The sequence below is a fragment of the Cibotium barometz genome, chromosome 59 (assembly GCF_041138505.1).
Source record: "Cibotium barometz isolate CiBa-2024 chromosome 59, ASM4113850v1, whole genome shotgun sequence".
Classification (NCBI taxonomy): domain Eukaryota; kingdom Viridiplantae; phylum Streptophyta; class Polypodiopsida; order Cyatheales; family Cibotiaceae; genus Cibotium; species Cibotium barometz.
Genome location: NC_141104.1, coordinates 6,758,153 through 6,825,000, shown reverse-complemented (window position 1 = coordinate 6,825,000; position 66,848 = coordinate 6,758,153). Strand labels below are relative to the sequence as shown.

Here is a 66,848-nt window from a genome sequence, read left to right as displayed (position 1 = left end):
CAATGGGACCGTTAACGCACCTGGGTGGATGAGGACATCCTTCATTCTATCATCTCTGGGTAACTCCTATATCTCAACACTCCTCTGGCCTTGCCTACGTTGAGCACCCTCTTAAACTAATACCATGATCTAAAACTCTGGCGAGAGCAGAGATGAAGATTACCCCCCAAACACCTCCATTTCCCCTTATGAGGATGATGCTTTCTTCCATTGTTCTTGTTGGTGTCACATAAAACTTAAAACAATAGAGAAGCTTAGTTCTTATGAAAAACTCAATTTTAAAATAAGTGATGGCGATGGATTGAATATTATTACCCTATAGTGATGGAAGTTATTGAAGGGGTTAGGTGGGTGGCCTAATGAGGTCTACATCTCCTAAAATAGTAAGCATCAATATCAACCATGCTAGCCACATAGCTACGTGATCTTCTTGAAAAAATTCTAGCATGAGATGAGCAGGTTTCACTATTGTTTTGCTTTTAGCCACACCATGGAGGTCAGCTTTGTTTACACATATTTGTACACTTTTGGCCTTGTTCCTTCCCTAGGAGATGTTTCCTCTGAAGAGGAAGAAATGAAGTGGTCATTCGCCGATCTAGCTAAGTATTCCCTAGGAGATGTTGCCTCTGAAGAGAAAGAAATGAAGTGGTCATCTTGCTGATCATCTCATAGAGTGTGTTAAACCATTTGAGGATAAACTTTGCTCTTCCTTTGAGTCCTTGGGAACTATAACTTCGTTTGAGTCCTCAATTGCACCTGGCAATGTGTGTCATGGTGGCTTGGCAAGCAGGAGGCTTTGGAACTTGCTCTTTCTATAGCCTTTGAGAATGGTTTGGCTAAGTTTTAGTTTCTTGGGGAGGTTAGCATAGTCAATTGGTTCCTTCTCTTCAAATTGAGAGTGGGATACTATATGTTGTCTCGGTAAGGAAGGCAACTTTAGAGCTCTCGTATGTACCACATTCTATGGTCATGGCATTTTTGGGCTTCCATGTATTTTTTGACCCTTCTTTTGGACCTCTAATTTGATCCTTTGGCCTTTTTAGGGGCTACCTTAGCCTTTTGGGGCTTGCACATTAAGTTTTTAAGTTGCTTGCTTCAAGTTTGAAGCTTGAGCTTTCTTCTTTTTTGTAGCCTTGGATGTTTCCTCAGCTTTTACACTTGTCTTAGCTTGGAGCCTTTTTATGTCATAAGGGGGAGACTGTTGTATGAATAAGTCATCCTTTTACACACTCAACAAGTTAAGGCTTGTCAAAGTGGCTAATCATTTTGCTCTACTAGGAAAATTGCCACTTTGTTAGGATAATCCTTGTAACCATGTTGAAATCCACACTTGCCTCCATATGGAATGACATTGGGGTTTGGCATTGGATTTGGAGTGCTTAGAGAACTTGAGGGACTCAGTGAAAGAGTCTTGTGAGGATACTCTGCAATACAATGTGGGCCTTTGCATGATTGAAAGCCTTAAAGTTGTAGTCTACATGCCATATTGTTGAGGTCTTGGGCTTTATGAGTAGTACAAGTCTCAATCTTGTAACCTAATTGTGCTTGAGTCTAAAGCTTAGTTAGTTTAGTACATTCATCATGTTTGTATTTAGGTATCATCCACCCGAGCTTAGATTAGCACTAATCATATTGTTAATTAGAATAAGATAAAGTCTTCACATCATCACTATCTCCATGGGAGCTTGGATCGAACTTATTGCTACACTTAAAAATGTGCCCAACCCTAAAATTTAAGATATAGAATCATCTCTTCTTAAACATGAATCAAAATTCAAGGATAAAGAACCATGCAAATCACATTCAAGTGAGCAAGAACTTTATGCAAATGGTGGGAGATTTCAAAGGACAAATCAATCAACATCTCAACTTCCAAGATGCTATCATTGTGGAAAACTTGGTCATACTACCAAGAATGAATGTTGCAATAAAGATAATATAAACCAAAGCTTGTTTGTGACTACTGTGGAAAAATTGGTCTCCTAGAAGATGATTTCTATCACAAAAAGAAGCAGGCAAACTACATCGGGTCAAAGCTTCCCCAACAGAAGAAGCACTCTTCTAGAGAAAGAACCATTGTTTTTTTTAACCCCTCTTGTCTCTACAAAAAGTGTGATGTAATCAGCCTCTGAGGCCATATGATGCACTCAAGCTGAAATTCATATACAAAGTAGCATAAGAGCCAAAGTAGCCTAGCACAAGAGGAGAGAGAGGAAGAGTAAAAGCCTAAAAATTGTACCTAATCTAGCATTAAGGGGCGGTGTTAAAATGAGTGATGCTAGAGTGCCAAGTCACCTAGTCAAGTTATCTCACATGAGCTATCATAGCTTTGTTGTACTCTCCTCATATGAAAGGGGGCCATTTCAAGCAATGAAAACAAGCAAGCTCTCAAAACTCTTTATGAGTACAAGTCTCAATCTTGTAACCTAATTGCGCTGCTTGAGTCTAAAGCTTAGTTAGTTTAGTACATTCATCATGTTTGTAGTTAGGTATCTTCCACCCTAGCTTAGATTAGCACTAATCATATTGTTAATTAGAATAGGATTAAGTCTTCACATCATCACTATCTCCATGGGAGCTTGGATCCACAAGTTTCATCATTTTTCTCAGTGAATTATCTTTTAATACTCATTGAGTGGTGGCAAATGGCCAGATTAGAAAGTTGAATTTGGTGATGGGTCATTAACTATGTTATTAAATAATAATGCACTACTGAATCAGTACGGTTTCAAGATTGGGCCAATTGTGCAAGTTTGAAGAGAATCATAATGAATGATTTTTTCTCTCTCATGTTAGGATAAAATTGGATCATGCAAGTTTGGTGGGCTTACATGGTTTTTGACTTGCTAGGCTCATGTGAGTTTGGTGAGCTTGGCTCACATAGTATTGGTTTACTACACTCATGGGAGTTTGGTGAGCTTGGCTCACACAGTATTGGTTTACTACACTCATGTGAGTTTGGTGAGTTCATGGTTTGGGTTTGCTAGGTTCAGGTGAGTTTGGTGAGCTTGGCTCACGTGGTTTTAACTTGCTAGTCTCACTTGAGTTTGGTGAGGTGCGAGTTTAGTTTGCTAGGCTTACTGTTGGTGGATGCCATCAACACATTGAGGTAAGAATGCACACACAAAGAGGCAGAACATGATTATTATAGGATTGAGATTATTTATTTAAAGTGCATCATATCCATGATCAATGTTGTGTACAAAAACTATATCCTCATTTCCCTCTCTTTCAGTGTTATACAAGGGGGATTTTATAGCCAAAACAAAGGTTGCGAGTTGGCCCTAATAGCCTACTTTGACGTGTTGCTAACTAACTACTCTGACGTGCTGCTAACTACCTACTGACATGCTGCAAAACTACCTGCTCTAATGTGATGCTAACTACCTACTCTGGCATGTTGCATAACTGCCTACTCTAACATGCTGCATTATATTTCATCATGTGTGTAGACTCCTAGGTTCTTGAATGGGCATCTTTCAATGGTGGCATATTATTCCTAAGTGTTAATGGTTGTGGCTAAGGGTGTTTTCCCATGCTAACACCTATCCTCCCCCTAGAATTACATATGTCACTCCCAATAAGTGTTAATGGTTGTGGCTAAGGGTGTTTTCCCATGCTAACACCTATCCTCCCTCTAGAATTACATATGTCACTCCCAATAAGTAGAAGGCATATCATTTTGAATCATACAAGATGATTAAGTGAACACATGGGCATGTTACAGTGGGGTGAAATAATCTTGATGGTTATGCAATTTGCATGCCGAGGTAAACTTCAAGAGCATATGTTGGTGAGGAGCATGAGTGTAAGCTTTCAAAATAGGCCTCCAAATATGAACGAGGCCTATGCAAGAGTAGACTGAGGATTGGTGGATTGGTATTCGGGGTCTGAATAGTGGAGGCCTATGTAGGAGTAGATTGAGGATTGTCAAATGAGTGATAGCCATCTAGAGGTGCTATCCACATGTGACAAGAAGATTGTACTCGTTAGTCTATATCAAGTACAAGGCATACCTTTCTAAATCATACAAGATGATCAAGTAAATACAAGGCATACCTTCTAAATACAAGGCATACATTTATAAATCTTGATCGTTATGTAGTTTGAAGGTTGAGGTAGTATCAGAGCATATGTCAGTGAGAAACATGAGCTTAGGCCATAAAAATATGCCTTCAAATATGAACAGGGCCTATGCAGGAGTAGACTGAGGATCATTGGATTAGTATTTGGGTTTCGAATAGCCATCTGAAGGTGCTATTTGCTATTGTGCGGCCCATAAGGCGATTTTCCTCATTAGTCAGTCTATATCAAGTTATGTCTAAGCAATAGGTGCCTCTAGTTTGTTGTGGTCACCATGCACATTAGTCGGATTATATGGTGACAGTTATGCACTAGCGAGTAGCCATTTTCTAGATGTCATAGTGCATGCTCTGCATTTTTTATGTTTGTGTAGATTCTAGCAGATTCTTTGATCTATGATTCTGTTGAGGTGGATCCTCGCATGTTAGGTATTCTTTTTCTTGGGTCTAAGAGGTCTGTTGTATCCACACTTCCATGGGAAAATTCATCACAAAGTGCCTTCTATATTATAACACCTTGAGCAAGTCTAGGTGAGTCCCTTTGTATTGAGCTTCCACCACTTATTTTGGCGGTGATGGGGACTCCAGAGAAAAGGATCATACACTACATTGATCCCTTACATGAGAGATGCAAGGCTGCTTCAGGATGGGAAACCAATCACATTTAAATATACAAGGGTGACCAAGTCTTGAAAGTATTTGTTGTAAGATTGCGGAAGACCAATGGGTTGAGGCATTTTCACAAAAGGGAGTTCGATACAACCATGTAGACCACTTTGGTTAACATTTGTAGATCTTGCAACAAGTTGTTGGATCATTAAGATGAGGACCCAGACTATGAGCTCTAAAGCCCGATTTCTCCAAGGATTGGATTCATGTTCTGGAAACCATCGACACTCTCCATAGAGCTTGGAACCAACGTGTGCAAGATTGGATGGGATGGAAATAACATCCATGTTTGTACTAAGTGCAGCATCCCTTTTGGGGGGCTAACATTAACTTCAAACTAGGGATAGCTAAGTGACTCAGTTAGTAAATCCTCCTCCATGGAATAATCAACCTCTACATTTCCCATGGAACAACGTGTGCAAGATTGGATGGGATGGAACTAAGTGCAGCATCCCTTTTGGGGGCTAACATTGACTTCAAACTAGGGATAGCTAATGACTCATTTAGTAAATCCTCCTCCATGGAATAATCAACCTCTACATTTCCCATAGACACTTGGCCAAGAAAGAGAAAACCACATATGAAGTCTAAGAAGTATGTTCTCCGCATGGAAATGGACCTTCATTGACTTCACTATGTTGAAGCTGTCAACTCAAATGAGATCTATACCAAATAGTTGGAAATGGACTTAAACAAGATCACCCTCCCAGCCAAGATAGTGACCATAAAAGGTGACAAGGAGCCTAGTAGCTCCAAGAAAGCTAAGCTCTACTCAACCACCAGTAACAAGATCATAGAAGTAGAGGCAAAGAAAGAAGCGCTCAAAGAGCTCGCCAAGCCTCCAAATATGAGGTAAGTGCTTGAGTACGTTAAGCCCCACAACATTGGGAATATAGTGGTACTTTTAGTACGAGAACACATTGGGAGAGCCCAAAGAAGCTCAAGTGGAGAGCCTTATACGTCTTATGAGACAGTTCCACCCAAGGCCAAGGAAGTAAACATTTCTGAAGAACCTAAGCTAATATTCATTGACAAATACCTAACTCTTCTAAGTAGCAAGAAAGAGAATTGGTAGCTCTATCCAAGCAAGATGTTTTTGCTTGAGGTAAGTGCTTGAGTACGTTAAGCCCCACAACATTGGGGATATAGTAGTACTTTTAGTACGAGAACACAGTGGGAGAGCCCAAAGAAGCTCAAGTGGAAAGTCTTATACGTCTTATGACAGTTCCGCCCAAGGCCAAGGAAGTAAACATTTCTGAAGAACCTAAGCTAATATTCATTGACAAATACCTAACTCTCCTGCGTAGCAAGAAAGAGAATTGGTAGCTCTATCCAAGCAAGATGTTTTGGTACATGCATATGAAGAGAATTATACCATAAGTGGTGAAACACACCATCTGGGAAGGCGTAAATCCAGCAAAGCAGCCATATGAACCCTAAGTATGGATAAATGGTCAAAGAAGAGTTGGAAAATCTCATCATTAATATGGGATATGATTCATGTAGGAGATCGAGCATACCAAATATGGCGATCTTATCAACAGTTCAAAATATCCCATGGGTGGATCCAACCCACTATGGACCCAACTGAAGGATCGTGACGGGCAAAATCCACACTAGAATCTTTGTCCAAATAATCAGACCCAAAGTTAATTTGCGTATAGGATTCTGCATATTCCTCTTAAGGAGATAAGTCTCTCCAAAGTCGTGAGTTTCCTTACAAAAGAGAGCTCCAAAGTTCCGATTCATTTAGTTGGATAAGTCTCTCCAAAGTTGTAAGTTTCCTTATTACAAAAGAAAGCTTATTTGGACTCCAACTTCCAAAACCAAGGAGGCTATGAGGCTTGCGTAAGCGATTTTAAACTCACTCGGAGGTGGGCTAGGACTCCAACTTTCAAAGATAAGAAGACTATGAGACTTACGCGAGCAATTTTAAACTCACTTGGAGGTGGACTAGGACCTGCACATGTATAGGGAATATACACTAAGTCTACCCTAACAAAAAAGTGGTGTCTGTGAAGAATCATCTTTGAAGAGGACGAATTGAAGTTGTTACTAATCATCACCTAAGAGAAAATAGTGTGCTAATACTGATTGGAGGCAACTCGGCCTCCTCCTCTTCCTCGACGGCTTCAACATGAAATGTGCTAACCCATTGGAGGCAAGTTGTTCTTCCTTTCTTTGATGACTTCATTATGCAATATGCAGATTGGTTGAATCGGTTTTGGAGCCAGGGGCTCTAGAATTGAATCTTTCTCTAGCCTCTCGAGAGTGGTTATGGCCTTTGGCTAGCTCTGAGGTTAACTTACTGGTATTGGGGTTGATTATTAGCCCTTTTTCTCTAGCCTCTTGAGAGTAGTTATAGTTTTGACTAGCTTTGAGGTTAACTTATTGGTTTTGGAGTTGGCTATTGGCCCTTTCTCTAGTCTCTTGAGATTGTTATGGCCTTTGGTTGGCTTTGAGGTTCCGTACTAGTTTTGGAGTTGGTTTGGAATGGGGTCTAGGATGCACTTAGGCCGCAAGCTCCTAAGATTATTTCAATCACTTCCTTTGTTTTTAGTATTTGGGGGGGTTAGCATAGTCAATCGATTTCTTCTCTTTGTCAAGAGCAGGCTTGAGTGAAAGATCATTCGCAAAAGGGAGGTAGCAGGGAGGTAGCTTCGAAGCTCTCATAGGAATCAATTTCTATGACTAATCATGCATTGGACTTTCTACAATTCATCATGTGTTGTATTTCCACTTGCCTTCTTTTGGATTGATAGTTATGGTCCTTTAACCTTTAGGACTTATTCCTCAGTTCCTAGGCTAGTTGCTTCAAGGTTGAAGCTTATGCTTTTTTATTTTTAAGCTAGTTGCTTCAAGGTTGAAGCTTGAGCTTTCTCCTTCTTTAAGAAAAATATAAAAACATTAAAGAGATTAGTGATAGTAATAATCTCTCATAAAATTTTATCTACCTTAGTATTTATGTAAAAATGGTTGCCTTGGTGCTAAGAGCATCTGGCATGGTGTTAGTGTAACAATGTTTTTGGAGGTGTCCTCCTCCCCTCAATTCCCACACTTAAAAAAATAAAAAATCAAAAAATATCCCTTGCAATACCCCAAAAATAATGTTTTTTATATTAAAGGATATTCTTTCGCACTAAAATCTTTTGTAGAGTATGTACGTACATGCAAAACGAATAATGTAATATTCGTATGTGTACAAATTATTCAATCGAATATGGTACCAAAATATTTTTTTACATTTCCATTAAATATATTCTATGAGATTTTCAAGAATAATAATTTTTTTCTAAGGTTTCATTTTAGTATGTAATGATTAATAGTTGAAAAAGTCAATGAAATGGTGACCCTCCATATCCTCTCTATTGAAGGCAATGAAATGAGATGAGCCCCCATATGCTTTCTATTTCCATGCATTCACCCCTCCATATCCTCTCTATTTATAAGGCAATGAAATGATGACCCCCCATATGCTTCTATTTGCATGCATTCACCCATACCCTTTCTATTTAAGGTCTCACAATTCTCTATAAAAGGCCTCAAAGGGCTCATTTAACGAGTAAAGAGAGGGAGAGAGAGGAGGAGACGGAGGAGGTGGCAGAAGGGGGAACTCATGCCTAAGGTTGTATTAATTAAATGCCACTAATGTGGCATTGTGGCATTTAATTAATACATCATTAAAAAAAAGAGTGAATATACACCTACAAAAAAAGTGTGAATATACACCTAAATTATTCAGCCAATTAATACAGGAAAATGTATAATTTGATTATTGTTTGCGAATCAAACAAATTGTGGAATTGGAGTTATGCGACTTAGGTTTGAAGTTTTAGTGCGTAACTTTAAACCAATGATGATTGCCAAAGTAATTAGGCTTGTTGTCCCAACAAAGACAAAGCATTGGAGAGTAGCTTGGAGCGGTGCAAGGAGTTGTTGCAACTAGAGATCCATCAATTGTTGGATCCTTGTGGTTGATATGTATGGAGTCACGTCTAGAGCTTTATCCTTTCTTTTTCCTCCCTTTCACATGTCACTAAGATTTTTTTTTAAAAATTAAATCATTTGTGGAAGTTTCGAATTCTTTAATAATTATCATCTTGCCTAATAAGTGCCCAAAACATTTGTGTGTACGTGCATTAAATAATTGAACGTGGTTTTATTTTAAATATCAAGGTTTGGAGTGGGTCGTTGCTTTGTTTTAGCTTTCTTTTGCGTGTCATCTTACTGCATGGCGAAGTGTCGTCTTCGTTTTTGCTGCATCACGACGTGTCCTCTTCTTCGTTTTTGTTGCATGGTGCTTCTGGACAAGGGTGACGCTAACTGCTTGTGCAGATGGCAGAAGGTCTCACAATTCTCTATAAAAGGCCTCAAAGGGCTCATTTAATGAGTAAAAGGAGGGAGAGAGAGTGGGTGGCCGTGGGGGAGCTCATGCCTAAGGTTGAATTGATTAAATGCCACGTCAATGGACTTTAATTAATACACCTACAAGAAAAGTGTGAATATATCATCTTGCCTATTATCCTTGGCAAGTAAATTGAGAATCTTCTAAAAATCATGAAGTTCCAGGGCCAAAAGGTTAGATGTCACTGAGTTGGCCCCTCTACCCTAGAGATCTCACAAACCAAATTGGTACAAGAGAATCCACATTGCCAAGCACAAATGGCTCACAAAGAAACACTCCAGTGCTTGGCCACCCCTCCCACGGAGACTATCCACTTCATCTAGAGAGAGATCACTCTACACATGCTGGGAACACTTTCAAAGACATTATTCAGCCTTTCTCCACACATGGAGCTTGAAGCCCTTCCTCACCCACACCGATAGTGGTATTGTTCAGCATTACCGCCACCCCCCCCCCCCCCCCCCAAGCGGCGGATTCAGCCTTCCCAAAAACAGCCAACCGTGGAGGGAGAATTCCATCCCCGTGCTATGTGCTATTATGGGTGTGCATCCACTGACTGACAATTACTGCTTATCAACATGGCACATGCAGCCAGATAGTATGCCCACACTTGGGCACACTATCTCCTTCTCTCTTTACCTCTCCAGCACAGATTTGTGATGAGATTTCAGCAGCCATATCAATCCTCTTCCTTGCCAAAGCACACTAATGCAAAGATTTCAGCCCGTGTTGTAAGCATCCAACAATGAATTACAAGTAGTTGAGAAAGGAAGGCTTTGACGATGTTATCTTTGCTAGTGTTCCAAGAAGTATACTTCTGTACCTACCTCAGTCAAACAGGGAGCACACATGAGGGCTTTGCACAAAACCTTGGCCATCAATCACCCTTACTCAGTGTATTGAATTTGGTACTGTAACCTTGACCTTAAGCACCCCTTACGCCATACCTTTTTGTTTTTTTAGCTTTTTTAAGGTTATCAACATCAGGTAAAATCAAACAACAACAATATGACAATTACAAAAAGCATTGACGAAGGAAGCCGATGGCTGCAAATGTGATCTGCTGGAATAGCCTAATGTGGCTGGCAGCTTGTAGTGCTGCAAGACCAACTACAAAAGAAAATATTACAATTCACGTTAAGGAATGGATAGAATGTTGTGTTGCCGCAAGATCAACTTACAAGGCTTCCAAGAGGATCTAGCTCATGTAGCCTGATCAATGTGACTAAGGTACAACTAAATTTTGAAGGTTAGGCTTGCCTTGCACATAATTCCAGATCATTTCTCCTTCCATGTGACTTCTTCGTATGCGAAAATTTCCACAAAGCTTTTTATCAACTGCCGTGTGATGGTGTCCTCATCTGGCAGTTCTAAAGGACTCTCTCTATGAAGAGAGGAGACCTGTTTGTCAGAGATCCCACAAGGAATAATGTGGGAATAATAACTGAGGTCAGGATTGATGTTGAAGGCCAAACCATGTGATGTGATGCCGCCTCCAGATATCCTCACTCCAATTGCACCTATTTTCCTGTTCTCCACCCACACTCCTGTCTCTTTTGCAATCCGCCCCTTTGCCTCAACCCCATAAAGAGCAGCCAACCTGATCATGGTATCTTCTAAGCCCTCCACATACCTCCTTGCTCCTAGTTTGGATTCGCGAAGTGAAACAATGGGATACAGGACAGCTTGATGTGGACCATGGAAGGTAACATCGCCCCCCCTTTCACTGTAGTGAACTTCAGCTCCAATGCTTTGAAGGGTTTCGGGAGAGGAAATGATGTTTTCAATCGTGTGTCGCTTTCCAAGAGTAAAACTGGGTGGATGCTGGAGGGATATCAAAGTGTCAGGTATGATGCCCTGACGCCGCTGCTCTATGAGTTTGTTCTGCATTTCCAGAGCATCAGTATATTTTACCAGACCCATTTTCCAGACCTCTAGCGTTCTTTTTAGTGTCATCATCAACCATCGAGGCTGTTTTGCTGCATCAATGACCTGCACACATGTACAGTATGAGGTTAACTTCATAAAATTATCAGAAACATGTGGCAGAAAACAGTTATGGAAGTATAACATGCTATATTGTAAAAAGATATATCATGCAAGATCCATAAAAGTTTAAACATATTATGTACACAGCTCTGATAAAGATTTAAATCACAATTTGGAAGTGCATATACAGACACATGGAGAATTCAAGGCATATTGGTACTTAACAAGATGCCCAGATGGCTGCAGCCAGCAACCCCTATCTGCCAGCCACATGAGGGTGGACAAAACTATCTCATTGGGTCTCTTGATTTGGTAACTGCCGCAGTTCCAACTCCCATGCCCAGAGCCAATCATTCTTACTTATCCTTCGACACAAAACAGCCCACAGCATTCTATACAACCTCCACTCACTTACTACCATAATGTCATGACTCATGTGCAAACCACACTTGGATGCCACGTAGACATATCTGAACAAGAAGGTGCAGGACCTGGAGTGGAAACTGGTCCCATGTGAGCCCAGCCCAGGACGCGTCAGCCAAGGTTCCACTCTACGTGTCCAAGGTCAAGTGTGCATTGTCCTACACATGAAGCAATGCCAGTCCGTACCGTGAGTCTCCCTCTCGAATGATGTCAGATGATCTGAGTATCTGGTTTGTGACAAGGTGCTGGACATCTATAGATGCATGTAGTATCGCATGTAGGAAAAGGGGCCAGCCTATAAGGCTACCCCAGAACACGGCTTAGTGCTCATGTAGTGGGCATGGGGAGGTTTAAAACCACCCCAAGGGGCCAGGAGGGCCCCATGTTGTGCCCACCTGCCCTAGCTTGGGCTGGGCAGTGTTGGGGTAAAGGCATTATGCCCACCCTTATAGTGTGTACTAGCCCATAAGTTTTATAGTACATAGTACACTTAGTACTTTTAATGTACTAAGTGCACTATGTGTACTAGAGCAAATATACATGTGTGATAGGGGAGTCACACACTCATACTGTGAGTTGACTTATCCCCACATGTCTCTCTCTCTCTCTCTCCCTTCTTCTCTGTGTATGTCTCCCACATGAAACCCTAACTCTCTCCCTTCAACTGATATCAGAGCTGCGGTTGTGTCCGTGTGTGTGCGGGTGTGTGGAGTCGTCTTCATCGCGAAGAAGAAGCTCGGCTATGGAGCCTTGAGCTTGGCACGAGCAGAGGAGATTGCTTGGAGCTTTCTGGTGCTCAGCAAGGAGCACGTGCGAAGCGGAGCGCTTCTCTACCAGGCAATCTTCGAAAGCCTCGGACTGAGAAAGGAGCACGTGCGAAGCGGAGCGCTGCCGGGGCTGGATCGCCTGGTTCTAGTGTGCAACTTCTATCCTCCATGTCCCGATCCTAGCGTTGTGTTCGGAAAGAGCGCCCACTCCGACCTCAACTGTCGCGTGTTGCAGCCCCTTCTCTTAAGCGACTGGATATCAGGTGGTACGACCCCTTCACAAGGGGCGCAGCTGCACCACAACAGCAGCAAAAACTGCAGGAGCCCTTCCAGGGGGCCCTTTCGCTCGCATGGGAACCGCCCCTTACTACCGCGAGCCAGTGCTGTGGCTGACGCAATCGAAGTCTTCGAATCCATCGAACCCAACTCTAGACTGTCCAGGATGGCGCATAACAGCATAGTCGAGCTCTACCTCACGGCTTACAATGTTGCGCAGGCATTTGGCTGCAGGCCTCACGCAAGCAGTCCATCGACGGAGCCTTTGATGCTGCGGGGGACCTCGTTCGCCTTCTGCAACTAGCAGCATTCCTGGAGGTTGTGCATGCCGTCTTAGGCATCGTTCCCAGCAAGGTGCTTCCCGCCTTACTGCAATTGGGAGGTCGGTACCACTGAATTGCCGCTGTTGTCTGCAACGTCAAACAGGGTAAAGTCGCGAGGTACCGCTCACCTGCACGAATACAGCCTGTGAACTCGGCTACACGAGTCAGCAAATACGATGCCCCCCCCTTTTTCTGCAACAGAAATCAGAAATTCTCAGAGGTATTTGCTTCAATTTTGGGATTTACATGTCCATTATCATCAATTGAGCAGGTACAGGTCCTAATGGCTCAGATTTGAGCACAATTGGCAACAATTAGGTGACATTGGTCACATTCCGCGTCAATTTGCAGGAAATTGGGTGTCAACATTTGGGACTTTTGATGTAATTGTGCCATTGGGCATTCATACATGCTGTATGTTGTGAGCAATCTCACATTCGGGGCAAAATTGCAGGAAATTGGAGTGCAAATCAAAGGGCTTTTGTGCCAATTGGGTTGATTTGCATGCAGGCACTGGCATTTGATGCTTTGGGCAATGTGTTGATGCCTGTCAAGCACTCAATGTGCCAGTAAATCAAGGGGCTTTTATGTATTGGATGTATATGTGGCCAGGGGGAAGCATTGTGAAGACTCTGGATGCCTTCATGTGCATTAATGTACCATTCATGATCAGAAATTGATCTTGAATCAAAGGGCTTTTCAAGATTTTGTGCTTGTTGAGCTTGGCAAAGCAGCAGGGAAGACCTTTATGCCGAACCCTCAGAAATCCACTTGCAGTCAAGGGGCTTTTGCTCAATTTCTGTCCGGGACTGTTGTATGCAGTGGTGGGGACTGTCAAGGTCTGATTTTCACTCATTTGGACAGCCAGGAGAGCATTTATTGCTATTGTACTTGCTAGTACAGATTTGGTACAACTTTGTACAAGTTTTGGCATGGCTGTACATTGATTTGAGTGAGGAAAAGGCTCATTTTCAGCTGCTGTACTTGCCGGTACAGATTTGGTACATCATTGGTGAGCACTTAGTACTGCTGTACAACATTTTGGAAGGGGAACAGAGCACATCTAAGGTGCTGTCATAAATCTGCAGCAACCAGATTTTGGTGATTTTATCACATTCAGTGGGAGGAGAGTTGCATTCGTGCTTCCGCAGTGGGAGATAAACTTTGGGAGAACAACTCTGAGCACTTTGTGTGCTTTGGTGCAGTGTTTGCACATCTTGCAGGGAGTCAGGCATTGACTGTGTCAAAGGTTGCATATTGCAAGGCAACCACAGGTGAGAGCTCTTCATTGCTTCACATCAAGAAGCTTGAAGGCTCACATAATTATGACATTTGGCGAACCCAGTGCTATAATGTGTTGCTCCAGAAGAAGCAGCACAAGCCCATCAAAGAAAGGGGTGTAATGCCCGCTTCTCTTACTGCTGAAGAATGGGAAGATATGGATGAGCTGGCAAGATCCACCATCATGTTGTCTGTGTCGGACACTTTACTTTTCAGCATACGTGAAGAGAAGACAGCTTGGGGAATGTGGCAAAGATTGCAGGACTTGTATGCCCAGCAAAGTGCCTCAAGCAAAGTGTATTGGTTGAAGAAACTCATAGGTCTTCAAATGAAGGAAGGGGCATCTATGACAGCCCATCTAAATGAGTTTAATGGTGTTGTCAGCCAGGTCATCAATCAAAAGTTGGCAATGGACGATGAGTTCAAAGCCACCTTTCTCTTATGCACTTTGCCAAAGAGTTGGGACACATTCAGGACAGCCACTAGCAATTCAAATGCTATGCTGTCATATGCAGATGTGGAGGGTGCTCTCCTTCAAGAGGAGATGAACAGGAAGAACAACTCTCTTGGAAAGTCCAATGCAATGAATGCACGTGGGAGATCCCAGCAAAGGGGTAAAAGCCAAGAACGGGGAAGGAGCAAGTCCCGCTCCAAAAAGGACTTGGAATGCCATTATTGTGGCAAGAAGGGACATTTCAAAAAGCAATGCTACAAATGGAAGAATGATCAAAAGGAAAAGGGCAAAGGAAAAGACAAAGACAAAGATGAAGCCAAAGGACAAAAGTGGAGTCAAGATTGAAGAAGTCAATGTGTCACATGCAGGTGACAGTGAGGATGAAGTCCTATTCACGTCTTCACTTGATGCCCATTCACTCCTTGCAGGAGATGGTCATGGTATGCACTAATGGATTATTGATTCAGGTGCCTCCATTCATGTCACAGGTTGCAGAGACTTGTTTGTCAGGTATACTGCTGGCAATGAAGGAGTAGTTTATTTGGGTGACAACCATGCATGCCAGATTCTTGGCAGAGGTGATGTGAGGCTTGTGTTTTCAGATGGCTCACAGCTTATGCTCCATGATGTTAGGCATGTGCCTGAGATCAAGAAGAACCTGCTTTCTACTGGACAGCTTGATGATGCTGATTATGTTACCACATTTGGTCGTGGAAAGTGGAAGATTAGGAAGGGCTCACTGGTTGTTGCCAGAGGTTCTAAGGTGGACACTCTTTACTCGATGCATGCTAATATCACCATGCTAATATAAATGCAACCGAGCTGCCGGAAATCTCTATGTGGCATAGCCGGTTGGGACACATGAGTGTCAAAGGAATGGAGCAATTGTCTCGTTTTGGTTACTTGCCTTCTCTGAAGTTCTCAAGTTTTCAGTTTTGTGAGCATTGTATATATGGCAGGCAACTCCAGTGCCCCCACAAGAAAGCTCTTGGACAGAAAGATGCTCAGTTAGAGCTTGTGCATACAGATGTATGTGAGATGCCTCAGCTTTCTTTGGGAGGGGCAAAATATTTTGTGTCCTTTATTGATGATGCCACATGCAACGTGTGGGTTTATCCTCTTCGTTTGAAGAGTGATACATTCTCAGTGTTTGAGAAGTTTGTTGCTCATGTTGAGAATCAAACTGGCAAAACACTGAAGGCTTTGCGTTCCGACAATGGTGGAGAGTATATGTCCAAACAGTTTCAGGACTTTTGTGATGCTAAAGGCATCAAGAGGGAGCTCTCTACTCCTTATGATCCTCCACAAAACGGGACAGCAGAGAGGATGAACAGGACCATTCAGGAGAAGGTCCGTTCTATGTTGTCACATGCTGCATTACCTCATGGTTTTTGGGCTGAAGCTGTTATGACAGCCGTTCATCTTATAAACAGGTCACCTAACACGAGGCTTGGTGGGAAAGTGCCAGAGGAAGTATGGACAGGGAAGCCTCCGTCCTACAAGCACTTGAGAGTGTTTGGTTGCGTTGCGTACGTGCACATACGCAGGGAAATACGCACCAAACTTGATCCTAAGTCTCACAAATGCATATTCCTAGGATATGGTGACAGAGGTGAAATGTGGTATAGACTTTGGGATCCAGTGAATAGAAAGATTATACGCAGCAATGATGTCATTTTTTATGAAACATGCATGTATAAGGAGCCTGCAAGGCAACAGGAGCCTGGCAGAGTCATCTTTGATGATGATGGACATCATGGACAACAACCAAGGGCTGTAAATCAGCCATTACAGCAACAAAACCAGCCCTTAGAAGGTGCTGAAAATGGTCCAAATGGACAGCCAGAGATGGCAGAAGATATCCCTATGGATATTCCACAGTTAGAGGAGATACCGGGCATGATCTTTCAACCTTATGGCATGGAACAGGAGCCACCAATAGGTGATATGCAGGCTGGACAGCAACCTGCAAATGATGGTCATTGGGTACGGAGGTCCACAAGACCCTCCAGACCCCCTGACAGGTTTGTTCCAGGGGTTGACTACTTGATGCTCACTGACTGTGGGGAGCCCTCTTGTTATAAGGAGGCTTTACAGAGGGCAGATAAGGCTCTTTGGGAGCGTGCTATGAAGTCAGAGATGGATTCTCTGCACAAAAATGGAACATGGAAGTTGGTGCATTTGCCTACACGCAAGAAGGTTTTGCCATGTAAGTGGGTTTACAGGCTCAAAGTTGCACCTGATGCAAAGCCAAGATACAAAGCCAGGTTAGTGGCTAAGGACTTCAAGCAGGAATATGGTGTGGACTTTGATGAGATCTTCTCTCCAGTGGTAAAAATGACCACACTTAGAGCTGTATTAGCTTTGGTTGCTCATGATGATCTGGATTTGATTCAGATGGATGTGAAGACTGCTTTTCTTCACGGTGATCTCCATGAGGAGATATATATGCAACAACCAGAGGGTTATGCAGTGAATGGAAAGGAGAAGCTTGTATGCAAGCTGAAAAAGAGTCTTTATGGGCTCAAACAGGCACCAAGGGAATGGTATCATAAATTTGATACATTCATGAAATCCCAGGATTTCAGGAGAAGTGACATAGATCACTGCTTATACACCAAGAAAGCTTTGGATGGCAGTCTATTGATCCTCATCTTGTATGTTGATGATATGTCGATTGCCGGGAAATCTCGTAAATAGATGGATGTCTTGAAGAAGAGGCTGCATCAGACCTTTGATATGAAGGATTTAGGTGATGCAAATCACATTTTGGGTATGCGGATACTTCGGGACAGAAATCAGCATGTGTTGTATTTGTCTCAAAAGGAATACATTGGCAAAGTTTTGCAGAGGTTCAATATGGATGGGGGGAAGAAGATTAGTACTCCTTTGCCTCCATATGTGAAACTTAGTGCTATGGACAGCCCACAGTCGGATAGTGACAGGGCTGATATGGCCAAGATTCCGTATGCTTCAGCTTGTGGCAGTCTCATGTATGCCATGGTTGCTACCAGGCCGGACATTGCATTTGCAGTGGGAGTGGTTTCTAGATACATGGCCAAACCTGGCAAGAAGCATTGGGAAGCAGTGAAAGGTGTCATGAGATACCTGAAGGGCACACAGGATATGTGCATTTGCTTTGGCAAACAGGATGCATTAGTGCATGGTTACACGGATTCGGATTATGCCGGTCATCCAGATAACCGGAAGTCTACTACCGGTTATGTGTTTACATTCACAGGAGGTGCTGTGTCATGGATATCCAGGATGCAGAAGTGCACTGCCTTATCTACTACAGAGGCCGAGTATATTGCAGCCACAAAGGCTTGCAAGGAGGCATTATGGCTATCTCAGTTAGTGGTTGATTTGGGTTATACAGGGGAGATTCCATTGTTGCATTGTGACAGTCAGAGTGCCATCCAGTTGGCAAAGAACCCTGTCTTTCATGCAAAGACGAAGCATGTGGATGTGAAGTATCACTTCATCAGAGAGGTGATAGAGAACAAGCAAATTCAGCTTGTCAAGATTCATACGGATGACAACCCGGCTGATCTGTTCACAAAGAGTTTGCCTCCAGAGCGGTTTGCTCATTGCAGACACTTAATGGGCATTGGATGAGGCCAGTTTCAGCCTTGATATGGCCTTGTATATTATCATGTACATGCTGATTTTTTCTTTTCCTTCATTTAAGGGCACTTTGCCTTTAACTGGGAGGTTGTTGGGGTAAAGGCATTATGCCCACCCTTATAGTGTGTACTAGCCCATAAGTTTTATAGTACATAGTACACTTAGTACTTTTAATGTACTAAGTGCACTGTGTACTAGAGCAAATATACATGTGTGATAGGGGAGTCACACACTCATACTGTGAGTTGACTTATCCCCACATGTCTCTCTCTCTCTCTCTCTCCCTTCTTCTCTGTGTATGTCTCCCACATGAAACCCTAACTCTCTCCCTTCAGGTAGGCTGTCGGCCAGCCCAGCAGCCTAGGCAATGCGCATAAGGGCCAGCCATAATAACAGTGTGAAACGATGACCAAAAAGGCAACATTTAATGCTAAATCTGCTGGTCGTGAGAATATTACAGCAAACTGACCCCAGTAGAGCTGGCCGACCAGGGCTAGAAGGGGGTATAAATACCCAAGCCAAGAATTCAGTAGATTATCTCATTATTCATGAAGGGTTGCCACGTTCCAAGGGCCAAGACAGCCAAGGGGAGTGCTCCAACCAAGGCGAACAATGCAGGTCAAGATTCAGTCTTTATTTTCAGATTTACATCATTCTAATAAAGCATATACACCATTCGTGTTCTCCAGCGTCGCGTTTTCCATCTCCTCCTCCCTCTCTTTCTGTATCCCAGATTCCACATCCTCGACATCGTGACCCTCTCGAGGGGTCACGACCGCAGCCGAGCTCTTTGCTTGAGTTGCAGATGCGTGCATTGGAGATCCGACAACGAGAAGACAAAGCCATGCGACGCGTGGAACACGAGCGTTACCTAGTAGCTTTGGACGCCAGATTGGCACCGGCGGCGCCCTCGAATCATTTTCCCGAGAAAATGAACTTCAGTAAGTATAATGGTAAACTCGATCCCACAGCTCTCTATTCATGGTTGCATCAGTTTGAAGCTTACTTTGCCGCAATTAGAAAGGCAGTTACTGACAGAGTGATCTTAGCCAGTTGGTACTTGGAAGGTGAGGCCATTCCTTGGTGGACTCAGTGGGCTCATGCCCACACCAGATTAGGTATGGCAGCTTATGTGTAAGACGAGTTTGTCCGCAACCTTAAGCAGCGGTTTCTACCGCCCAATACCTTGAGCGACTCGAAGACAAGTTCAGGGGAGCGCGTCAGAACGCGCAACTAGTCCTTCAGTTTGCCAATAGAATTTCGACTTTATGTTTGCAATTAAGCTTATCTAATTCGGACAAGAAAGGGCAGTTTTTGTATGGCCTTGACACGCAAATCCAATGGGAGGTGCGTATGTTTAGGCCAGCCACCTTTGAAGATGCACTCTCGCTTGCGCACAGTGCAGAAATGAAGCATAATGGTGGCAATCCCAAGACTTCCCAGCCGGCTTATCCCAAGGCCACCGCCTCGGGGGGCAAAAGCCAGAACCATACGGGATCTTCCCCAGGACAGAGCCTGGGAGTCTCTGGCTCCAAGAACTCGAACAATGCGTCTAAGCTTACTCCAGACCAAAAAGCGGAGACAGGCAAGACAAGTGGCAAGTTGAGTGCTGAGGAGCTTTCTCAGTACAAGGAGGAGGGTAGATATTTCTTTAGTCATACAAAAGGACATACTTCTGGGGAGTGTCCTAAGAAGCCTCCAAAGCCCGCCGCCGCTGCCTCCACAGCTTCCGTGGTGAGCTCCGCTCCCACACAGACCCCAATGGTTGCCCCTAGTTCTTCAAATCCCGGTGCTTCAGTTGGAGCAATTATTAGCCGGGAGCTCGAAGATGAGCAGAAGGGCGCCCATGACCAGGAGTATGAGCGCAATGAATTGCTCATGTCCTTTGGCTACATAGGTGGCCAGAGAGTCGTTGTCTTGTTTGACAGCGGCAGCACAGAGGATGTGGTCACGGAACAGGCCGCTAGGCATGCCCATTTCGACCTGACTTTGGTGGACAAACAGGTTGAGGATTTTAGCACAGGCATGACAACGAGCATCAAGTATGAAGCTCTAGGTGCTAAGTTAGTTATTTAGGGCATAGAATTTGTGTGTGATTTTATGGTTGCCCCTCTTGTAGGAGCAGACATAATTTTGGGTATTCAGTGGTTTCACAAGTTTCTTCCAGATGTCAAGTGGGACAAGCACACGTTCCACATCAATCGGAATGTGTCAAACGCCCCAATGACCATTAAGTGTGAGCCAGGAATCCCGAACTTTCCGCTCATAAGCCGCTTGCAGGCTAAGCGAGCAGTCAGGAAAGGCACACAATGTGCGATGATATACATCCAGACAGCCCAGACGGTGGCCAGTGCTTCCGAGAAGTACTCAACTCTCCATGAAAAGTTCCAAAAGATTTTTCTTCGAGACAACCTCCCTCCCCACCCCCCGTCCAGACCGGAGGACCACAAGATTGACCTCCTCCGAGGCTCAGAACCCCCGAGCAAGTTTCCGTATCAAGCAATGGAATCGGAGTTGGACCGCCAACTCCAAGAATTGTTGCAATCTGGCTTCATCCGCCCCAGCGTGTCGCCATTTGCAACAACGATCTTATTTGTCAAGAAGAAAGATGGGTCTTCTCGTTTGTGTGTCGATTATCGTGCACTCAATAAGCTGACTATCAAGAGTAGATTCCCGATGCCTCGAATTGATTATATTCTCGAGAGGCTGAATGGAGCAAAGGTGTTCTCGAAACTTGATTTAAACAGTGGGTACCACCAAGTGAGGATTGTGGAGGGGGACATCCCCAAGACAGCCTTCCGTACGGAACGGGCCCACTATGAATTTGTGGTCATGCCATTTGGCTTGACGAACGCCCCAGCTACTTTCAACCGCATGATGATGCGTGTTTTCCGGGATTTGATTGGAAAGTGTGTGTTCATATTTATGGACGATATACTGGTATTTTCAGCTACGGTTAAGCAGCATGACATTGATGTGGAGAAAGTCCTTAAGTTGCTGGAAAGCAACGAGCTCTACGTCAATGAAAGAAGTCGGAATTTTATATGTTCCAGGTGCATTACTTGGGATACATAATTAGTGCAGATCGCATTCGACTTGATCCGGCTAAAGTAGCCGAGATTGTCAATTGAGAAATACCTCAGACAGCCTATGACATCGGATCCTTTGTGGGTATATGCCAAGCATACTCCACCCACATAGACAAGTTTTTTGATCTCTCGGCGGATCTCACCGATCTGCTAAAGGGTGTGAAGACAAGAAGGCAAAAGATTCAAATGACTCCACGAGCGTTGGAGGCATTCCAGAACCTCAAGGTGGCTTTATCAGCAGCGCCTTGTTTAGCACTTGCCTCGTGGGACGAACCATTTCAGGTGATCACTGATGTGAGTAACATCGCAATTGGAGGTGTTACAACAGAATGGTCATCCAGTAGCTTACATGTCTCGTAAGTTACTGCCCGCAGAAAAGAATTACTCAGTCTACGATTGTGAACTCCTAGCAATTATACGCGCCTTGAAACATTGGAAACATTTTCTTTATGACCGTGACTTTGAGGTTCACACTGACCATCAGGCATTACACTGGATTCAAATAATGCCAAGTGCACAGTGGAGTGATCGACAACACCGCTGGAGGTAGATATTTCAGCAATTCGGTGGTATAATTGAGTACCTTCCAGGAAAGGCCAATCCAGTGGCCGATGCTTTGAGCAAGAAGGGAGAAGTGACTTCGATTCAGACCACTAGACTTGATCTTGTTGGTACAGGACTAGATGACATGAAGCACACGTACGCGGATTCCAAGGAATTTGGTACGCAGTGGGAACAGGCATTGGATGCCACAGGACCATGCCACTTTCTGATATACGATGGTTGGCTTTTCTACAAAGGCCGACTGTGTGTCATGAAGTTGTTTAGGGCAGCTCTTCTCCATGATGCCCATGACACCATTACTGGTGGTCATAGGGGTATGAATTCGACTCTGGAGGAATTGGAACGGCAATATTATTGGCCAAAGATGAGGCAAGACGTGTTTACATATGTGCAACGTTGTGATATTTGTCAAAAGGTGAAAGCTCCTCGTGGAAAGAAGATAGGGTTATTACAACCCTTGCCAATTCCTGAGGGTCCTTTCCAAGATATTTCGATGGACTTTGTCACGAATCTGCCTCCCAATCCGAGTAAGCATAATACGCAGTGCTTAACTATTGTTGATAGATTTAGCAAATTTGTTATGTTTATTCCTTGCAGGGCTAATGTGACCGCCGAGGATGTTACCCAATTGTTCATTCGGCATTGGTATCCGATTGGTGGGATTCCTAGGACCATAGTGTCAGACCATGATGCCAAGTTTACCAGTCATTTTTGGAGGGCATTGTTTGATAACTTTGGTACTAAGTTGAATTTTTCCAGTGCATTTCACCCACAGACGGACGGCCAGACAGAGATATACAACTAGTTGGCCTTTGATGTGTTGAAGTGTTATGTCCACGATTAGCAAGGTAAGTGGGAATCTTATTTGCCTTTAGTTCAAGCTATTTTGAATGATTCTTTTTCTTCAGCTATTGGTAGGACTCCATATGAGGCAGCGTTTGGAAGACCTTTCCAGTCGTCGTTGACCATGACCTCGTCTTCAGTACCTGAAGCGAATAGAGTGACAGAGTCTTACCAGGAGATTTTAGAATCAGTTAAAGACAGATTGGCTAAAGCGCAAGAGGCCTACACTCGACAGGCCAATAAAGACCGAAGGGATATGAAGTTTTCGGAAGGGGATTGGGTTTATCTTCGGATTATGAAGCAAAGGTTGAAACAGGTGGGCAAGCGATGCCCAAAGTTGTCTTTTAGGAGCTTTGAACTTTTTCCCATCAGGAAAAAGATTAACGAGGTGTCTATGCAATTAAAGCTACCTCCAAGTTGGACTATGCACGATGTGTTTCACATCAGTTGGTTAAAGCCATATGCAGGTCCTATGCCTTCAGAAGTCAAAGACGAAGCGGAACCAGATATTGTTGATGAAGCAGAAGTTATGGTTCCAGAACAGATCCTTCTGCACCGTTTCAAGCATGGCTCAGGCCGAAGACTAAGACAGTTCCTCACGAAGTTTCCGGACCGAGGGACCCACGAAGCAGTATGGCTCGACAATGAGTTTTTCGAAGACTCTCCGGCGTTATTGACGGATTATTTAAAGGCTATGCAGCTTCCGTCAAGTTTAGCAGAAGGGGATGTCACGTGCATCCCGCACTTGGATGCCATGTAGACATATCTGTACAGAAGGTGCAGGACCTGGGATGGTAAACTGGTCCCATGTGAGCCCAGTCCGAGACGAGTCAGCCAAGGATCCATCTCAGTCGTCCGAGGTCAGGTGTGCATTGTCCTGCACAGGAGTCCAAGGTCAGGTGTGCACTGTCCTGCACATGAAACAGTGCCAGTCCGCGCTATGAGTCTCCCTCTGGAATGATGACAGTGATTCTGTGTATCTGGTATGGTACCGGAATCCGGATGTCAGATCACTGTGTAGTTAGTTAGGGTTTGCTTTTAGAACAAGGGGCCAGCTCATAGGGCTACCCCAAGTCTTAGTGTGGGCATGGGGATTGTGTGAAACCACCCCCATGAGGGCCAAGAAGGCCCTGGCTGAACCCACCAGCCATGAAGGGGCTATAGGAGTCAAGACAGCCCTAAGGGCAGGCTAGGGGAAGCCTACAGGCTGTACAGCCTAGTTATGGCTGTAAGGGCATGTATGGGGCAGCCCATACAGGCTGCCCAGTCCCCAAACAGTCTACAAACTGTGCCCAACGTTTTATTGAATCATGCGCCTGATGCCCAGCCAGCCAGGAAGAGATGCGTAGCATTTATAGTATTTTATTCAGCATTAATACTGAATATTCAGTCGTGGGCAGAATTAAAGACAGCCGACTAGTCATCCTGGAGTAGTATAAATAGGAGAGCCACAATTCATTTGTGTTATCTCATCATTCACCAAGTGCTCAAGCAAACCAGGGTTAGGACAGCCAAGAAGTTGCCAAAGCAAAGGCGTGGAGGACTGCAGGTCAAGGGCAGGGATTTCTCAGCCAAGAAAGGTCAAGGTTTTCTGTATTTTCTTTTCAGATTCACATCATTCTAATAAAGCAAATACACCATCCGTGGTGGGGGCCCTACAGAGGGTATTTGGGGCCCAATACTGTGTCCTCTCCTCTCTCCCTCTCTCTCTCTCTATTTTCTGCACATCTTCATTCAGTTTTGTGCGTTAATTCCGTCGTGAAAAGTGTGCTGATTTCTGAGCATTGAAGTGACCGATCTCCTCCGAAGCTTCCGCACGTTACAAGGAGGGCCAAATAGTTACACTCCCTCCCTCTTATATTGCAGTTGTCCTCAACTGCGGACTGCAAGGGTTTCAAGCATATCCATATGTTCCAAGTACTAGCCTTGTCTGGTGAGCTTGTGCATCTGGTCTTTCCTATATCTGTGGTGTCATCTGCTCATTTGGCAACATCTTTATGCCTTTTCTTTAACCAATAGCTTTGTTCTTGATGTTACTTCTTCATGGCCTGTCGCATTAGATAAAATAAATGCATACTTACCTCCTGCAAAAATTAGACAGAAGCTAGTCAATAAACAAGTATGCATCATTCGCGTCTACTTGGTATTCCAGGTATTGACCAGTTAGTCTGGACTCTGGAGCCAATGGAATATCACATGCCATAAATCCAAGAATTGTCCACACATCAAAAACAGCACACAAAGTCAAAGAAATTCAAACATACATCAGTATGCAGTGCACAAGTAATGATCCTCTTGTTCATGGACTGTCTTTTCTGGTTTCGTCGAAAACTGTGCCGAGCTATTTGGCTCCGGAGGAAAATTGCTCAAACTATCCTCAAGGCCATCTGGTCACTAGGACCGCCCAAGAGTTCATCAATAGGGTCATCTAGTCACATTGACTGCCAAGACCCATATAAAAGGGCTCAAGTGCTCATCTTTGATCTCATTCAAGCCACTAGGGGTTTGAGTCATTAGAAGTCCTAGTCTAGGGCAGTTTTGGTGTGTTATCACCTTTTCAAGGAGGCAGCCAAGGGCTGCAAAGATATGTACCTTTTTGTACCATAGTATATACTGAATTTCCAGCACTTCTCACTCTCTCTCTCTACTCTCTCTACACCTGCGTTTTTGCATCAGATGGTGCGTTTTTGCATCAGAAGGTTTCCAAGAGTGTTTAGGGCTGAAAGAAGACTCCCCAGAGCTTCCGCGCGTTACATTGGTATCAGAGCATCAGGCTCAGCAAAGCTAAACACTGATTCAGTCCCAGATGATGGTGTACAGGTCCAAGGTACAGGAAAGTACACGGATTCAAAGCCCAAGGCAAGAACATAGATCGGGAAGAACTCCCAGGAGGTTTGTTGGTGGTGTTCCACAGTGCCAGATGGGGATGGCAGTTCCGTGAGCCAGATAGGTTCTCAGGTAACGGTCCCAAGGGAGGTTGATCCTCCAAGGGTGATGTGAGAGTGCCAGACTCAGTTCCAGGAACGAAGACCAAGACGGTGTTCAGAGTCAGGGCAGGAATGGATTGTGGACTAGAGGAAGACCAGATGCATAGATCTTCATCAGAGACAGAGTGGTTTGGAGAACAGACCGGATTTTCAGAGAAAAAGGTTTTGCCAGTGATGGATGATGACAAAGGGACTTCGGGACAGGATTGGGATGATGACCGTCATCCAAGAGTAGGTTGGATTCCCGTCATCAAGTTTAGCAGAGGGGGATGTCATGTGCATCACAGATGCCATGGACATTCTCAGGGCTAGATCCAGAAGAGGCAAACAGATAAAGACCATGAACCAGTAGAAGAACCAGGATGACAGAGCACAGAGCATTGATGGCAGTGTAAACTGGAGCAGGACTTGGAGCAAGGATTTAGAAGGACCAAAAGGATGCTCACAGAACCAGGCGGCTGAAACGCATCATAAGATGGTGAAAGTCTCAGTCGGCTGCAGGCACATGAGGGTGTGGACTGGAGTCCAGTCGGGCAGCAGAATGCGCCTCAAGAGCCAGGAGTAGATCTGGTCGGATTGGCTAAAAAAGGCATTAAAAGAATTCTGAACTGGCCGACCAGCAGTCGGCCAGCTCCTCCATGGTCCAAGACCCATATAAAAGGGCTCAAGTGCTCATCTTTGATCTCATTCAACCCACTAGGGGTTTGAGTCATTAGAAGTCCTAGTCTAGGGCAGTTTTGGTGTGTTATCACCTTTTCAAGGAGGCAGCCAAGGGCTGCAAAGATATGTACCTTTTTGTACCATAGTATATACTGAATTTCCAGCACTTCTCACTCTCTCTCTCTACTCTCTCTACACCTGCGTTTTTGCATCAGATGGTGCGTTTTTGCATCAGAAGGTTTCCAAGAGTGTTTAGGGCTGAAAGAAGACTCCCCAGAGCTTCCGCGCGTTACATTGGTATCAGAGCATCAGGCTCAGCAAAGCTAAACACTGATTCAGTCCCAGATGATGGTGTACAGGTCCAAGGTACAGGAAAGTACACGGATTCAAAGCCCAAGGCAAGAACATAGATCGGGAAGAACTCCCAGGAGGTTTGTTGGTGGTGTTCCACAGTGCCAGATGGGGATGGCAGTTCCGTGAGCCAGATAGGTTCTCAGGTAACGGTCCCAAGGGAGGTTGATCCTCCAAGGGTGATGTGAGAGTGCCAGACTCAGTTCCAGGAACGAAGACCAAGACGGTGTTCAGAGTCAGGGCAGGAATGGATTGTGGACTAGAGGAAGACCAGATGCATAGATCTTCATCAGAGACAGAGTGGTTTGGAGAACAGACCGGATTTTCAGAGAAAAAGGTTTTGCCAGTGATGGATGATGACAAAGGGACTTCGGGACAGGATTGGGATGATGACCGTCATCCAAGAGTAGGTTGGATTCCCGTCATCAAGTTTAGCAGAGGGGGATGTCATGTGCATCACAGATGCCATGGACATTCTCAGGGCTAGATCCAGAAGAGGCAAACAGATAAAGACCATGAACCAGTAGAAGAACCAGGATGACAGAGCACAGAGCATTGATGGCAGTGTAAACTGGAGCAGGACTTGGAGCAAGGATTTAGAAGGACCAAAAGGATGCTCACAGAACCAGGCGGCTGAAACGCATCATAAGATGGTGAAAGTCTCAGTCGGCTGCAGGCACATGAGGGTGTGGACTGGAGTCCAGTCGGGCAGCAGAATGCGCCTCAAGAGCCAGGAGTAGATCTGGTCGGATTGGCTAAAAAAGGCATTAAAAGAATTCTGAACTGGCCGACCAGCAGTCGGCCAGCTCCTCCATGGTCCAAGACCCATATAAAAGGGCTCAAGTGCTCATCTTTGATCTCATTCAAGCCACTAGGGGTTTGAGTCATTAGAAGTCCTAGTCTAGGGCAGTTTTGGTGTGTTATCACCTTTTCAAGGAGGCAGCCAAGGGCTGCAAAGATATGTACCTTTTTGTACCATAGTATATACTGAATTTCCAGCACTTCTCACTCTCTCTCTCTACTCTCTCTACACCTGCGTTTTTGCATCAGATGGTGCGTTTTTGCATCAGAAGGTTTCCAAGAGTGTTTAGGGCTGAAAGAAGACTCCCCAGAGCTTCCGCGCGTTACATTGGTATCAGAGCATCAGGCTCAGCAAAGCTAAACACTGATTCAGTCCCAGATGATGGTGTACAGGTCCAAGGTACAGGAAAGTACACGGATTCAAAGCCCAAGGCAAGAACATAGATCGGGAAGAACTCCCAGGAGGTTTGTTGGTGGTGTTCCACAGTGCCAGATGGGGATGGCAGTTCCGTGAGCCAGATAGGTTCTCAGGTAACGGTCCCAAGGGAGGTTGATCCTCCAAGGGTGATGTGAGAGTGCCAGACTCAGTTCCAGGAACGAAGACCAAGACGGTGTTCAGAGTCAGGGCAGGAATGGATTGTGGACTAGAGGAAGACCAGATGCATAGATCTTCATCAGAGACAGAGTGGTTTGGAGAACAGACCGGATTTTCAGAGAAAAAGGTTTTGCCAGTGATGGATGATGACAAAGGGACTTCGGGACAGGATTGGGATGATGACCGTCATCCAAGAGTAGGTTGGATTCCCGTCATCAAGTTTAGCAGAGGGGGATGTCATGTGCATCACAGATGCCATGGACATTCTCAGGGCTAGATCCAGAAGAGGCAAACAGATAAAGACCATGAACCAGTAGAAGAACCAGGATGACAGAGCACAGAGCATTGATGGCAGTGTAAACTGGAGCAGGACTTGGAGCAAGGATTTAGAAGGACCAAAAGGATGCTCACAGAACCAGGCGGCTGAAACGCATCATAAGATGGTGAAAGTCTCAGTCGGCTGCAGGCACATGAGGGTGTGGACTGGAGTCCAGTCGGGCAGCAGAATGCGCCTCAAGAGCCAGGAGTAGATCTGGTCGGATTGGCTAAAAAAGGCATTAAAAGAATTCTGAACTGGCCGACCAGCAGTCGGCCAGCTCCTCCATGGTCCAAGACCCATATAAAAGGGCTCAAGTGCTCATCTTTGATCTCATTCAACCCACTAGGGGTTTGAGTCATTAGAAGTCCTAGTCTAGGGCAGTTTTGGTGTGTTATCACCTTTTCAAGGAGGCAGCCAAGGGCTGCAAAGATATGTACCTTTTTGTACCATAGTATATACTGAATTTCCAGCACTTCTCACTCTCTCTCTCTACTCTCTCTACACCTGCGTTTTTGCATCAGATGGTGCGTTTTTGCATCAGAAGGTTTCCAAGAGTGTTTAGGGCTGAAAGAAGACTCCCCAGAGCTTCCGCGCGTTACATTGGTATCAGAGCATCAGGCTCAGCAAAGCTAAACACTGATTCAGTCCCAGATGATGGTGTACAGGTCCAAGGTACAGGAAAGTACACGGATTCAAAGCCCAAGGCAAGAACATAGATCGGGAAGAACTCCCAGGAGGTTTGTTGGTGGTGTTCCACAGTGCCAGATGGGGATGGCAGTTCCGTGAGCCAGATAGGTTCTCAGGTAACGGTCCCAAGGGAGGTTGATCCTCCAAGGGTGATATGAGAGTGCCAGACTCAGTTCCAGGAACGAAGACCAAGACGGTGTTCAGAGTCAGGGCAGGAATGGATTGTGGACTAGAGGAAGACCAGATGCATAGATCTTCATCAGAGACAGAGTGGTTTGGAGAACAGACCGGATTTTCAGAGAAAAAGGTTTTGCCAGTGATGGATGATGACAAAGGGACTTCGGGACAGGATTGGGATGATGACCGTCATCCAAGAGTAGGTTGGATTCCCGTCATCAAGTTTAGCAGAGGGGGATGTCATGTGCATCACAGATGCCATGGACATTCTCAGGGCTAGATCCAGAAGAGGCAAACAGATAAAGACCATGGACCAGTAGAAGAACCAGGATGACAGAGCACAGAGCATTGATGGCAGTGTAAACTGGAGCAGGACTTGGAGCAAGGATTTAGAAGGACCAAAAGGATGCTCACAGAACCAGGCGGCTGAAACGCATCATAAGATGGTGAAAGTCTCAGTCGGCTGCAGGCACATGAGGGTGTGGACTGGAGTCCAGTCGGGCAGCAGAATGCGCCTCAAGAGCCAGGAGTAGATCTGGTCGGATTGGCTAAAAAAGGCATTAAAAGAATTCTGAACTTGCCGACCAGCAGTCGGCCAGCTCCTCCATGGTCCAAGACCCATATAAAAGGGCTCAAGTGCTCATCTTTGATCTCATTCAACCCACTAGGGGTTTGAGTCATTAGAAGTCCTAGTCTAGGGCAGTTTTGGTGTGTTATCACCTTTTCAAGGAGGCAGCCAAGGGCTGCAAAGATATGTACCTTTTTGTACCATAGTATATACTGAATTTCCAGCACTTCTCACTCTCTCTCTCTACTCTCTCTACACCTGCGTTTTTGCATCAGATGGTGCGTTTTTGCATCAGAAGGTTTCCAAGAGTGTTTAGGGCTGAAAGAAGACTCCCCAGAGCTTCCGCGCGTTACATTGGTATCAGAGCATCAGGCTCAGCAAAGCTAAACACTGATTCAGTCCCAGATGATGGTGTACAGGTCCAAGGTACAGGAAAGTACACGGATTCAAAGCCCAAGGCAAGAACATAGATCGGGAAGAACTCCCAGGAGGTTTGTTGGTGGTGTTCCACAGTGCCAGATGGGGATGGCAGTTCCGTGAGCCAGATAGGTTCTCAGGTAACGGTCCCAAGGGAGGTTGATCCTCCAAGGGTGATGTGAGAGTGCCAGACTCAGTTCCAGGAACGAAGACCAAGACGGTGTTCAGAGTCAGGGCAGGAATGGATTGTGGACTAGAGGAAGACCAGATGCATAGATCTTCATCAGAGACAGAGTGGTTTGGAGAACAGACCGGATTTTCAGAGAAAAAGGTTTTGCCAGTGATGGATGATGACAAAGGGACTTCGGGACAGGATTGGGATGATGACCGTCATCCAAGAGTAGGTTGGATTCCCGTCATCAAGTTTAGCAGAGGGGGATGTCATGTGCATCACAGATGCCATGGACATTCTCAGGGCTAGATCCAGAAGAGGCAAACAGATAAAGACCATGAACCAGTAGAAGAACCAGGATGACAGAGCACAGAGCATTGATGGCAGTGTAAACTGGAGCAGGACTTGGAGCAAGGATTTAGAAGGACCAAAAGGATGCTCACAGAACCAGGCGGCTGAAACGCATCATAAGATGGTGAAAGTCTCAGTCGGCTGCAGGCACATGAGGGTGTGGACTGGAGTCCAGTCGGGCAGCAGAATGCGCCTCAAGAGCCAGGAGTAGATCTGGTCGGATTGGCTAAAAAAGGCATTAAAAGAATTCTGAACTGGCCGACCAGCAGTCGGCCAGCTCCTCCATGGTCCAAGACCCATATAAAAGGGCTCAAGTGCTCATCTTTGATCTCATTCAACCCACTAGGGGTTTGAGTCATTAGAAGTCCTAGTCTAGGGCAGTTTTGGTGTGTTATCACCTTTTCAAGGAGGCAGCCAAGGGCTGCAAAGATATGTACCTTTTTGTACCATAGTATATACTGAATTTCCAGCACTTCTCACTCTCTCTCTCTACTCTCTCTACACCTGCGTTTTTGCATCAGATGGTGCGTTTTTGCATCAGAAGGTTTCCAAGAGTGTTTAGGGCTGAAAGAAGACTCCCCAGAGCTTCCGCGCGTTACATGAAAGTCTTGGTACTCTACTGATGACATGGCCGCGGTCTCATGAGTAATGGATCGACGACCTTGGTTCCCATCCTGAAGTCCTGGGTCAGCCTCATAGTTGTTTCCTCATTAGGCCTTTGGTTTCCCTCTAATCTCGACATGGTTCTGTCACCCCAAGAAAGATTCCTCAAAGGAAATCCTGTTCTGATACCACTGTAAGCCCAGCAGGGCGTGCCGTGACAGATTCTACCACGTATCCAAGAGATATAAATATAGAGAGAGAAGATAGAGAGAGAGAGAGAGAGAAGGGTTCAAGGGAACTTTGCACAGTACACCACACTGAGCGAGGAATAGGCCCGCCCCTTTCACCAACCCTAGAGATGTCCAACATGCAATCTGACACCTGTCAAAAACCCTAGAGTGTTCCACACCAAAAACTGCTAGAAGTAGGCGCCTAGTTGATTTTTGGCTTCTCCCCTCCCAGATTAGCAACTCGTGGAGCTAATATTGCATGTAGAGTTATCCACTCTTGAGTAATGACCAAGTTTCATTAAAAATTGATCCAACTGTATGTGAACACTCTATAAATTGTCTGCCCAAACTTAAGTGTATGTGAACACTTCATAATTTTTCCACCCAAATTTAAGTGTATGTGAACACCTGCACTCATAAACCTTAGTATAATAAAGTATAAGTTGTAAATTGAGTTTGGGGTCACTTACCACCTAGCAAACACATAAGACCACTGCCTCAGTCCCAAACAGGTGTGCACACACGCGTCTACAAGGTTTCCAGGCATCCTCAGAGCCCATGGACAGTCACATGCAGAAATACTAGGCATTATCTAGGCAACTAAGACAAATCATTCATGCATGTCAAATCACACAAATGCTTTATGCACAATATTCTGGATTCCATCTCCCAACTTATTCATCTTGTACATAACCTCTCAAGCACCGTCCATATAGGTACAAGGAATGCTCACCAAGGTGTCCACCCTTCCATGAGACTTCATCACCATGCCAGGAACTCTTACCAGGGTATTGGTCCTTTTCTTATCTAGGACATGCACATAAGCAACGCAACCGAAAACCCGTATATGAGAAACAGAAGGCTCATGTCTTGTAAAAGCCTCCTCCGGAATTATCCCCTCAACCGCTTTTGTGAGAGAGCGGTTAATGAGATAAACTGAGGTAGCCGCAGCTTCACCCCAAAAAGTAGGAGAAACAGAAGGCTCATGTCTTGTAAAAGCCTCCTCCGGAATCATCCCCTCAACCGCTTTTGTGAGAGAGCGGTTAATGAGATAAACTGAGGTAGCCGCAGCTTCACCCCAAAAAGTAGGAGGGAGACCTACATGATGCAACAAAGCACAAGCCATCTCTTTGACGGTCCAGTTCTTTCGTTCCACACTCCATTTTACTGAGGAGTGTAAGGAACTATAGTCTGTTGGTGAATGCCCTTCGAAGCAAGGAAGTCATCAAATGGTACAAACTCGCCACCCTTATCAATCCGTAGGAATGAAACTCTACCCCAGACTGATTTTCCACCATCGCGATCCAAGTCCTGAAACTGGCAAAAGCATCTAACTTGCGAGCCAGAAAACATACCCAGACTTTGCGAATGAAATCGAGCCCTTCCAAGAGACTCAACCTCCATAGGTCCTGCAAGATCTGCATGTATAAGCTCCAGTCTTCGGGTTGCTCGATGAGTGGCCTCCTCTGAAAATGCATCGTGATGATGCTTGCCCATCATGCAGGATGGGCAGATGTTACCTGAGCTGAGGTACTCCGTTGACAACCTGCTTAGAATGGAACTACAGTAATGCAACAATGGGTACATGACCGAAGCGAGAATGCTTTGCCTCAAACACCAAAGCCAATAAGGGGGTGAAAAGCTAATGAATATGGGAATCAGTGTGAGGGATTTGGGAAGAAAAATTGGTGATCTTGTAGAGACCCCCATCATGGAATCCACTGGCAACAAACGAGAGTCTTCATGTCGATTACTTTGATGACCTCATCATCAAAGTACACAGCCCCCTCAAATGCATCTTCTCCTCCTCCAAAATAATCATGAAAGGAGTAATATTGAGTAAAACTTTCCACCATTCTCTAAATAGTCTTGGACAATTTCTTTCTCTCATGTGATAAAAGGGCTCCTTAAACTCTTCGCAAGCCTTCACTTCTTTGTAGGAGATATTCACATTAGTAGTGGGAACACGAGACATTGAAGAATTCCTAGGAGGTTGGCTGGTGGTGTTCCACAAAACCTAAGGGAATGGCAGTCCTGTGAGTCGGGTGCCACTTGGAGCACACCAAGAAAGGCTTTAAGGCAACGGTTCCAGGGGAGGATGATCCTCCAAGGAGTGGAGTGAGAGTGCTAGACTCAATACTCAGGAAAGAAGACCAGAGAAAGTGTTCAAGGACACGACAAGAATGAAAAGGAGACAGGATGGAACAGATGCACAGATCTTCATCAGAGTTAGAGTGGACTCCGAGACCGGGTAGGGTTTTCAGTGAAAAGGTTGCCAGGAAGGGAAGGATGATAGGTTGGGACTCCGTGAATAGACAATGGGATGATGACCGTCATCCAAGAACAAAGATTGGAATCCCGTCATCAAGTTTAGCAAAAGGGGATGTCATGTGCAGGTCACTATCGTTTTGAAGCATTTCAGTCCAACCTTGGATTGGATCACTAGACTATGATTTAGATTAGGTTTTAAACCTTTTCAAGAAGGCAACCAAGGGTTGCAAGACTTGTACTTCCTTTTTGTACATTATGGATATACTGAATACTCACCTATCTCTCTCTCTCTTCTCTCTCCACTGTATGCGTTTTGCATCAGGTTGTTCCAAGATGGTGTTTAGGACTGAAAGAAGACTACCCAGAGCTTCCGCATGTAGCATACCGAGCCTGCCATCACGCACCTTACCATGTGGCCACCTTCATGACTGCCTTGTTGCCTTGAAGCCCATGGAGGATACCTAGTTGGCCTCCACATGGAAGCAAAAGGAACGGTCGCATGTTTTTGCTCGAACCAATGGTGCTTTTTCTCGGTAGAAAAAAGCCTAACCATGCACTTCCATAAAAACTGCAAGCTCTCCATGCTCCAAATGAAACCAAGGCCTCCACTGAAGTCTGACACCAGCAACACAAGATCAGGCCTTCGAAAACGCAGAGCAAGAGAGAATCGTCTTCGGCAACCACACTGCAATAAACAACTCCCCGTGCTGATCAATCATGCAGTACTCAGCGTAACCAATCAAAGCCATGGCTCTGATAACATGTCAAAAAATAGACAACAAAGTGTGCAACAAGATCAACACCATGAATCTATTGTTGAAGAACAAGCGGTTACAAGGATCGTCTCTCTCTCCACCTATGTTGGGCTCAGACTCTTCAGCACCGGGTGGATGAGCTCCTCACTAGTGTGCCTGAGATGACTCTCATGAATGAATTGTGAACACAAATCACTGCAACATGAAGAGGTAAATGAACTCACCGGTAGCTCGATCGATGAAATCTGTGGACATTGTATAACATGGGACTGTTGCCATGGATGGACAAAGGGATAACACAAAAGCTCTTGAAAAGGAAATGTGTTTGGGCTTTGGGGGCAAGCAACAAATACAAAGCAAGTCCGGCAACAGCCTTACAGTGTGGACATACCTAGCCCCGCGTAAGGCTTCAAAATAAGGGAAAACACAAGCCAATGTGGACCAAAGTTGCTACACAAATGAGAGTAAGGAAGAGGGTATGATGATGATCATGCATTACTAAGAATAGGCGACTGCTGAGTATCTCAAGTGGGGTGCCTGAGAAGCCTTGTGGCCATGGAATGCATCCAACACATGAGGGTTAAACCTTATACATGGATGGATCAACATATAAAGGAAGTATGGCTAAGAGTGCATAGGAAATCGCATCCCCAAACTATGAATGGGTGGCCTTCAAACAAAGAAAATGAGCATTTTAAACACTCGAACAACACCAGAGGGTGTTTAACAACATCAAAACGGGGTGGGGTTAATGGATAGGGTCCAGTGCACTAAAAACAACATATAAGAATGGACATATCCAATTGGGATGTAGAATATGGACAACATGCGGCTGAAAGAGTCCATTTTTTAAGACCATGTGGGTGCCCAGTAAGGGTAATGGTGGAGCTAGAATGTGGTTATATCACTTAGGGAAGGGTAGTTTGGTTATGGATGCATCCAAAACCAAATCAAGAGGAAGGTACAGGTGGAAAAATAGAGCTGTGGATAACATGAAAAGGCATTTGGGCAAATGTGAACGTTGAACAAGGGATGCGTGAGGCAAGCAAGGGAGCTTGTGCGAGGGTGGGAAGGGAGGGATACATATATGCGCCAGTGCAACACTCTCATACATTTCTTCATATGTGGGAAGGGAGGGATACATATATGTGCCAATGCAACACTCTCGTACATTTCTTCAAATTTCCAATAGGGGAAAAAGAATTAAAGAGCAAAGGGTGAGGGACTTCCTGAATTAAAGAGCAAAGGGTGAGGGACTTCCTGAATTAAAGAACAAAGGGTGAGGGAAAGGGTAAGGGACTCCCTGAATCATAGAGCAAAGGGTGAGGGACTCCTTGAATTAAAGATTAAAGGGTAAATAAAGAGGGTAAGGACTCCCTAGCACAAAAAGTTATCGGTTTAATCGTTACATTCACGAACCAACATTCATCATCCTTGCCAAGGGGAGTAAGTAGTGTGTACCTCTATATCACATTAAGCTAGGATAAATTCTTTTCCCCCAAGCATCTTGAACTTTCGTTGGGACACCTGGGTAATGTGTACCTCCATATCACATCAAGCTGGAACAAATTTTTGTCCTTTGGCTTGAGGAAAATCGGCATGGTAAGGCTTTCTTCTTAATTGTGTGGCTCTATGCATTACAGGGACATATCCTTTGGATCTCATCCAAATATTCCAAATGAAGTAGCCTTTGGTTCATTGAATTGTGTGGCTCTATGCATTACAGGGACATATCCTTTGGATCTCATCCAAATATTCCAAATGAAGCAGCCTTTGGTTCATTGAATTTTCTCTCCCAATCTTTCAGAGCTACTCTAAGGGATGGCAACTCCAGCTACACTAGGAAGATTGCGTTGGTTCCATACACCAGTTGTGCAAAAGGGTGTCACCTTATGTGCAATCCTATAGGCCCATAATGCTTCCACTAACCTATCATCTTAGTTATGCCTATGGGCTGCAACCATTCGGTTAAGTATGGAGCATAAAATCCTACTAGTGACCTCTACTTGTCCATTTTCTCGACGTTAATAAGGGGTGGAATTCCTATGCTAGAATTTATACATCTCAAAAAGTGGGATCCTCAATCACTTATAGCACCTCTAGGGGGGATGCCAAACCTTGTGGATGATAGCTCTCGTATAGGAACAAGGCCACATTCTTTCCATCAACAGTCTTCATTGCCTTTTCTCCACACCACTTTGCCACCTAATCCACGCACATCAAGATGTATTGGTCTTCTCCTTGTTAGCTGGACCCACAAAGTTGATACCTCGCTTTTCAAATGGTTTCAAGGCAATAATGGGGCTAAGTGGCATAGCTCCTATCTTGGTTGGCTTACCCATTCTTTAGCAAGTATCACATCTCTTGTAATATTCAAAGGCATCTTTGTGAAGGGTTTTTTCCACCAATATCTTGCAAACAAGGACTTTCTCGATAGCTGCTCCTTCTGTAACGGGTTCACCACAAGTCTCTTTATGACAAGACTTCAAGGTGATTGAGGTTTCACTTTTGTCGGTGCACCTTCTTATGACTCCATCTTTGCCTTTGCTTGTAGAGTGCTCCACTAAGGAGAGTATAGGGAGTTGCTTCCATCAACAATAGCTTCTTATTTTCCCTCTTTAAGAATCCTAGGGGGAATTTTTGGGTCGATAAGTTGACAATATCAACATACCATGAGATGCTGGTTTCTACCAAGAAGAGAGTGTCATCTACCTAGGAGGTCAAGATCCATTATCTCCTCTTCTTCTTCTTGGAGAATTTGGGACAAGTGCATGAGCTTTCCCTTGCTTTGTGACCCCTTCAAAGTCAAACTCTTGAAATAAGAGTATCCATCTCAATGCATGGCCCTTGACATTTAGTTTATTGAGAAGAAAGGTTAAGGCCTCATGATCCACAAGGAACTTGAAGTGGGTGGGGAGAAGGTAATGGTGGAACTTCTATAAGGAAAACAACATGGCTAGGTACTCTAGCTCATTAATGCAATTTCTTTCGCGGTGATAAACTCTCATGCTAGCATAATAGATAACTTAGTCTATTTTGGTAAGTGCGAACTAATAAAGGATTGTTCGTAGTCCTTCTCAATGGATACATCTATCTATACATGTAATACCTTAGTCCAATCTGGGGTGACAAGGATAGGTGCCTTGGATTTCTTTAAGCTCCAAGAAATATTCCTCGCATTCACATGTCGACCAATACTAGGCTTCCTTTCATAACAATCTATGAAGAGGAGTGGACTTCTTTGCAAACTATTCTATGCATCTTCGGTAATATCCCACATGACCCAAGAAACCTCTCAACTACTTTAGGGAGGTTACAACTGTGAGGGATGCTATCTTTTCCACTTTAGCTAGGTCTATTGCTATTCCTTGATTGGAAACCACATGACCTAAGAGTATTCTTGAGGATGCTTCAAAAACACACTTTTATGGGTTAAGAGCTACTCCCTACACTTGTTGAAGAATTTTTGCAAGTATTCAAAGTGCTTTTCTTTTCTTACCAAAGACGCACAAATCATCCAAGTAAACTTCTATGAAATGGAAAAAACTTTGGAAAGCAACCACCACCACCACTCTTTAGAAGGTTGGTGGGGAATTACATAATCTAAAAGGCATCACCTTATAAGCATAAATGTGGTCTTGGCTCTGTCTTTTTCAGCTACTATGGGGACTTCACTCAACCCATCTGTTGAACCCTTATCCATTATTTTTACACAGCTTTACGTTCCAATTAACACCTAAACATACCTCATTTCATTCCAATTCACCTATTTAAATTAATTAAAAATATTTATTTTCCCGTTCCGAAAATTATCAAATAATCAATCTGTTATAATTTATCAAAACATCCTAAGTCATTTCCATTTAATTGCCAACCTTTCGTAATTTTCATTGCCGATACCAATTTTAGCGTAGTCACTGTTTAGCCTATGGTGAGTGGGTTCAAAGCCAAAGTTGTGTCTACACATCCCTCAACATTCCAATTTTTACTATTTAGCCTATGTCGAGCGTGTTCAAAGTTAAAGTTGTGTCTACACATCCCTCACACACTTGGATGGGCATTTAGCTTGGACTAATGATACAAGGTTCATCCCTAGGCCCAAACTTCAATGTGGTGACATTAGAATTGATACAAGGTTTAGCCCTAGGCCAAAACTTTAATGTGGTGACATTAGAATTGATATGAAGGGCCACTACATGTCATGAGGCACCCCTTCACATGAAAAGGTGGTTATAAGTTGCCCAAATCCTAACTTTTGCGCATTCTTACATATGTGTTTGAGATCCGTGAAGCAATATTTAAAGCATTCCCTTGAGTTATTAGCACTAATTGGAGCCCAAATTCATGGATTTCAAGGCTAATATTTTCAGGCCAATTAATGGAGATTTGAAGGATTTCAAGGATGAACTTAATGAAGAACATCAAAATTCATGAAGAAAAGCATTCAATCTTTGATGTGTAATGTATAATCACTTAGATTATTAATCTAAAATTGATAAGTGAATCAAATCTATGAATATTTCATTGTTTAATCCATGGGAGGAGGTAAACAAGGAAGAAGATGTTGTTTTTTTGGTAATCATAATTCATTATCTGAATCTATCTATCAATAAATTATTATCTTGATTGATTGTGAATGATAAGATCTACTTTCTTGCATAAGCACCCTTAATTAAAATGTTGGTTGAGAAAGTATCATTATTGGTATGCATAACTAGGGGGGATGCAATCAAAAATCAATAAAAAGCTCCCAAAGAATTGTTTGATGAGAAGAATGAACCACAATTAGCAAGTAAGAAAAGGAAAGAGGAAAAGAAGAAAACCAGTCCTCATTAGTAAGATTCTTACTCCCCCCAATATATGAGAGAAGAGAACATCACCAAGGAAAGAAGATCTTACTCTTACTCTTACCAAGACAATGGTTATGTGGAGTGTTTTTTTTTAAAGCCTATATCTTTCTTCAGAGGATTAGGGAATACACCCTAATCAAGGAAGGAGTGGCCCCTTTTCCATCAAGGCTGGAGAAACCAATGGATCCAGTTAAAGAATATGATCTTTGAAAGATCTAGACACTTTCCAGCCTAACATCACCTTCAAACATTGTTTTGTCTCCATCTTGTAGGAAGAGGTTCAAAGCTTTTCTCTCCAAACAAAGGGGCTTGAGACCAACCATGATGTCAACTCTAGAGAACCCCAAAGTAATCAAGGTAGGAGTTTCCCTTTTTCCAACAAGGCTGGAGAAACAAATGGATCCAATTAAAGAAAATGATCTTGTAGACACTTTCCATGCCAACATCCCTTTCAAAAAAATCCTTGTTTTGTCTCCACCTTGCAAGAAGGGGTTTAAAGCTTTTCTCTCCAAAAGGAGGGGCTTGATACCAGCCATGACGTCAACTCTAGAGAACTTCTCAAAGGTAGACAAGGAAGGTCACAAGGTTGATGCCTTCATTGACCTAGGTATTCTTAAAATAGGAGTATGGATTGAGGGAGGCTATATTCTAAATGCCTTGGTAGATGGAAGGTTAGCAGTGAACATAATGACAAACAAGACAATTAAAGATTTGGTTTTGGAAGGATTGTAGCCAACCACAACTGGCTTGTTATACCAAGCTCTGCAAAGCAAGAACAAATTAGTTCAAAAGAAATCTTACCATTGGAGAAGGAATAAAAAGAGCTATCTTGAAGTTGTATGCTGAAAAGGCTCCACTACCTTGGAAGACTCAACAAATGTTGACCAAGATGTCACCCCAAGTGACACTTCCAAGAATGAAGATTAAGGAAGGAAGTGGATGGATGCTTCCTAAAGACCATTCACAAAAGTAAGAGACAAACTTTTATTGGATTTAGAGATTCAAATCAACTCTACCTTTCTAGGGGAGTACCTTGCCCCTATAGAAAACAATGAAGACTTTAAAGTAGCATTGGACCACAACATCAAGGAGTGGATGAATTCCAAAGCATCCTATGTCACATTTTTGGAAGAAATCTCCATAGAAGGTGATTCCTCCTCTCTCACCACCATAAGTGAAGAAGATATAATAATTCCATTGAAAGGACCTGTTAAGGAAGAACCTAATTCCAACTTGAAGTCCAAAGAACTAGCTAGTAAAGGACATGAAGTAGAAAAGGAAGAACATAGACCAACCTATTTATTATGCTAGCAAGAGATCAAGAAAGGAATTATACCATCACGGAGCTGGAGTGCCTATCTGTGGTGTTTTCTTTGGAGAAATTATATCATTACCTCCTAGCCAAGTTCCTTGTGGATCTTGAAGCCTTGAACATTCTTCTTAACAAAAAAGATATCAATGGTTGTGCAATGAGGTGATACTCTTGTTTCAAGAGTTTGACTTTGAAGTGGTCACCAAGCCAATTAAATCTCATGTTCTCACGACCACTTGTCTCGGACTCTGCAAGATAAAGGATATTGTGGACCTTGACTTCCCAGATGCGACCCTCTTCTTGGTGGAGAGGCCACCATCCCATGGTATGTTAATATTTCCAACTTATTGGCTACTTAACAATCCCCCCCAGGATTCTCAAAGAGGGAGAAGAAGAGGCTATTGCTAGAGGTAGCCCAACAATTTCACCGATTTCCATAGTCTCACTGTTTAGCCTATGTTAAGTCTCTTCAAACCCAAAGTTGTGTCTACCCTCAACATTCCAACACACTTGGATGGGCATTTGGCTTGAACTAATGATACAAGGTTCATTCATTTTTTTCCCTAGGCCTAATCTTTAATGTGGTGACACTAGTTGATAGGAAGTGTCTCACTATGTGTCATGGGACACCCCTTCACATGAAAAGGTGGTTATACGTCACCCAAATCCCAAATTTTGCACATTCCTACATATGAGTTTGAAATCCCTAAGCAATGTTAGGACTCTCTTGAGTGACTAATAGCATTGATTAAAACCCAAATTCATGGATTTTAAGGCTAATAAAATACTATTTTCAAGCCAATTAATGGAGATTTGAAGGATTTCAACTATGGATTCAATGAAGAACATTAAATTAATGAAGAAAATCATTCAATCTTTGATGTGTAATGTATAATCATTGAGATTATTTATCTAAAATTAATTAATCAAATCTATGAATATTTTATCGTTTATTGAATTAAGCCTGTGGGAGGGGTAAAAAATAATGACGAAGATGATGTTATTGTTGGTAATTGTAATTCATTATTTGAATCTATCTATCAATATATTATTCTCTTGATTAATTATTTAATGATAAGATATACTTTCTTGCATAAGTACCCTTCATTAAAATGTTGTACCACCATCTAGAAAGGAATACATTTCATGACTAACCACGGTGTTATCCCAAGAGTTGGTCCATGAAGGATATTAGAAAGGAATACATTTCATGACTAACCATGGTGTTATCCAAGAGTTGATCCGTGAAGGGTATTGCAAAGTGATCTTTCTTTATCTTGGCATTGGGTGGTCAACTTCTCATTCTCCCAATCTTTCTTTATCTTGGCATTGAGTCAACTTCCCATTCTCCCAATCTTTCTTTGTCTTAGCATTGAGTCTCCTGAAATCTACATATATTCTCAACTTCACATTCTTCTTTGGTACACAATAGCTGAAACCCATTCATTGTTAGCCACCATTGAATATATGAAACCTACCTCTAGGAGCTTAAGCAATTCCATTTTGGCTAAGGTTGAGTAATTATGGTTCAGCTGTTGAATCTTCCAAGGTTGTGGAACCTTTTCCTCTGTATCCTCTATAGTGTTTTAATACCACTCTTTCTACTCCTTTCCCAATGGCGGGGTTGTGGAACCTTTTCCTCTATATCCTCTATAGATTTCTAAAACCACTCTTTCTACTCCTTTCCCAATGGTAAGAGTGCCTTTATACTTGTATGACCTTGCTCTCACTTGGAATAGACACGGTTTCTCCCATATGAGAAGTACCATACAATATTGCTCAAACTGCAATAATCCTTTCTTGCCATGGTTATCTTTACATTGAGTAAGATATCCAGGGGCTTTACTTTGCTTTGGTCGTCCATTTGAATAAGCCAAGTAGTTTGCATAAATGGCTTCAATCTTTCTAAGCCCAAATCTTTTATTGTCTCATTTGTCATTGTGTTCACTCTCCATCTACTATTAGGACATCTAGAACTCAACATCCTTCAATATATACTCCCACTTCAGGAGTGCCTAGTCAATGAAGGAATCAACTTCATGAACTTCCTTGTCCAGCTTGGAAGGTTCCTTTGGAGGTGAGATCATGGATGATCTTAAGCCTTTCTATTTGGAGAGAAGGGACTTGAACCTCTTCCTACATGTGGAGATAATATTAAGGATTTCCTTACCTGCAGGTGATGTTGGGCTGATAAGTATCTCGATCTTTGGGGTGGAACTAGGGCTGGATCCTCCTTGGAAAGAAGAGATGTTTTGGAGAGGTTCTTCGTGGGTAAGATCTTAGATACGAGCTTGGGTGTTGACTTCATTTATTTGAATTGAGGGTATTACCTTCTCCTTTGTCTTCTCTTTAACCAATGCTTCTCCCATCATTAATGGTGCTTTGGTTATACTTTTACACTATCTTTTCTTTTGGGGGAAGCTTGAGAGAACCTTACCTTCTTGGTGGAAGGTGCCACTTCTTTGCATGTTCTCTATCGAGAATGCTACAACTTCTACCAATTCCACCAGGTTGGTACTTGTCTCTTATTTAGTATTTTCTTCCTTAGGTTCCTCAATGGAGGTCGAGGGACTAGGTAGTCTTTGAAGAGGTGGCCTTCCCCTTTGAAACCTTCCAAATAAGGGCTTGTATCCTTGTTTGCTTCCTCAAATTTGGATAATTTGGAGCTATATGGCCCTTCTCCCCCAGACTTGAAAAATTTCACTTGCCCTCTGAAAGCTTCAATCACGCTGAAATTTCTACCGACATGAGTTCGATGATAGGTCTTTAGACCTTGGTAAGTCATTTGGGGCTTGAGGTCTTCCTCTATAACTTTGGGATGGGAACCTTTGGGCCAAATTTAGAACCAAACTCCTAAGCCCTGAGTTGACATCTTGGCTTCTAAGGACCTTTGATCTTCTTCCTGCTTTCTTCTCTCATTAATTTTCTTCAAGGAGAAAATATATTCATTGTGGTTCTTCTTAACAATATGAATAGAAGTCCCCTAGGATAGTCAGCTTTTCTGGGTACACTCTATGGCTAAGTGTCCTACACCATGTGTTGGCCGGCTCGGGTGTCTCCACCAATAGTTGGTCTCTTGATGGGTTCAAAGAAGTGGTGGTATTGACACGTATTGAATTCATTTGTTCCTCCATATGACATTCATTATTTCTTTCTTGATGTTGGCCAGAGAGGTGACAAGGTAAACTTTAATATTCTCTTTAGGTGGACTTTGGGAAGGAGTCAAGAGGTCTTCGTTTGATGATTATATACACTAGCCTCTCAATGGGGTTGAGTTCCGTGATACATGGCTTTGTTAAGGGGCTTGAATTTGCTATTGGTTCCAAGAAGTTTTGTTTCATTTATGACTAGGTATTGGCCATCGACACACAAAGGTGTGTTTGCACACACATAGAGGCAGGTTCCATTATGTCTAAGTGTTGGTAGTCGGCCATCAACACACAGGAGGTGGGTTAGCACACACATAAAGGTAGGTTTTCTGACTAGGCATGTAGACAAAGTGCCAAAAAAATAAATGGAACACATCATAAGCAACTCTTATTGTAAAAAGACACATATAAGAGTAACAACATTGTGTATAGTAAAGCTAGCCTCTAGTTCATAATGCATGTTAACCATCCATTTAGTTAATGTATTTAGCCTACTATCCATCATCAATATCAAGCATATAAGGAGCCTTTTATTTAGTGATTCCCTAGGTGGATAGTGGTCCTCTGAATGGCCTATTCTAACGTGCCATATCATAATTGCTTATGCCGCATTACTTCTCATCATCATGAGTATGACCTCAACATCTTAGGTGGTGGTTTATTCCTAGGCATCTATGGCTATGCCTTAGGGTGATTTCCTATGCTAACACTCATCATCCCCCCTATAACGGTTGTGCGTGTACATTTAGTAAAACATGGATCCCATTAAATATAATATATATGATTTCAAATCATACAAGATGATTAAGTGCACATATGGGAACGTTACAAAGGGGAAATATATTTTTTATAGTTGTGTAGTTTACATTTGGAGGTAGACTTCAAGAGCATGTGTCGCGGCAGTGAAGAGCATGAGTTTAGGCCATTAAAATAGGTTTCCAAATATGAATGGGGCCTTATATAAGAGCAAACTAAGAAATGCCAAATCAATGGGTTAGATCTGAAGAGCCATCCTGAGGTGCTATCTACTTGTGCAAGGAGATTGTGCTTGTTAGTTAGTCTGCCATCAAGTTTTAGAAAATAGCTAGTACCCCGTGTTGGCCAATAAACATACATATTTGGATGGTCTAGTTTAGCTGGTACCCCTTGTTGGCCAATCACCATACACAGTTGGATGCTCCGGTTTAGCTGTCCTGCACCTTCGCATATGGCATTATTTTCTACAGCACATGCTCTATATTTTTGTTATTTTTCTATGGATTCTAGTAGATTCCTTGATTTGTGATTTTGTTGAGGGAAGACTTTGTCATATCAGGTCTGACTCCTCTCCTGGGTCTAAAAGGTTTGGCTGCATTTGCATTACCATGGGTAACCTCATCATGGAGCATCCTCTGCATTGCTTTAGCATACTTAAGGGATCTTGTTGAGTCCTCTTGAGGCTCCCTTGGATTGGATTCATCCAATGGCTATAGTGGCTTTATCGATTCTGACTAACCTATGATGACTATAGTGTTGCATCCATGCAAGCATTTAATACATATCCGAGGTTGGATCTCTAACATGGGTGCCTGTAGGTTGGAGGTAGAAAGGCTGGAGCTAGATATTTTTTGAAGAAAGTGACCCATGGCCTTAAATGTTGCACTGCTAGTACCCCGAATCTGTCGCGCGGTGGGAACAGGGATCTCACAGTTAAGATCTCGTGGTGCTCATGCTAGATCAACTATGTGGAGGAGAGAGACTCACAAAATACAAGAAAATATCTTGCTTATTAAGTTGCTCAAATACAACTAGGCTTCTTGCTCCATACGAAATGCCTTCTAGCTCCACCTTTAAATAGGTGAGCTAGTGGACCATAGGTCCATTCACACACACACACCCTTCTCTTCCCCTTTTACATAACCTTAGTCTCTTAATACAGATTCAGGGCCATCCTCACCAGCATGGGTGGAACATCTCGAGGGCCTTGATGCATCCCAGATTACATGTGTGGAGTCCCCAGGCCCCTGAGGCCTTGCATATAAATTTTCAGGAAGATTTTTAAAAAAAATTACGTACCTTCTCAACCTCATTATACTATTTCCCGTCTGATGCATCTAGGTCTGCCCCCCAGGGATCGCTCTATCACCATGTACAGGGTTCGAGAGGTTAACGCATGGTTGAGGTCCAAAGAGCTCCTCCTACAGCCTCTCAAATTCTCCATCTAAGATATTATACTCAGGAGCAGCTTCTGCAGCACTTCTTTGGATGTGGATGATTGTAGAGAAATCATTCATGCTTGTGCCATCGTATCAACCAATCTCAGTTACTTGTGGAGGGACATCCACAGTGTCAAAGTCAATGAGGTCTTCATCAACATCCTGGACAAGGTGGTAGTAGAGCTCTTCCTCCCTCAAATCCAAGACCTCAAGGACATCCTGCATGAGCAAGTACTCAACACCATCTATAGTGATGGCACTCAATGATGCAAGTTTTGCATTCTCAATAGGATGGGCTGCCTCGGTGGATAGTCGACAAGTCCAAAGACAAGCTACGTGTCTCCTCTTCTTGCTTGTCTCCAGGACTATCTCCTCTTTTTGCTTGTCTCCACGACTATCTCCTCTGGCTCCTTCTCTTCATAGGTGAGAAGAGGCACCACTGGCTCCTCATCATTCTCCTCTTCAAAATTAGAGCATAATATATAAATAGCAAAGGCAATATCCCGCTCGATGAGATCGATCGATTTTGCCTCCTCAAAAGTGAGGGGCACTAGAGGCAGATTAGAAGGGGGGGGACATGTGCAAGTGATCTTTGCACAACCTTTCTATGGTTGTCACCACTCTTCATGGAGAAGAGGAACTCTAGGGGTATCCACCGAGCAGTGGAGTGTCAGGGATAAAAAATGTGATATCATCACATCCCATGTAAAAATTGCAAGCACTGAGCTATCGGGCTCTAGAGTCCTAAATATATTCTCTAGCTCAACACTCTGACAAAACCTAGGGTAAATCTAGTCCCACATCTGACCGTAACAGGTTTTACTCATCCACTGTGAACACATCATGATGAGAAGCCATGGTGAAGGCGTAAAGGGAGCAACAAGCAAGGTGGATAGAAAGTGAGAGATAGAGAATACAATAGAAGTGAATGAAAATAACCCCTACTTATACTTATAAATATAAGTTTATATATTATTTCATTAAAACTTTAATAAAGTAATATATATTTTATTAAAATTTTAATGGAGTAATATTTATTTCATTAAAACTCATGAGGAGGTGATGGCACTCAATGAAGCTAGTGGTGGGTCATGACTTTGGGTTTTGTAAGACTGGATGGATGCAATTTATACTTATGTTTATTATTGTACTTAAAATATCTATAAACTTATATTTAATTTAATACCTTATCTTTATACTTTAGTAAATAAAGGACACTTCAATAAAATATAATAAATAATAAATCATACTTCTATTTCTTGTTACATATTATTATTATTATTATATTTTATTACTTACAAAGTTACTTATATTATTATTTGCACTTAAATATATACTTAAAGTTATATTTATTTTTATACTTATATCCATAGACTCAAAAATTAATGACACTTCATTAAAATATAATAAATCATAAATCATATTTATATTTCTAGGATAATTAATTATATTATTATTTACACTTAAATATATATTTATACTTATATTTACAATTGTACTAACTTATACTTATCTTTATTTTCTTACATATTAATGGGTCCAAAACATAGTAAACTTGAAAAAACATTATAATTTATGAAAATGAAATAAAATTAAATTTACAACACTTTTAAAGAAACAGTTTTTAGTATTCACTTGAAAGAATAAGAATTACATGGACTCTACAATTTCAAGGATGTGTGGAGAAACACACTGCTTGCATGTTTTGGAATGTTCACTTCGACTCCCAACCTTCCTACCATCCAACTTAAAATAAAAATTACAAGGGGGATCATTGGACATGAGTTGGATTTCCTGCCTCAGAAAACTAAGGGGCCAATGACTTTCTACATTAACGTTAAAAGGGTCATGACCCTCCCAAAGAATATTCACATCAATGAGTGCTGAATGTGTGCCATCTCGCATGTCTTGGTCGAAGTTGAGCCACTCTCCTCGTAGAAGTCGTCACCTCTTATACTTGAAGAAGAAAATGCACAAAGTTTGTCTTGTAATGAAGTACCTGTCAAAAACAACCAACATAAAAACATAAAATCAACAATCAACAATCAACAATCAACAATTAGTATCTTGCAATGAAGTACTTATGAATAAAACCATCAACAATGAATAGACACAATAATTCTGCAATCTTACCTAAAGGTAACATCTGACATAGTTATTCTGCACTCAATGATATCATCGTGGTGAGTTCTCTTGAGATGCCATGACTCACCCAGTAAACTGAGTCATCCAATCCTCAGATGGACACTTGTATTGATAAGTAATCTTAGTTTTCTTAACTACTTCACAGGATCCAAACAAATGTATAAATAAACCAAATAAAGATTAAAACAACAAATAAAGATTAAAAACAACAAGAAATAAACATCAACTTACTTCCTTGATTTACACAACCTTGTTACTCCTATGAAAATAAACATAAACACATCAAGACAAAACATTAACAAACCCTAAACCTATGATCATTACTCACATTAAGATAAAACATAGACAAACCCTAAACCTATGATCATTACTGTTGTATTTTATGCCACTTGAAATCATTACTGTGTAGAGAAGATTGTAATAAACAAATAGAGATAAGAAAAACAATAAATAAATAGCAACTTACTGCTCACAACCTTGTTGCTCCTGTGAAGATTGTAGAGAAGATTGTAATAAACAAATAGAGATAAGAAAAACAATAAATAAATAGCAACTTACTGCTCACAACCTTGTTGCTCCTGTGAAAATAAACAACAACATATCAAGAGAAAACATACAACAACATATCAAGAGAAAACATAAACAAATCCTAAACCTATGATCATTACTGTGGTATTTTATGCCACTTCAAATCAATACTATGCAAAGAAGATTGAAAGCAACAAATAAAGATTAAAATAACAAGAAATAAATAGCAACTTATTGCTTTGATTTACACAACCTTGCTCCTGAGAAAATAAATAGCAGCACATCAAGACAAAACATAAATAAATCCTAAACCTATGATTATTACTCACATCCAGACGAAACATAGACAAACCCTAAACATATGATAATTATTCACAAGAATTTAAAGCCGCTTCACATCAAGATAGCTATATGTGGTGTAGAGAAGAGAAAGTTCATGTGAGAAAATGGGCATAACTCACACACGTTTTGTCCAAATGAGATAAAATTTTAGGAGAGAGCTATGGTGTAGAACAACATGACTGTAAATTTTCGTGAAGAAAGAACCTAAGTTGCACAAGATATGGTGAAATTGAATTCCACCAAAAAAAGGGGGAAAATGAAAAAGTAATGAAATGCAAAAGGAGGAAAAGTAAAAAGTTAAACATAAAAAATGGGGAAAAAAAATTGATTTTCAAACTTCCATGTGCTGACCACAAGGTACATCTGACATGAAAGATATGGAATCTGACATTTCTCTATTTTTTAAAGATATGGGCTCTATTATTTTATTGTCTTAAGAGATTTGGGCAAAGATACGACAAAAATATCCATGTTACATGGATCTAGAATCCCAGCTCTCTCATTGGTCAGGCCAATCTTTTTTTATTCACTCCTTAAGGGGCAAAATGGAGAGTCCATATTTTTTCTAATGTTCCTTGAGCGGATGTGACTAATTTCCATTTTTTGGCCCTATAAAAGTTGACCCAGAAATTGAGGCAAAAAACACTCTAAAGTCAACAAAAGCAAGTTTATGGACCACTTTGGGACTACCATTTGAGAGACCAAACAAAATAATTTTGATAAGATAAGGGGAACAAAGTAATAGTACTTTAAAAATACTATAACTCTCTCATAGAACTTATTTTTAGATTCTTTTTGTAACACATTCTAAAGAGGGCTACAAAAATTAAGTCATTTTGACATTTTTTTTCCAAAAAAACACATGATTTGACAGTGACGGAAAATAGGTTTTGAGACCTTCTCTACCATCTAGGAAACCACTTGTGTGTGCACATTTCGAAAAAATATTTCTTAGAGAGCATTATATGCCCTAGCGCCTAAGAGGAAATTCATGCTAACGGATCCTTGTTCAAGCATAGACAAGTTGTTATGAGCTACATAGGGGGGGGGGGTAGACCAAGCATACATATGTTGTTATGAGCTATAATGAAAGTTTAAAAAAAACACAAATAAAAATGATCATGTGAGGACATGATCCCACTAGGCAAAGGGGGATGTGAAAACCTAAATTCGCATAAAAAACTTAAGAATATGTTCTTACAAGCGTAAAACTTAACCCAAAAAAGAAAGAGAGATCACTGGACATAATGGCTAACCTAGGGATGGAACGTGCCAATATCAAAATTTAATCCAAACTTACTAGCCCTTGAGGTCCATGCCTCAAGTACGACCCCTAATCACATCTGCCATGTATTAGACCAATCTTATGTCTCCAATTGTGCAATCGGATCCTTGGTAACTTCCCATAGTAAACTAGTCCTATGGCAAATACAATTATTGGTCCTACTTTCTTACGAATGCTCAAAGTTAGTATCCCCATAAACCTCACAATCCCTAAATGCCCAAACTATAGTAATATTACACAATCTAGAAAGGGGGGTTACACAAATATTACTTGGTGCTTTAACCGAAGGACCTACACATGACCCAAAGGAGTCATTTAGAGTCATGGCCATAGAAATTTCAAAGCTCATAGGCAAATATGATGGATCTACTGATCATGTTCAATTCATGCAAATATTTAAGTAGTGATGTGAAGCATTTGGAAGTTTGGATTGCCCTACCAAGGTACGTGCAATTAATCTATACAAGGCCAATAGATATGGTTCATCACTTTAATACTAGTAATTAAGGTGAAAACTTTGAAGATAACCTTTATCTATGAATTCTTGAGACAAGGCCAATAAAGATGGCTCATCACTTTAATACTAGCAATTAAGGTAAATTTAAAACTTTGAAGATAACCTTTATCTATGGATTCTTGAGACAAGGCCTTAGGTGGAGTGCTACAATAGAACTTTATGTGATTGAGTGGAGACCTAAGAAAACCACACGGGATTACGTCTTATGCATGAAAACCTTGAACTCAGAACTCACAACAATGAGAGGACTAGGAGAAAAATAATGATGCACAAATGAAGCAATGCTTCCTCATGGGATGAAAGAAAAACTCTTTATACAATTTTATCATAGTCTCAAATCCAGATTCTTTTGATCAATGGTGCAAAGAAACAATTCGTTTAGATGACAACATGATGGAAGATACCATTGAGATGAAGTCTTGAAAGCAAAGAGTAAAGATCCATTGATCTCTGAGATGTCCATTGAGATGTTTGCAGAATTCTATAATACCTTTCTTGAAAGCTTTGAAAGTTACTATAAGAAAGCGGATGAGCTAAATTGTTAGCAATCCTTACAATCCCTTTCTCTTATAGTCCAATTATATTGTGCACATTGTAGGCACCACCATCGTAATTCACATTGCATGAACCCTATTCAACTCTTTCAATGTTGTAGTTGCAAGTCTTCCGGTCATGATATGTCATAATGTTTATATTCAATGCCACAATTGCATAATAACAAATTCAAAAGCCAAGGAGTCCCATGCACACACATTCAGTCTCCTTGACTCAAATAGAAATAAAACTAAGGATAAAAACAATTCAGAAAGTAGTTAGACAAACACTGCAATGCTTTTGTTATCATGGACACACAAGTTTGCAAATTGCCCAATGTGAAATGCACCTACAGCTCCTCACACCACATAACCCTTGTGTGAATGATGTGCCATTGATCACATGTTCATAGACTACCCAAGGAGAGATGTTTAATTACAAGCTACCTCACAATATCCAACTCTCAATACCTTAAGTATAGAGAATGGATGCTTGTCCCACGATTCCACTAAATGTGCTCACATGTCACAATAAGGTGTGAGTAAAAGACAAAAAACATGGAAAAGAATAACCTATGTAATGGGTACATGAGAATATCTTAAAAAAAAACCAAAAAAAGTATTTATAACCTCTTAAACTCGAGAAAGCCAAAGCTACACAATTTGAAGAGGTTAAGAATAAAACTCAAGGCAAGAGAAGGAGGACCAAAGACTTGTCATTGATGCTGCCTAAACCAACAAATGTCACTACTCCATGCTAAGAAAGGAACCAAACCTTTAATTCTAGAAAAGAAGGCATATTCTCTAATGTTAAGATATCTTCAAGGTATTAAAAGGTGGGTAGCTCAAGGCTACTACACTCATGGTGTTAAAAAATGGGTACAAAAATAGTTTAGTAGCTCAAGGCTACTATGAGGTGATACCTCACCAACCCATGAAATGATCAAAATGTAAATCTTAAGAGCCTAGAAAGCACAATACTCATCAACCTCTTTCGTAGAAATTCTCAAGGCTACTATGAGGAAATACCTAGTTTACTAACTTCATCATTTACTAACTTGTCTTTCCCACCATTCCTTCTTGGACGAACAATGACCATTGGACATTGATGAAACATCATACTCATAAAAAAAACAACTTCTCAGTTCTCCCTAGCACAAGAAAAATCCTCACTGTGTTTACTACCTTCATCATTTACTAACTACTCTTCCCCACTCCTTCTAGAGGAACAATGACCATTGGATATTCGTACAACATCATAATCATCACTTTGGGGTTAACACAAGTTGCCACTATAATTTTACATCAAATAGCAAAGAAGGGGACACCAAAAGCATGTATGATCAAACTATGAAGCAATGATGTCCAAGTCTACAACTTTGACGAGTGCTCAAAATGTTCTGATAGAATATTTATGGCAATTCTTGCTCTAAGAGCATGTGGCAACTAGCTAGAATGGATTCCCTATGAATGTACTATAAGAAATAGGCCACTTACAAGCCTTGGGAATTTGGTCGATGATAGTTTACATGTGTGTGAACACTTATGACCTTAAATATAAGTCACTTTCTCTCATAGTGTAACATCATCTCCCATTGTGTAATAAGAGTCTTTCTCTTTCCAATCCTCTTGCTAATTACCTTTTCTAATACATTATAGTGAGTATGTGTGAATGATTTAAGGTGAGAGGGAGGGATGATGACCCATATTCTAACATGGCATTGTGACAATGCCCCCAAGAGATGGCAACAGAAATTGCTACCCATGGAGGTGTGGAGCTCAACCAATAAAAAATCGGCCCCATCAAAAAAATCTCCACAATAGTCGTAGCTTATGGAGGTAAGTTTGTAATTTGTTTCTAGTAGTGATCAAAACAAGCCATAACACACCGATGAAGAAAAAATGATGGGTAAGCAAGTGGAAAAGCACATGCAGCTGACAAGGCACCATGAACAACTGGAAAGCTATAAGACTAGGGAGAAAAATTCAACAATACAAATAAAGCTATCATAAAGCCCGAGAAACAATCGGTAACACCGACAAAAGTAACTCAAGAAGAAGCCTAAAAAAGAGAAGATGATGAAGCATACGCTCTGAAATGTTTTTCTATCAATCCTCTATGACCCAACAAAGTAATTTGCGACCATAACTGCAAACTTAGACACAATCATTAAAGCTGTCCATTGTCAAAAGTACTCAATGAAGCCTAAATCTTAACTTGTTTATTATGCTTGGTTCAATTGCCTTGAAAGATCCCTACCCCCTCTGCGCAAACAAATTCCGGGGTACTAACAGCGGAAGTAGCACTTCTTACGTAGGGCAGAACCTCTCACTCGGGGCCTCGCCCAATGGATATCTAGACAAGAGACTAATCCCTCGGTTCTTCCAAAACCGAACCCGAAAAAACTTCCCTCGCCCAATAGACGTAGGCGATTCCTCCAAGATATTTTATTCTAACGTAGTCAAGGTCATCACTTACCAAACTGATCCAACCAAGCCCGTAAGTCTCATGGTTAGATCAAGGAAGAGTCTTGCACTTGGATCATAGAGTCCAATGCTTTTTTCCTCATCAAGAGGAACAAGCGTTGATTCTTTTCCATAGAACAAGGGTCATTCGGGATTTACTTCAACTATCGTAACTTAATAGAATTGAGTCTCATTTTAGAGATCCATCAGTCCTCCAGCCTAACCCCATCCAATCCCATGGGTTAGCCAACCGCCCAACCACTATAGTGATAGGATCCATTTAGAAATTTAGTTATGTTTTGCCCCGGGTAGTACCAGGGAAAAGATTTCCCAGGCCCCCTAGTCGGTGCTTCAAGCAAACTTTCAAGATAGTCACACCACTTACACACCCAATATGAAATTGCCTGTTTCATAGATTCAGCTGTCTTTAAAATAATCTTTTAATGAAACCATAGTATCACTGATCATAATCCTCCAAAATATCTAGCTTGAATTCCAATTTATAATCATTCCTTCATCGATGTACCTATGGTTCCATTGGCAACCAGAACGCTCACCACCTGTTCACTCAAGGACCTTTTCAATAGTTCGTATAGCACATAGTACCCGAAAATATAATCACATAAGAAAATCCAGATGGACTCTCCATTGAAGATCTACAAGATCAACCAACAGATCCATATAAAAGAGCCATGGACTCATCCATTGAGGACAAGCAAGGCCAATCAACCAGATCCATGCACGAGTTCAGAAAATAACTCTAACACCTTGTTCCATTTTTCTTCCCCGATGCATGCATGGGTATCTTAGGTGACTCAGAGCCCGAGCACCGTATGGTCAGTACCCTCTACGCTCCTTCGTAGGTCACCTAGCGCTTCACTCCTCATAGGTCGCTTCCTTGGTCCCTCATCCACTGTACCGAAAGCTCACCATTTAAATTGTACCGAGGCTGGTCAAGACCTCGGCCGCGACCTTGCTACGCGAGACGTCCTCCGTTGACTCTTCGTCAGCTGTTGCAAAGTTATCACTTAGGTCTTCACACGACCTCATTCACAAGATGGTCAAAATTCTTCCCCAGCATTCTTGACATAAAACAGTCATTTAAAAACAGGTTTCATAAATAAAGTTTCTAACGAACTCTCATCTTTTCACATTGTTCCACATCATTTCTCGTTATTCCACATTCTTCTACATCAATTCACATTGCTTATTCCACATCCAGTCATATGTATTCCCATCGTCCTTCATCCATCTCATCCAATCACATCATATTACATCTCATCACATCTATCCTCATCATCACAACATATCCACTTCACATCTCATCCACTCATCACATCACATCACAATATATCAACATCACATCTCATCCATTCATATCATATCACATCACATCCATCTAGATTCATTTAGATCAACATCACATCCACATATCATCACATCACATTCACATCTATTTACGTCACTTCACATCCATTCACATCTACCCAAGTCCACATCACATCACATCTCATCTATCCACATCATATCTTATCCATTCATATCTAAGTAGATCCACATCACATCACATCCATTCACATCTCATTACATCACATTGACATCTCACCACATCCACTCACATCTCATCACATCTCATCACATCCATCACATCCATTCCCATCCATCACACCCATTCACATCCCACATTCATTCACATGCATATCTATCACATCGCATTCACATTTAGTACCGTTTTCTACTTTTGATACCGATAGGACTTTTCTAAGTTTCTGTCAATTACTTGGCCTAGTTAAAGGTACTTTTTCTTGATGGATATTTTCATATTCTTTCTCAAATTTTTCAAGTGAAATATATTCAATATTCTTCTTTTGAGTAAAAGATTCATGGGATTTACAAAAATCAATTCTACCCATATTTCCCAATAAAATTAATAATACTCAAAATTTCACTTTTGATAAATACTCATAATTTGAATTATGTCAATAATTTCTCTTTTACCATTTAATTACTTGGATCTCAAATATCATGGGAATTCCTCTTTTTGCATAAAAATAAATTTACCAAAAATTCCTCTTTTACCATTTAAATACTTGGATCTCACATATAATGGGAATTCCTCTTTTTGCATAAAAATAAATTTACCAAAAATTACTCTTTTCTCATAATTAATTAATTAAGCATAATTATAAAAAAATTATTTTTCATGAATATGATGAAAATCATTCTTTTTGCATAGGATGTCCAATCCTAGAATATGGTAGGAAGTCCTCTTTTAGCATTATGCATAAAAATAAGATATGTATTTATTTTTAAAAATTTTACCATAGCTTCGCTGCTATTACTGATAGTTCTCAATTTTTTTCTAAAGAATAAAAGCTTGTAATGAAAATATGATAGTAGTTCCTCTTTTATGCTTAAAATCAAACTATGAATAAATCATAATTTTAACCATAATTAAAAACTTAACTATGATTATCCCACTAGATTAAGCTCATTTCATTATTTCTCTTTTCCCAAATTGATAGGATAATCTATTTCTCATTTAGAATCAATCAAAGTAGTTTTTAACTACTTATAAATAATCTAAAAGAAATAACCATTATTTTGTTAACACAAAATCATAAAAATACCATTTTCTTAGTCTCTAGCTTAACAAGCCTAGAATTTAGCTTTGAATTAAGAGACTATCATTGAGAAGCATCCGTTTTCAAGGGATTTAGCCATAAAGATGGCTATTCTTTTTTAGAGAGAGAGAGATTTATTTAAAGAAAGTATTAAAATTAAGCATAAAGATTAACTTTCTCTTTATTAGACATTAAGACTTTAAAGGAAAGCTTGATTTGAATTAAATTATTCATTTAGGAAGCTTCTCAAGCTTGAGAGGAGTTGAGAAGAAGAAAGCCATAAAATTTGATTTTACCTCCAAGTTTGGCTTGATTCTCTATTAGCATGAAGCCCCTGACCAATCAATTGGTCCACCAAGAGCAGAAGAGCAACTCCAAGAGTTGTTGTAGAGAGAGAGAGCTCCAAGCTCCCAAGAGAGAAAAATTTAAGGGATAATAGAAAATATGATTATTTTGATATAATACTGGCATGGTATAGCTCCAATATTTTTTTTACAAACAACAAAGGGTTTATTTATAGGTGAGGGAGGCCACTAACCAAGTCTAACTGGGTTCTAGAATTTTTCAGGTTCAGTTTGACTCAATTTGGACAAGATTTGGACCAGTTTGGCTCCCTTTTTGATCTAGTTAATGTCACCATCAATTGTCCTCTTAGGCTAAGTCTTCTATTGATTATAAAATTGAAGACTTTTTTATTTTGAAAGTGTGATGAGATAATAGCTAAGTCTAAGTGGAATGTAGGTGGAGATCCCACTTACACATGGCGGAATTCTCCTCTTCCATGTAGGTATTCTAGAAGAATCTTTCCCAATTATGCACCTACACACACTCCTCCACATGCCTTCCACACTCCCCAACTTGTAGCCTTATGGTGAATACTACATTAATAATACAATTAAAATCCATGTGAGCATGAAGGCCCACTTTATTTTCCACATCACTAGCCTATCTACCATACCAAAGTATTTATCAAGCATACTTGTGGCATTTACAATGTGTGCACCCTAAATCAAGTAAAACCATTATATTTGAAGATAGAATGCTGTTATCAAGGTAGTCGCCAAGCCACCGCATCACCACGCTGTCGTTATTCCATTGTGGGTGCCGTAATCTTCTTGGACAAGCTTCCACCTTATTACCATTGAGAAACCATCAAAATATGCACAAAATTGAAAATGAAAGATATTAATTTTTCATGTCACACTAGTTCACATTTACAAGTTGAGCACCTTATTACAATTGCTTAAAGCATGCTCACATGCATTTCTCTTCAAATGTGACACTAAAAAAGGTGAGATTACATGTGTGCAATGCTCCTCACACATGCACTATTTAATTTTATCGTTAAAATGTTTTGCTTTGCATGCACCACATGAAAGTGCACAACCTTAGAGCTTTGTATACATCAATCACTTGTTGATATTAACATGGGACTCAAGTATTCATAACTTTCTTATATGTGGTGGGTGTATTATAGTCTACATGTATTCTTTGATAAGGAAATGTTATAGCCTTATTTGCATGTAAGGCAATGACATTTTTATCGTCCTCGACTCATATTTGGGTACCCTTCCTAATTCTAGGGTGAGTTGCATTTCTGTTTTGTCTTTCATTTCACACCTAGTTTTATAAGAAAGTGTATTATTTAGTCAAAAATACTATTTAAGAAAGTTTGTGGGATTTTCTTCTTTACATGCAAACTACTTCAATTCAAGGTTAGTGCACTTGTTTGCCTTAAAATAACTATATATCTATCTTTCGAAAACCATTATGATAGTGATATAAGGACACTTGTGGCACACCTAGTGGTAATAAAAAGGTAAATAATGTGAAAACATTAGCTATTAAGCAAGGGTAAAAGACTATTGAAGGTAAAGTTTTAGTGCACAATCAACCTGTTTGACCCACAATATCAATTAACTCATATGGAAAGTACTGTGTAAAATATGTTTTCTTCCAAATCTAAAACCATATAGATGAAAAAGATTCATCATTTGAAGCATGAAAAGTATTAAGTGTATTGTTTGGAGCCCTAGCCCAAGAACTCAAAGATTAGTCTTCTCATTAAGTTCTTTGAGCTAAAGATGAATCCAGGAGCTTCACTTTCCACTCATTTGAACTACATGAAGAGCATTCTAACACAACTTGCACATGGATCAAGAAAACCTTTGAAGAAGATGAAGTCACTACAATGCTCCTAAAGAGCTTACCGCAAGAGTTGTGTAATAAAATTATTACTATATTATAGTCTTCAATCTTCCTTCTACAAAGCTAGTAGATCTCAAAGCTTCATTTCTCGAAGAAGATAATAAAATCAACAAAGTTGAGGTAACCACTTTAAAGTAGAGGCCTGCTTTCAATAAAGGATGATTCAAGAATAAGGGATCCTTTAAAGGATGATATAAACTTTAAAGGACCCAGTGGACTCTCCAAATAATACATGTGACTTTTGTGGCAAATCAAACCATGTTGAAAAAGATTGCTTTTTGAGGAACAAGGCCCAAAAGGACTTACTTATAGGAGGAGAGTCAAGTGGAGAAGAAGACAGCCAAGAAGAAGTCTCTTGTGAGGCCAACTATTTTGCAAATGAGACAATCTAGGACCATGCCCCTCCTATTGGTCACCTCTCTATTCTAAGCATTATGTATGCATTGTAAGCATAACTAGTTTCCTACATGGGCACTAGCATTGGTCATCATAAACAGGTAAGATGAAAAGAGCAATAGCATTATAAACCGTAATTGGAATGACCTAATAGGAGTTAGCATTAACATCATAACATCATCATTTTGCCATGAGTAATATGTTAGGGGGGGTATTGGAATCACCATATCTACATTGGTCTAAGGTTATTTGTCCATGTCAAAGCTTAATAATATATGTAAAAGGGGCACCTCCCTCATTCAGTGGAGAGGTGGAGTGATTCTAGGCTTTATTGAGGAGGTGTAGGCAAGATCATAGGGGTTCCTTCCTCATTTCAGGCACATGAGTTTCTATCGGCATCTTAATGTATCCAAATGCCTATTTAAGAGGTCCAAATTTCTTAATAGAGATACTTGATTATGACCTATAAATCTAGTGATTAGTGTTAACCATTCTCATTAGCTTAATCATTTTTACTTAGTTTGTGTGCCATGCTTTATCAATATGGATTATCCTCAATTTTATTTTCCATAAGCTTGCTAATCCTCTCTAATTCTAATAATGACATAAACCTTGATTAATGAAACCACACAACAATATACATTTCTTTATTAGAGAGCTCAATAGAGGGTGTCGACTCATTTTTTCCTTCTTAATCCAATTAAAATTAAGTGGTTAGCATACACCTTGGCTAGACATTATTACAAAGCACCAAAATTTTGGATCTTTTGAAACTTAAGAACTTTTTCTAGTTTGTATATGTTGATTGAAGCTTAGGCACTTTGTCCACAACTCTTGAAAATTCGTCTCTCTTGAAACTCTTGAAAATTTTGGATATCTTGAAACTCGAGAACTTTGTCTAATTTGTATCTCTTGATACTCAAGCACTTTGTACACAACTCTAAAAAAAAATACTCTCTTGAAACTCTTGAAAATTTGTATCTCTTAAAACCTTAGCACTTTCACCATAACTTTGCCAATATTTTTTTGGTAATTTGGCACACCAATCATCTACCTAGTTAACCACCAAAGATGTGGTTAAGAGGGTCCTTTATCTCTGATGGGCTTCCTCCCACATGGCTTGGTCCGTCACATCATCTAGTATGATGATTTTCAACCCTCTATCAAGGCTGCAACATGGAATAATCTTTACACTCACATTGCAGCATTTCAATTAAATAATGAAAGATTGGATGAAGTTGCAACATTTCAATTAGTATGTCATGTTAATTAGATAGTGATAGATTGGGTAAAGATGGCATAGTTCCGTCCCACACTCAAAGGTGCTACCATGGATTGAAGTACAAACCCACTTATTTTGCTGTTGCCACCATAGATTGGTATGCTTAATAAGGAGGTACTTATTTTGCCACTTTCGATGCTTTGAAGGTAACGTTTCTTGATATCTACCTCTCCTAATAACTCCAACTTTGTAAAAAATGTGTTAAAGGAACATTTCTAAGCTATTCACTACACTAGCCTAAAAAAACTCTGGACAACTAATAATCATGTGGATGTCAATTTTAGGCCTAGTGATGAATGCTGGGGAAGAATTTTGACCATCTTGTGAATGAGGTCGTGTGGAGACCTAAGTGATAAATTTGCAATAGTTGACAAAGAGTCAACGGAGGACGTCTCACGTAGCAAGGTCGGCCGAGGCCTTGACCAGCCTTGGTATAATTTAAATGGTGAGCTTTCAGTACGGTGGATGAGGGACCAAGGAAGCAGCCTATGAGTGAAGCGCTAGGTGACCTATGAAGGAGCCTAGAGGGTACTGACCATACGGTGCTTGGGCTCTGGGGGGTTGCCGAAGATACCCACGCATGCATCGGGGAAGAAAAATGGAACAAGGTGTTAGAGTTATTTTCTGAACTCGCGTATGGATCTAGTTGATTGGCCTTGCTGGTGCTCAATGGATGAGTCCATGGCTCTTTTGTATGGATCTGTTGGTTGATCTTGTAGATCTTCAATGGAGAGTCCATCTGGATTTTCTTATGTGATTATATTTTCGGGTACTATGTGCTATATAGGAACTATTGAAAAGGCCCCTGAGTGAACATGTGGTGAGCGTTCTGGTTGCCAATGGAACCATAGGTACACCGATGAAGGAATGATTGTAAATTGGAATTCAAGCTAGAAATTTTGGAGGATTATGATCAGTGATACTATGGTTTCATTAAAAGATTACTGTGAAACAAGCAATTTCATATTGGGTGTGTAAGTGGTGTGTAAGTGGTGTGACTATCTTGAAAGTTTGCTTGAAGCGTCGGCTAGGGGACCTGGGAACTCTTTTCCTTGGTACCCAGGGAAATACATAACTAAATTTCTAAATGGATCCTATCACTACAGTGGTTGGGCGGTTGGCTGACCCATGGGATTGCTGGACTGATGGATCCCTAAAATGAGACTCAATTCTGTTAAGTTACGATAGATCTCGAATAACCCTTGTTCTATGGAAAAGAATCAATGGTTGTGCCTCTTGATGAGGAAAAAAGTGTTGGACTCTATGACCCAAGTGCAAGACTCTTCCTTGATCTGACCATGAGACTTACGAGTTCGGTCAGATCGGTTTGGTTAGTGATGACCTTGACTATGTTAGAATAAGATATCCTAGAGGAATCACCTATGTCTGCTGGGTGAGGGAAGTTTTTCCAGGTTTGGTTTTGGAAGAACCGAGGGATTAGTCTCTTGTCCGGATATCCATGGGCGAGGCCACGAGTGAGAGGTTCTGCCCTGCACAAGAAGTGCAGGGCAGAGGGCGAGGCCGCGAGTGAGAGGTTCTGCCCTGCACAAGAAGTGCTACTTCCGCTGCTAGCACCCCGGAATTCGTTGCGCGGAGGGGGCAGGTATCAGAGCGAATTGGCTAAAGTGGATCAACCGAGAAGCAAGAAATGTCAAAAATTTATGAAGTACCAGTAAAAGATTGTAATTGTGTGTGAAATTCATATAAATTGATATCCAGAATGAAGATTCATAAATTGGAAATTGGGTCTTCAGATGAAAGCACCGCAATTGCTTGAGGCCTAGATATGATGGTATTTATCTTATAACTCCAAGGACCGTAACTACCCGTATATATCGTGGGTATGTTTGCAGCTCTTTACTGACAATATACATGAGTAAATCTACGACCTTGAAATTATAAGCAAAAATGCTATCTAGAGGATGAATTCGAATGCTGGTGGTTGATATGATTTTAGAATTCTGGTTGAGAATTGATGAGATGATTTGGATTCTGATTAAAAGATGATGATTTCTGAATTCTGGTTGAAAGAAGATAAGTTGAATAAAGCCACGGTGAGGATGAATGAGACGAATCCCAGTGATGATGTTAGTAACTGGAATGACGATTATGACTTCAGCAAATCACTATGAGATTAGTGGATTGTATTGACAGATTGTTGCTATTTGACCTTTGACCAGTGGATCTAATTAAGGAATGATAAGTTGAGAATTTGCATAACTGAAATTTCCGTGAGGAATGTTCAGATGGAATTTTCGATCTGATGGACCATTATTGTGCTAATAATCTGAATGAATTATTCTCTGATAATGAGTTCTGTATGTTCGTCGGATTTGAATTATAATAAAGTGGTCTTTTCACCTAAGTGTCTTGGTTAATTTGGGAAAAAGGGACTAATTTTAGTATTGATACGATCATGGATTGAGGTCGTCGTGGTAGGAATGTTAATCCCCAACTCGACCCGGATGTTTGTAAAACTCTTCATAGATAGTAGCCTAGACCTTTCAAGGGTGAAGGAAAAAACTTGGGCGAGCATGTGGAAAAGTGGATCGAAGAAATGGAAGAATACTTCGATGTCACCGGGTATAATGAGAAGAGTAAAATTGCTCTTGCAAGGCTAAAGATAGTAGAAACAATCAGAGTGGCATGGAGAAACCACTATGAGACAAACTGTCTGGATCAAAACACCCAGACATGGAATGATCTCAAGATTTACCTAAGGAAGAGATTCTATCCTCCCGTGTTTTTGGAAACCAAGATGAATGAGTTATTAGAATTAACGCAGGGGAGTAGAACTATCAAAGTGTACCATCAAGCATTCGCTCTCTTCCTCAAGTACTCACCACTGCTAGATGAAGAACAGATGATGGCCAGGTTCATTCGGGGACTAAACAAACCTTTGAATATCCTAGTGAAGAATGCCAAGCCAGTTTCCATGGCTGAAGCAGTACGGATCACGAAAGACTTCGCCAAGGCCTTTGATGTCAAGGTCCCACCAAAGCCAGCACCATCATCTTTCAAAAGATTTCTAGCCCCCAAAGGTGATTCCAACTTTCCATCGCGCCTAAGAGACAACAAGGTCAAACTCAGGATATGGGAAGTTCTAGAATGGAAGAAAGATCCTTTTCCGGAACTCAATCTCCTGGAATTCAACTTCAGAAGTTCCACCCTTGAACAAAGAAGTGAAATACTATAACTGTCAAGGATTTGGACATCGCAATATGGATTGCCCAGCTCCTTTTGGATCAAGGTTTGCGGGGCAGGGAAGTCAGCGAGACCAAGATTCTAGACTCCAACTCCTTCTTTCTAGAGTAATTAGGTTCCTTTTCATCAAAATCAGGGAAATCCCAGAGGTAGACCCTCTAACCAACCCTCAGTTTCAATCCAAAGTAATGCAAGACCTCCGCCTCAGAATAGGGGAAGTCAAAGAGAGATGTTCCCAAATCGGCCGTCCACTTCCAAGGTAGTAACGCTGGAAGTGATTGAAGAGGAAGAAGATGAAAGAGATTATACTCCACCTGCGAGATGAGGACATCTCATGTTTTTTAAGTGGGGTAAGATGTAAGATTCCTTTCTCCAGCTTTTGAGGTGTAAAGGTGTAAGAACCTCCCCTTCTGTTCTTGTAATTATTCCCTTTTCTGAAATAGAAGAAAGATCTTATTTTACCTTGTTTTGGCCTAGAGAGAGATAATCCAAAATTCAGATATCTTTGGATATAAAAATCATCCTAGTGTCTAAAATGGTTTCCCTAGAAACAAAAGTTCAAAATTAACTCTCTAATGTGCATTAAGAATTATTTGAAAATGGTATAAGAGACCTTAGACTAAGGGTCTACATTTTCAAAAAAAATGGATTATGGTCTAATTAAGGTTCCAATGGGCCAATTGGATTAATCCAAGTTTTATGGGATAAATCCAAAATAATAAAAAAAATACCTAAAAATTAGTAAATGCTCACATAAGATGAAGAGTTGACTGAGTACAAGGCTTATTAGTTAAAAACTATGAGATATTACTAAAAATGAGATATTTTGAAATAATGATGTATTTTTGACACCTTGGTAAAAGGAAAGGGAAACTCTTGAGGTAGGCACCTATTTCACATGTATGGAAGGGTTTTTAATTCAAAAAATATTTGTGATATTTTTATCTCTCCTCTTTCCTGTTTCAACTTTGATCGAGTGTACATTGTTGATGAATCATTGTGGGATGCAAAAGCACATATATTGCAATCATTTGATGTGATTTGGAGAGTTTTGGAGCATTACAGGTACTTCATACATTGTGATCAAAGGTGTACATCTACTACCTTGCCAACATGGGAGATGGTCCGATACAAATTGTTGGAGAGAAGCTTGACAGAACTAACTTTCAAGTGTGGAAGTTTCGAATGAAGAGTTTTTTGAAAGGCAAAGGTTTATGGAGTCTCGTGTCGGATGAAGACCCGGAGCCATTCCTACCTCCTCAACCAAATAATGCTCAGTTGTTGGCTCACAAGCAATGGGTAGAGCGGTCTTCAAAAGTGTTGCATTATTTTTCAATATGTGTAACAGATGCCTTACTTATTCACATCCAAGATGCAGATACACCGAAAGAAGCATGGGGTATATTGTGCCGAATGTATGAGACAGACACTGGTGCAAGAAAGATACAACTAAAGCAACAGATTCACAGTGTAACACGAAGGAATAGAAGTATACATGAGTATGTTCAGGAAATCAAGGGTTATGCAGATTCCTTGTCATCAATTCATGCCCCAATGGATGATGATGATTTGGTTGCTCTCACATTTCATGGTTTAGGCAAAGAATACAAATCTTTTGACACTTCCATCTCAGTAAGGTTGGGAGGAATGCCAGACTTTAATGAGCTTGTGTCATTGCTCATTGTGGAAGAATTGAAGCTTGGACTTGGTGGTATGAGTCTTACAGGTGGTGCATCCTCGTCGAGCAATGATGAGCATGCAAGGAATCAGGCTTTTTACTCATCTAGAGGCTCTCAAGGCAGGGGGAGATTTACCCCTCGAGGCCGTGGAGGACGTGGTTGGAATGACAGGTCTCCTCAACCACAATCAAATCAGAATTTTCAGAATTCACAGTCATCATTTGGATCACGTGGAGGTCGTGGATTTCAATCCCATAGGGGGAGATTTGGAACAGGTGCTCGTGGTAGAGGACGATGGCAAGGTCCTCAACAAAATTTGAATGGGATTGAATGTCACTATTGTGGCAAACTTGGACATATGGCAAAAGATTGTTACAAAAAGCAGAATGATGTCAGGAATGGAAGACCACAACATGGAAATTATGCATCTACTAGTAACAATGATGGGAGTTCAAATCATCTTTTTGCAATGAAGCACATTATGGGGACAATGGATTCTCAGAATGCTGGAGATGAGTCATGGTATATGGATTCGGGTGCCTCAAACCACATGACATGTCATGGTGAGTGGTTTGAGAAGATGCAACCATTGGGTACAAATGGTTATGTGGTCACAGGAGATGATACTCAGCATCTTATAACACATGTTGGCAGTGTGCCTTTGAGGATGCATGATGGAAATGTGAAGAATATGTCAGAAGTGCTATATGTACCATCCATTACAAAGAATTTGGCATCAGTAGGCCAAATGGTTGAGCAGGGACTACAAGTAAGATTCAATGAGAATGGCTGTTTTGTGGAAGACTTTAAGCATGGCTGTAGATTGATTGCCAAGGGCAAGAAGGAAGGAAGGTTGTTCAAATTGGATGCAGGCAATATGCACTTGACATGCTGGCAAAGTATGGCAAGAAGGAAGGAAGGTTGTTCAAATTGGTTGTTCAATATGCACTTGACATGCTGGCAAAGTATGGTATGACAGCAAACCAATGTTGACACCATTAGAGCAAAACATGAAGCTTAGGGCTGATTTGGGTGATGAGCTTGATGATATCACCATGTACAGAAAAATGGTTGGTAGCCTTATCTACATGACCATTACGAGGCTAGATCTCAGCTATGCAGTTGGTTTGGTGAGTCAGTTTATGCAGAGTCCTCGTAAACCTCACTTGGATGCTGTGAGACGTATTCTGAGATACGTCAAAACTACCGTGCATTATGGTCTTTTCTATGAGGCAGGAAAAGACATGCATGTATATGGATATACAGATGCAGATTGGGCCGGTAGTGCATATGACAGGCGGTCTACCAGTGGCTATGTTTTCAGCCTTGGTAGTGGAGCTGTGAGTTGGAGCAGTAAAAAGCAACCTATAGTTGCTTTATCTACCACAGAGGCAGAG

The 66,848-nt window shown here is 41.5% G+C and overlaps 1 protein-coding gene across 4 annotated transcripts; it reads right to left on the bottom strand.

Annotated features, from left to right (window-relative positions):
- Positions 1–10,144: 10,144 nt before the first annotated feature.
- LIP2 (lipoyltransferase 2) lies at positions 10,145–35,154 on the bottom strand. Of its 4 annotated transcripts, none has more exons than XM_086793481.1 (2): positions 34,961–35,154; positions 10,145–11,148 (listed from the first exon to the last, which is right to left on the bottom strand). In XM_086793481.1, exon 2 carries the CDS (start codon positions 11,113–11,115, stop codon positions 10,435–10,437), a length of 681 nt encoding a protein of 226 aa, XP_086649607.1. In that variant the 5' UTR covers positions 11,116–11,148; positions 34,961–35,154; the 3' UTR covers positions 10,145–10,434. The 4 variants fall into 4 exon arrangements, with proteins under 4 accessions (XP_086649607.1, XP_086649606.1, XP_086649605.1 ...); XM_086793480.1 differs by lacking the exon at positions 34,961–35,154 and adding an exon at positions 34,785–34,807; XM_086793479.1 differs by lacking the exon at positions 34,961–35,154 and adding an exon at positions 34,391–34,413.
- Positions 35,155–66,848: the final 31,694 nt, after the last annotated feature.